This window comes from Durotheca rogersii (assembly GCF_024521655.1).
Source record: "Durotheca rogersii strain YMJ 92031201 chromosome Unknown GGS23scaffold_43, whole genome shotgun sequence".
In the NCBI taxonomy this organism is placed as follows: domain Eukaryota; kingdom Fungi; phylum Ascomycota; class Sordariomycetes; order Xylariales; family Xylariaceae; genus Durotheca; species Durotheca rogersii.
Genome location: NW_026251274.1, coordinates 29,094 through 101,182, shown reverse-complemented (window position 1 = coordinate 101,182; position 72,089 = coordinate 29,094). Strand labels below are relative to the sequence as shown.

Genomic DNA, 72,089 nt, shown 5'->3' with positions numbered 1-72,089 from the left:
TAAACAAGAAAGCCTAGAAAAAAAAACAGTTACAAGTTATAGTCGGAAATAGTTAGGATTACCCGGAGACCCCTCTTATCGCCCTTACCGATATATAGTTAGTAGGAAGAGCCCAGAGAGCCCCTAGAACCACGTATAGGGGAGGGATCGAGGGTCAAGGAAAGCCCGGTAGATGCTACCGAACGAACAACAGTTAGAACGGTTATACGAGAAATAGTCGGGCATGAATAGGATATATTAGTTAGTTTATAGGATTAGGAATTAGTTAAAAAGGATCGGCAAAAGATAACCATGGACGAGAAGGACGGAGATTACGTTATATCGTATGGGATTATTTCTTTCGTTTCTTTCGGGAGCTACGCTTGTTTTACCTGCCCCGTTGCAGTTCCTGTTTTCCGATTAATCCCTATTGTTTCTTAATGGCCCTGATGGACCTGGTTAGCTCCCAGTTAATCAGGGTTGATCAGGAATAGGTTGATTAGGTCAGTTTATAGGTTACAGCTCCGCCAGCCTAGTTATCGGATCTTTCCTAATCTTTCCTATTATTTCCTATTAATCGTTAATTAAACTAGCTTAGCTCCTAATTAGCAGCGATTAAATAGGTTCGGGATTAATTAGGTTCAGGATTAGGTTCAGGATTAGGCACGGTTGTAGTTAGTTACCTACCCCACCACCTACTTATTGCTATTATAATCGCCTAGTTAACCTATTTCTTCCTAACTTATTCTATTAGCCTTTAATTAAACTAACTAGCTTTTAGTTAATTATAGTTAATCGAGATTAGGTTAATTAGGTTTAATAGGAACGAGAGCCACCGTACCTATTACTATTAGGAGTTTAATTACTCCTTACGGATTAATTAAACTAAGGAGGCTATAGTAGTACGGTAGATCTAGGCCACGTAGCCTTTTCGATATATATTTATATAGGTCGCGTACTTATATTTTCATTAGTTAGACTTAGACATATAAACATTACAGCCTATAGCCATTTACTCGTTTCTTACCATGCCTTTCTAGCCATCCTCGTTACCCTTTTCTAGTTCCCTTTCCCAGCTGCCGTTTTCAGCTAGCCGATCAACCGATTACAGCTATTTACAGCTGTAATCTTGGTTAATCGGCACTAGGCCAGTTGTTGGTAGTTGGGCAGTCCTTGTTTCGTGCCTCCGTCAGCGTACCTACGCTGCTCCTATTCAATACGCGGTATTAAATAACCTATTAATACAAAGATAATTACTACGGCGACCTTCCCGGACCCGACGAAGAAGAGTTCGAGCTCCTAAAGGAAAAAGAGCAGGCTTTAAACGAGGAGGACTAGGCTTAATTAACGCGTCTACTCCCGAACTAAGCGCCTACGTAGGAAATATTTAACGTACTTAAGAATAAAGATATCAACGTTAACCATGATTAAGCTATATACGTAGCCCGATATAAGTATCCTTACTTTTACGATTCTACCGATTAACGCGAAATAATAAGTACTACGGATACGCCGGAGCAGGAAATCGTTCCCCTAAATACCTATAATACGCTAAATCCGGAACAAAGGCTAATTTACGATACCGTTCTCGGCTATACATAAAGTCGTAATTAAGACTAGCTCTTATCTTAAATCGACGGTAGTAGCGGTACTAAAAAATCGTATCTAATTAAGATTTTAGCCTCCTACGTTCGCTAGGCTTTTACTTAGGACTCGGTAGCCCTTACTACCTTAATTAACGCTACGAGTAATAATATTCGCAGGAAAACGATATATTTTTTCCTTCGTTTACCCGTAAAGCGTAACTTTAAGCCGCTCTCTAATAACGCTTTCGTTAAGGTATAACGACGCCTTACTAACCTTCGCTATTTAATTATCGACGAAAAGAATATATTAAGGCTACGTATACTTAGGTTTATTAACCGCCGTTTACGGTAGATATTCCCGCGTAGTTCGCGAGTTTTTAATAACGTAAATGTAATCTTAATCGGCGACTTCTTTTAATTACCTTTAGTATTATTAAAGCCTATCTATACTTTTAATTCGACGTATCTTTCGGTAGACGAATTCGTCGGTTATAATACGTATAGAATTTTTTCGAAGTCGGTATTTCTATCGGTAGTTTAGCGCTAGGTAAGCGAGAACTAAGCGCCTTTTCGAAAAGCGCTAAACGAATTACGCTTAGCGTAAGTCTCCGCCGAGTCGTTCTAGTTCCTATCTACGAGAATAGCTACAGTATTAACTAAGTAGGATCGTCTCGGCTTTAAAGAAACGGTACGTATATACTTTACGCGTAAAGAGGTACTTTAGTATAATTTTAACTATTTCGTAACGTTTAATTCGCTAGTTATTTAAACGTACGTTATTTATTACGGCCGAGGAGCGTTAAATACGCCTAGCGACCTAACCGGTAACCTCTCCTTTAAGCTACCGCTCTATATAAGCGCTCGAGTAATATTATTACGTAATATTTCTTCCGAAATACGGCTTATAAATAACTCTTAAGGCTTTATTTACGATATAAGTTAAACGTAAGGCGCTAATCCTAAACGTAAGCCGCTAATAGTAGTTATAATAGCTTTCGACGATTACGACGGGCCCGGGTTTAAAGATACTTAGGGAAATAAGCTACGTAATTCTCGAGGGAAAAAGGTAATACTAATACTACGCGAGCGCTAGGAGTTCGATTATAAGGACGTCTCCTATATACGAAAATAATTCCCCTTAATTATCTCATACGTAATAACCGTTTATAAAGCGTAAGGTATTATTATTCTTTACGCTATCGTTAAAATTATAGAAAAGGAATTCGCGTTAAGGTTAAATTACGTCGCCTATTCTAAGGTTACCTCGTTATAAGGCCTAATATTCGACGAGCCGTTTTATAGGAATGCGGTATATAAAAAGCTAATAAATAATAAGTTTCTTTTTATATTCGTTAATACTTAAACTAATATATATTTCGTAGGTATAAAAGCTAAGCTAAAAGATAGAGATCTCCGTTTACGTATATAACTATTTACTTAACCTCTATACCTACTACGATACCCTTATAAATAACGTACTCTAGCGTTATAAATAACGAATAGGAGTAGCGTATATACGTTAATTCTATCGAGCGAATATATTTTATAATACTTTAATTAATCTTTATATAGCTAAACCGCGTAAAAGCAAAGAATACGGGTATAAAAGTAACGTAAATATGCCATTTTTTATATAGGAGTACGTTTTTCTTACTTTAATTACGGAACGTCTCTTAAAATACGCCGCTCTTTCCTAACGTATAAAGATATCGCGACTTCCTTAGTAACTAACGCCGTACCTTCCTTTAATCGCGACTTCTTATAACGCTTCCTTATTTACGAAATAAAATAACCTATTTCCTATTATTAACTACTTTTACTATTTCCTTTCCTTTTTCCTTACGCCTCTTACCCTTCCTATAATTACGTAAGTTTAAACCTTTGCATATAGTTAATTAAGCTTAAAAGGAACGCTAACGATATTTCGTAGTCTTTTATTTAATGAAATAAAAATAAAGTAGTTAAAAAAAGTAAGAAATTTAATACGCGCGCGATAGATTTAACTAATTAAAGTAGTATCTAAGATTTCGATTACCGAGCTCGCTAACCTAAGCCTCGATTAATTATCGGCTAACGACGTCCGCCGCGTAGCTAATATTAATACTACGATAGGTAATACTAACGGCCTAGCGGCCGCCGCCGGCGGTAGCGACCCTCCCCCCCTTAGTATATCCTATAAAGTAAGTTATGCTTTACGAACTTTATGGTATAAAAAAAAGTACGCGATTAAGTAATAATATACGTAGGCGTTAATTTTACTATATAGAATCTACCTATAAACCAAGTCCGCTTTCCTACTAATAACGACGACGACGACGACGGTAGCGACGACGGTAGCGACGACGGCAGCGACGACGACGGCGACGAGAAAAGAACGTTACCTTATAAGGTATGCTTTAAATAAATTAATCGATTATAGGCGAACGCTTACGTAAAAAGAACCGGTATATAAAATAACGTAGAAAACGCAAAAAGTTACGTATACGCGATAACTAATAAGTATAAAAGATAATCGCTACTACTATTACTATAAGGGCTACTACGCTTACGCTAAGGTACCCCGGGAGGCCGACCTAAAGCTCGTTAAATTTATAGAATTAAAAAAGCTTTCGATTTTAAAAATATTAACAAAAAGGTACGTTAATACGTAATAAAGTACGCTAGCGTAGAAATTCTAATTTAAAATAAGCTTTTAATAAAGTCTATAAAAAAACTAAAAAGGTAATCCGAAAGGCAGAAGAGCGGATTATAAAGCAATAAGGATTAGATATTAATGCTCTTTCTAGTAACGAATTATTACGAGAAATCCTACGTATATTACGAGAAAAAAATACAGGTACGCAGAAAAAAGCAGAAAAGAAACGTAGAAAGAAGTAATAAAGAAATAAGTTTAAGGGTTTCGTAGTTTTATTAGGTATAGCGCCCTTTTTTAATATAGAAATTACATACCTACGTAATTTTAACTTTAAAAATATTTCTCTATACTAGATTTCTTTTATATTTTATTCTTCTTAAATTTGTTTTACTATATACGTTTTTCATCGTAAATAATGTACGCTCTACTTAATATAATATACGTTAACGTAAAAATTTAAACTAGTTTCGAATTTATAAAAGATAGTTTCGTATGAACTATAAGTTTTCTATACATAATTTCTTACGTTTTCTAGGTTTTCTATAATAAATAAAGTTCGTAGCTCTAAAAATCAGTATTAAATAAACTAAGTATACTTTCTATATCTCTCTATCCTCCGGATAGGTTATTATTTTTAGCGTTTACGTTAAAAATAAGCCCGAATTATTCTGCTTCGCAGAATAATTCAGGCCTTATTTTATAGGTATACGTGATAGCATAGAAAGAGTAACTTTCACATTTGTAGTAATAGAAGTATATAGAGTGTTATAGTATAAAAAGAATACAGGAAACAAATAAGAAATTATCCTATCCGGAGGATAGTTATAATACGTTAAACCCTCTGTTATGCTGATTAATTACGAGGTTAAATACCCCTGTAAATACCCTTGTAAAGAGGTGTCATTTAGGGGATACTTCATTTTTATTAGCTGAAAGTTCGTATACGCTGTTTTAATTAGTTAAAAGTTCGTATGACTCGCTTAAAAGGGATATATCTAATAAAACCGCAGCATACGCGACGGGATCTATATATGACTATTTACTTACTAACGCGTTAATTTCCTACCTTTTTTAATCCTATTCATATATAAATCAATTAATCGAAGTTAGTTTCTCCCCGTTTAAAAGTCGATTGCTGATCCCTTTTCGTAGTTTAATCCAGGTTAGTTTCTCGTCTAATCCAGGTTAGTTTCTCGTCTAATCCAGGTTAGTTTCTCGTCCAATCCAGGTTAGTTTCTCCCTGTTTAATTAAGAATCGATTGCTAATTAATCCCTTTTCGCAGTTCAATCAAGCGTCGATTTCTACTTACCCCTTTTCCCCTAGCTTTCGGAGAGGTTCTAGGTTTTCGGCACGAAAACCTGAAGAAGCGCTCTACGCTTCGACGTATTTTACATAGTACTATGGAAAAGCAGTTCAGGAAACGTAGCTTGTAAAAGGTATTAATTCTAGCTATTTAGGTTTTTTGTACGTCTTAGCTCGAGCTGTTTATTTAAGTTATTTAGATTATAGTATTAAGGTTTATTTCTAAGGCTATACGTAACCTTCCTAGCGCGTCCATACACCTTCTTAACCTAGAATGAAGTTATCGTAACTTGCTTAATACTAGGTTTTCGTACTGAAAACCTAGAACCTCTCAGAAGGCTAGAGAAAAAGGGGTAAGTAGGAATCGATGTTTGAACTGCGAAAAGGTGTAATGGGCTATGCCTATTGTAGGGCCCTGGCTAGTGCCAGGGCATAGCACGTGATCAGGCCCTTAGTACCTACGGAGGATAAGGCCAGCTGTCGTAAGTGCGGCCCATAGGGCATACTTTCTTCCTTTTTCTCTTCGTCTAGCTTTAGTTCATTAATATACGGCTTTTACCTAGCGAATAGCTCTTAAAACCGTGATAAAAAGCTAGACTAACCTTCTTTTATCGTTTTACGGATTAGTATCTTAGCGAGCGAACTAGTAATAGGAACGGCGATATAGCCCTTAGAGAAGCGGTATTAAGCTAGTAGTCGGAAAAGCAGTATTAGCTTTTGGATATACGCGCCTATTGCCCCTACGAAAAGGACCGACGATAGTAGACCAATATCTTAGCGAACGGAATTAATAGTAGGAAAAGCGATACTAATACTTACGCCGGTTAAGTTAGTAGTCGGAAAGGCGGTGTTAGCTTTTAGACATACGCGCCCCGGTAGTACCTACGAAAGAAGACCGACATAAGATAACCAAAGAAAACGACCGATAGACCCCGAGAAAACGTAAATTCAGACGATAATTTCGAAATAAAAACGACGAAAAATACAGCTAAAAACGACGAAAAATCTTTTTCTAGAGAAAGATAGTAAAGCGTTAGAGTATAGCGCTTATCGAAGAGTTAAGAACGCCCGAGGCGTAATATAAGAAGAAACGGCGTTAGAATAGCGACGAAACGATAGGTTAAGCTAGGATAATAATACTTCGATAAAGGCGCTAGCGGCGCTAGTAATAAACGGGAGGGCGCGCCTCCGCGCGTCCTTAAGCGGAGCCCTTTAGATTCCGTTAATAATATACGGATAAACGATAGTCTTTAAACGAGTAAGGACGGCGTGCCTTAATACGTTTTCTAGCGGAGCCTCGCGGCTCTACTAATAATACGGATAAGCCCCTAGCCTTTAAACGGAAAAATAAGCCCTTAGCCTTTAAACGGTAGGAGAGGCCTTAAGCCTTTTAGTAATAAACGGAAGGGCGCGCCTTAATACGTTCTTAAGCGGAGTCCTTAGCTTCGTTAGCGGAAGATAAACGAAGGTCTTTAAACGGCGATAAACGAACCGACGATCCCGTAACTACGGGAGCTAAGCTAAACCTAGTAAGCGCTTATAAGCGACTTTATACGCGGGGCTTTAAAGCTTTACGATTTAATAAAAGGATCGGGATTAGTAATTCCCGGGGAGTAATAATATCCCGAGAAACGAAAATAATAGCCCGGAAAGCGGATAACGGTACCCGGGAAACGAAGACGGCGGCCTTAAGGAAATAACATACCGGGGGGCTAGATAGTACCCGGAAAGCCGGTAATACCCTAGGAGGAGGAAGATAAGGAGAGGAGATTCTGGGGAAGAATAGGACCCGGGGGAAAAGCGCCGGAGGGCTAGAGGTACCCGGTATAATACCCCGAGAAACGAAAGGCCCCGGAAAGGAAACGGCGGAGGAAAGGAAACGGCGGAGGAAAAGAAGGAGGAGACCCCGGGATATAGTATAACCGCCGGGGAGGAAAGGAAGGAGGCCATACCCGGGGGGTATTAATACCTCGGGAAACGAACGAAAGGAGACCTAGGAATATACTAGTACCCTAAGAGGCGGAATCAATAACCCGGGGAGCGGGTAATATACCCCGGGGAACGGAGGTAGTACCTAAAGATACGGTACGTATCCTAAGGCGCGAAAGAAAACGGGTTAGGTTATTAAGGCTAAACGCTAAAGAAAAGGGCGGTAGAGCGTACTTTTCTTTTCCGGGAAGGGACCTTATATAATAGGCTATACCTATTATAAGGCCCTAGCTAGTACGAAGGCATAGTACGTAATTAAGCCCTCAGTACTTACGGAGGATAAGGCTAGCTATCGTAAGTACGGCCTATAGGATATACTTTCTTCCTTTTTCTCTTCGTCTAGCTTTAGTTTATTAACATACGGCTTTTACCTAACGAACAGCTCTTAAAACCGTAATAAAAGGGATTAATTAGTAATCGGCTCTTGATTAAACAGGGGGAAACTAACCTAAACCAATTCGTATACGAATAAGATTAAACTACGAAAAGAAACTAGTAATCAACTTTTAAATAAGGAAAAACTAACCGGGATTAAATAGAGAGAAACTAACTTAAATTAAATGAGGAGAAACTAACTTTGATTAATTTATATATAAATAAGATTAAAATAGGTAAGAAATGGATACGTTAGTAAGTAAATAGTAATAAACGCGTATGCTACGGTTCTATTATTAAATGTATTCCTTTTAAATAGGCGGCCTGAACTTTTAACTAATTAAAACGGCGTAAACGAACTTTTACTTAATAAAAATAAAGTATTTTCTAAATAACTTCGTATTTACAAGGTTATTTATAGAGGTATTTTTACAAGGGAATTACCACCGTAAATTGATCAGTATGACAGAGGGTTTGACGTATTATAACTATCCTTCGGATCGGGATATAATAATCTTTCAGATTTCTTAATATTACTTGCTACTTTTATAAAAGTAAAGCTATTATAAGTTCTTTATATATAATGATTCTCTAGGCTTCTAGCATTTTAGAGCCTTTAGTAGCTTTATGAAACCGTCAGTAACGTTTTTAATTAACGGTACGTATTTGATTATAATATAGCTGTCCTTAACTTTCTACTAAACGTAATAATTATTCTTATGAATGTATTACTTTTATCAGTTTATGATTATCTTTTTAATTAATATATTAATAATTATATTATTGTGTAATAATATAATTAACCTTATTAACATTACGGTTTAAGGTACTTATTAAGAGTAAAGTATATATTTAAAATTAATAACTAAAGAATTAAAAAAATAGTAAGAAGGAGCAGAGCGTACGTGATGCTGAAGTCCCGGATAGGTTTACTCGAAAGTATACTCTATCGAAGACTATAGTACGTACGATGGTTTAAAATAAATAAAACTAATATTATTATATGAATCGAAAGTCAAAGAATTTAATATAGTTATCGTATCTTAAGTATACCCCTTGGTTATAGAAATGTAGTAGTTGCTAGCCCGAAAGTACAAGCAGTAAAGGGAGAAAAGGAACTAAACGTAAAAGTTATTTATTTGATTATAACGGTACGAGGAAGCGATTTAAACGCCTATAATTAAAATAAATATATTAATCAGAGAATGACAAGTTTAATATTAAAAACGAATCTTGGATTAAGGTAAAAATAATGAAGATAGTAATTTAATTAGGTAATAAATTCGATAATATATATAATATAGCCCGTACTTACGGCAGCTATAGTTACTTTATATAGTTATGAAACCAATCGTAACGTATTACGTAATATATTAAAAAGGTATGTCTTACCGTATTACTATAGTTTCTTTAGTTTAATTATACCGTAAGGGATAAATAAATTAAAAAGGATAGTATGGTATATCCTAATTAATATCTTTTTTTAAAAATTACTACAAAACTTTGATCTACCGGTAATTATTTAATTATTAAAGCCGAGCCTTTATTTTATCGTTTAATATAACGAAAGGGTCTTTTTATTACTTTACGATTAACTTAACCCGGTTTATCCTTACCGATATAACCCGATCGACGTATTCCTTCTTTATTTCGGTTACCTTCTTCTTAATCTCGGCCTATCCTTCTTAATTAAATAAATAGTAAAGGAATAAATGTGTCCCGAGGATCGATTAAGTATTTCTCTTTTATTTATACGGCATAGAGGTCTCGCCGGATTCGAAAGCTTTAATCTTAATTAAGCCGGGGAAAGGAAGGAGGCGGCGTATAACTTTAACGAGGTTATCGTAACGAAGGTTTACGTCCGCGGATATAAAGAAACGGGAGGGATTAGGTATTAAGGTTACGGAGAAACGCCGGACCTTAACCTACGCGATCGAACGGATGAAGGATTTATAGCTAAGGAGCTTTCCGATCAAGGTATTTTCGGTAAAAGTTATAATATTAATAAGGTCGATTCGCTTTTTTTAATTTATAGCTTATCGGAAACGCTTAACGATACTAACCCCTCTATTTAGAACCTAAACGCTATAAAATTACTCTACTACCTCGGCGTATTCTCTTATCATATTAATGAGGTTAAGCCCCTTATTTTCTTAGGCTTATCATGCAACCTCGATTGGTTGTTTAAAGATAAGATACGATAAGATACCGCTTTAAAAACTATAATTAAAATTATTTTATTAATTTATTAACGCGATGTAATAAACGAATTAAGAAGTTGTAATAAGTTCGAGACTACCTACTTTCTAAGCTCGTTATAATTAACCGAGCGCGTACGTCGTCCGATTGAAGGCGCCGTCCTTAATTATATTAAAGTTAAATAGTCTTTAAAGCTTAAGGAAGTATAACGTTATAACGAAATAAGCTTAGGAGAACTTATTAAGGTTAGCGATAATTCGTTCTGGGTTTATTAAATCTATATAAATCGTAAAGATTAAAATAAATATAAGGTTATCGAAGAGGTATTAACGGGTTAAGAAATTAAAGGACCCCGTCGATCGGTAGCTTATCGTCTAATACGGGTTATCTTTAAAGGCCGCCTTTCTACCTTCGAGGTCGTAGTTTATTATAATATAGAGGATACGGATATCTTCATTAATAAGGTAGGCGTAACGGGCGAGATATACGAGAAAGTTAATTATGGCTACCCTCGTTTATTTCTATTACTATTAGTCTATAATTCGGAGCCCATTAACGGATAACCGGAAAGCTTAAGTTATATCGGATCTTAACTCGATCTAGCCTTTCCCCGAGTCGTAATCCTTTAAAGTATTAAATTAATACTCCTCTATATCGCTTTAGTTATCTTCGCCGCCGTAAATCTCCCGTAGGAGTTCTATTAAGTCGGTTAAATCGACCCTACGTACGTCTCTATAAACGAAAAGAAAGGAAAAGGAGCGGAGAATACCGGCCGAGTAGGAGGAAGTTATCGTAAAAAATAAAAATAAAAAATAAAGTTAAAGAAAAAAAGGGGGGGAGAAAGATAATAAATTAAAGGTAAAAATAAAAAATTAAATTAATAATAAGAAAGGTAAAAATAAAAATTTATATCAATAATAAGAAAGGTAAGCTAGAGATTAATAAGAATATAATAATTATAAGGGGGAGGTTTTCGGAATGGAATACCTAAAGAGAAAAAAGAGAGGGAGGGAAAGGAACGCGTTAACGATAGAGTTAGATATACCCTTACGGCTAACGTTTTAAAAAAGCGCGTTCTCCCGTATACGTATAAAAATATAGTAGGAGATACGTTAACTTATAATTTTTTATTATATATTCTTAATTCTATCCGGAGGATAGTTATAATACGCATAACCTCCTATTATGCTGATTAATTACGGTGTTAAATACCCCTATAAATAACCCTATAAATACCCTTGTAAATAACCCTGTAAATAACCCTATAAATAACCCTGTAAAGGGGTATCATTTAGGGGAAACTCTGTTTTTACTGGCTAAAAAACGCGATATGGGTTTCTAAAAATACGTATACCTAATAAAAACGGCGGGATAAATAGAGTTTTTCTTATTTAACGTATTCTTATTATCCTTTAAGATCTCTATATATATTTATTAACGCGTTTATTTATACGTTTTTACTCTTATTTATATAATTTATATTCTTTTCCGTACCTTATAATCCATCCTTATAATTTATCTTTAGTTTAATTAAGATAAAGTCGCTTTAAATTAAAGGATATCGTACTTATAAAAGAATTTAAGCCATCGAATAATTTATTAATCTACGAAATTACGTTATATCTATAAAAAAATATCTCTCTTACCGCGAAAATATACGCCGCCTTACTTAGGTTAGTATTTTATATTAATAATTTATACTTTATCGTTAATTTTATATAGGATTCCCGATCCGATCTTACGCTTAAGACGCTTTAACCGGTTCCGCGATTAAATATTATATATTATCGATTATATTTTATTACCGCGTAACTTCGAGTATATAGTTTAAGCGTTAAAAAGGAAGCCTTACGCGTAAGTAACGTATTACGATAATAAATTCGAAGACGGTATAAGGTAACCCGACGTAATAGTGGTAATTCTTTTCTTATTCCTTTACTTTTTTCGTTAATAATATAATTATAATTAACGGATTTAGCGGTAGCGTTAGAACTAGCGCCCCGAGGGCGACCTCTTCGAGTACCTACGCGAAAGCTAGCTCGTCGAAGCCGATCTTTACATACGCCTACGTTAGAATAAGCGCGAGAGCTAGTTCGTTAGGGCTAACCTTTACGTACGCTTACACTAGAATTAACGCTAAAACTAATTTGTCGAGGCCGACCTTTACGCGCGTTTACGTTAGAATTAGCGCTAGAGTAAGAGTAAGTATAAGTACGTCGAGGCCGACCTTTACGGCCCCTTACGTTAGAACCTCTTATATTAAAACTAGCGCGAGAGTAACCGCGTCTACGCCGACCTTTTAATTAAACCTTTCCCTTAAATACCGCTTACTTTTAAGAACTTAATACCGTTTTTAATCGTTAAAGCTCGTTTATAATTAAGCTATTACGGTAAGAGAAAGACCTCGACGTTAACGTAATTAGCGATACCGATTATGCGATTTTAATACGGTTTTAATTAACGCTAAAATAAAAACAACGTAAATATTATAATCGTTACGAGGAATATTAATTTAATATGGATTTAAATACTGCGGGTATTTATAAGCGTTATCGTAATAAAAATTAAAAAAAGCGCGTAAATAAGCCCTTCTTTTTTTAGCGTAGGTAATTATCTTAACTTTAATATCCTTCTTTCTTTTAATTTACTACTAGAGTTAATAATAATTTAAGAATTACTTATTATATAGGTTTACGTAGTAATAAATATACTTATAATCCGCGGCTAATAGTATAAATATTACAGCTACGTCGTATACTTTATACGTAACGTTAATAAAGTATACGATTATCTTCCCCTCCTTCCTTAGTATTTTAATATCGTCTTATTACGCCTACGCGAGTTAGCGTAAAATCCCGAATAAATAACCTAGCTTCGAATTAAGTTTAGAATACGTCGGCGCGTTATCGAAATATAGCTTAAGTATTTAAGATATAACTACCTAGGTTATAAAGACTTTAAATAAAATCGCGCCACGTTAAAAGAGCTACCTAACGACGGTAATATTTTTAAGTAGCTTAATATTTAAGACTTCGTTAATAACGATTAAACGCTTTAAACTAGCCTAGTTACGGAAGGCGACCAAGAAAGATTAAAGGCTTAATACGATAAATCTATTATGCTAAACGTTACGTTAAAATAAATTAAGATAAAGTATTTAGAGTTAGAATTAAAGGAGGCGTTTATTTTTAAAGGTTATTCCGTTAAGCTTATAGGTACCTATTATTTATCTATGCCTTTTATTCGTTAAACCTTTATTAACGAGTTTATACGTTTAATTACGTTATTTTTACTAGCGTTTCTTACCTTATTTCTACGTAGAATAGCTAAATTTATATATCTAAGGTAGCGTAAGATCGATTTCGACGATTAGGTATAATACGTTATACGTTAACGCGATAATCGATTCGCGTAATACCTTACTTTCCGTTTTATCACGCTTAATATACTTATACGCTAGTAAGTAATAATAATAAGTAAATATTTCGTAAGGAGAAAAGACGCCTAGTAGTAATAAATTACGCGATAAGATCTCGAGTCAGCGTTAGAAAACCTTAAAAGTACCGAGGCTAATGCGTTATTAAGTAATATTACGCGCGTTATAATTTATTTAAAGGACACGAGGTTTTTTTAATTTAAACGAAAACGCAAGTACGTTACTTTTATTAAGTACCTCGGGATTCCTAGCGCTTTTTTTATCTTAAGCTCTATTAATCTTTACTAGCGGAGCCTTTTTTAATATATACTACGCTTTTAGGAATAGCTTTCCTCGCTTAAAATCTAACGCATACGTTTATTTTACGAGCTATTAAAAACTAATCCCTATATTACCGCGTAGCATTTTTATACTCGGAATTAGCTCTTCCGTAATATCGTTTTAGTTAAGAAGTTCGGCTTACGCGATTATTAATATCGATACGAATTTTAAAGGCGTAGGAATACGTATTACTACGGGTTATTTTAATTTAAAGGTAGTTCGTTACTTAATATAACTTTTTTCGAATAGCGCTAAAACTACGTTCGTATTTAGAGCTATTACGCCTTTACGGTTAACCTAGAGCCGCGTTAGCGCTTAGATTAAAATGAGGATAATTCGTTCGTACTACGGCCTTTAAACGCGCGGCTATTATTTCGTTAGATTTCTTAGATTATTAATCGTTATTAACGCTATAAATACTTCCTTATATATTACTTCCGTATTAATAAGCGTAAAGCGCGAGAAGCGGAATACGGTAATGGCGTTTTACTACCTTTAAAATGTTGATTTCTTTTCCCGCGGTCGTACCACGCCTACGCCGAGATTATTATACGGCCGTATAAAACCTAATAATTATTTAAAACGTAACGTAATAATAAATAATTAAACTAATATAATCGAATAATTACCCTTACTTAGTTAATTAATATCGATATTTCGCTTTATATTAACGTAAAAGTTATTATAAATTACGTAACGAAGTATTACTTTAAAGTAGAAATTAAAACTGATAGTTATGGCATTTTTACTAAGTAAATCTTCTTAAAGGTCTCTAGCGTAAATCCTCTTTTTTCTTTTATATCGAAGTTAATAAATAAATTAATTAGGAAGCAAGATTATTCTACGTATTAAGGAGGAGTAGAGCGTACGCGATACTAGAGACCCGGATAGGTTTATTCGAAAGTATACTTTATCGAAGACTATAATACGTACGATAGTTTAAGATAGATGAAACTAATACCGCTATATTAATAAAGAGATAATGAATCTAATGTAGTTATTATATCTTAGCTATACCCCTTGGTTATAGAGATATAGTAGTCGCTAGCCCGAAGGTATAAGAGGTAAGAGGAGAATAGGGATAAAACGTAAAAGTTACTTATTCGGTTATAGCGGTACGACGAAGTAACTTAAGCGCCTATAATTAAAATAGATATATTAATCGGAGAACGGCGAATCTAATAATAAAAACGAATCTTTAATTAAGGTAAAAATAATAAAGATAATAATTTAGTTAGGTAATAAATTAAATAATAAGTATAGCATAGCCTGTACTTACGGAAGCTATGGTTATTTTACATAGGTATAAGGCCTATCGTAACGTATTACGTAATATATTAAAAGGATATATCTTACCATATTACTATAGCCTCCTTAGTTTAATTATACCGTAAGAGATAATTAAAATAAAAAAGGTAATACGGTAAGTCCCGATTAATATCTTCTCTTAAAAATTACCGCGAAACTTTATTTCTTCGGTTATTATTTAATTATTACGGCCGCGCCTTTAATTTATCGTTTAATATTATAAAGGGGTTCCTTTATTATTTTATAGCTAACTTAGCCCGGTTTATCCTTACTAATCTAACCCGATCGGCGTATTCTTTCTCTATCTCGGCTACCTTTTTCTTAGTCTCGTCCTAGCCCTCCTAGTTAAGGGAATAGTAGGAGAGCGGGCGGGTCTCGAGGATTAATTAAGTATCTTCCTTTTACTTATATGGTATAAAGGTTTCCTTAGATTAGAAAGCTTTAATCCTTATTAAGCCGGAGGAAGGAAGGGAACGGGTCGTAACTTTAATAAGGTTATCGTAGCAGAGGTTTATATCCGCTAATACGAAGAAGTAAGGGAGATTAAGTATTAAAGCTATAAAGGAACGACGAACCTCCGCTTACGCGATCGAACGAACGGAGGATTTACGGCTAAGGGATTCGCCGATCGACGTACTTTAAGCGGATATTATAACGTTAATAAGGTCGATTCGCTTTTAGTAATTTACGGCTTACCGAAGACGCTTAATAATACCTACTTTTCCTTTTAAAACTTAAACGTTATAAAATTATTCTACTACTTCGGCGTATTCTTTTATAATATTAAGGAAATTAAGCCCCTTATTTTCTTAAGCTTAACGCGCGATTTCGATCGGTCGTTTAAAGATAAGATACGATAAAATACCGCTTTAAAAACTATAATTAAAACTATCTTATTAGTTTATTAACGCGACGTAGTAAGTAAACTAAGGGGTTATGCCGGGCTCGAGGCTACCGCCTTCCTAGGCTTACTATAACTAGCCGAGCGCGTACTGAACAGGAGCAGCGTGGGCACGCTGACGGAGGCACGAAAAGGGCTACCCAACTGCCAACAACTGGCCCAGTGCCGATCAACCCAAGATCACAGCTGTAAACAGCTGTAATCGGTTGATCGGCCAGCTGAAAACGGCAGCTAGGAAAGGGGGACTGGAAAAGGGTAAAGACAAAGATAGCTAGAAAGGCATAGCAAGAAACGAGTAAATGGCTGTAGGTCCTGATGTCTATAGGTCTAAGTCTGGCTAATGAAAATATAAGTGCGCGACCTATATAAATATATATCGAAAAGGCTACGTGGCCTAGATCTACCGCACTACTACAGCCTCCTTAGTTTAATTAATCCGTAAGGAGTAATTAAACTCCTAACAACAATAGGTACGGTGGCTCTCGTTCCTATTAAACCTAATTAACCTAATCCCGATCAACCCTAATCAACTGAAAGCTAGCCAGTTTAATCAAAGACTAATAGGATAAGTCAGGGAATAGGTTAACTGGGAACGATTGCAACAGCAATAAGTGGGTGGTGGGTGGGTGACTGCAACCGTGCCTGACTGTGCCCGATCCTGATCAATCCCGAACCTGTTCAATCGCTGCCAACTGGGAGCTAAGCCAGTTCAATTAACGATCAACAGGAAACAGGATAGATCAATTAATAAGAACAACTAGGCTAGCGGAGCTATAACCTGTAAACTGACCTAATCAACCTGTTCCTGATCAACCCTAATCAACTAGGAGCGAGCCAGGTCCATCAGGGCCATCAAGAAATAACAGGGATCCGTTAGGAAAACAGGAACTACAACGGGCAGGTAAAACAAGCGTAGCTCCCGTGAGAAACAAAGAAACAATCCCATACGATGTAACGTAATCCCGTCCTTCTCGTCCATGACTGGTGCCGATCCTTTTTAACTGATCCTGATCCTATAAACTAACTAATATATCCTATTCATGCCCGACTGTTTCCGTTTCTGGTTGTTATTCGTATGACCGTTCCTATATTCGTCCGGTAGCATCTACCGGGCTTTCCTTGACCCTCGATCCCTCCCCTATACGTAGTTCTAAGGGCTCTCTAGGCTCTTCCTACTAACCACATATCGGTAAGGGCGATAAGAGGGGTCTCTAGGTATTACTATTCCTGTAGCTGTTCTATAACTATAACTATTTCTAGGCTATCTTATTCAATATCGTATCTATCTCGTATCGCGGTATCGTCTGTATGGGTCTTTCGCGCTAATCGGTAGGTCCCCGATCAGGTTCGTGGGTATAAGGTATGTCGGTATCTTCTTATGGTAATTAAAGGCATCGTAACACCTATCGGTTAAGGAGGCAAGGAGAGACCTCCCCAGGTACCGTATCTGGCTAGCAGGGATAAAACAAGGGCGATCGGAGCTATCGGCAAGCCTCTTGCAATTAAAATAAACCGATCGGAAAGGACTAACTGCCTTTAAGCGCGTACGAGGTTATTATAAAAAAGGAGGTAGTAGCGGTAACGGTATCAGATCAACTGAGGGCGAAAAACTACCATCTAGGCACTAAAAAACGAAGACGAGACCAGATAAAAACGGGCATAGCTCCTTTAAAAGAGATAATTAAGAAACGAGGATAAGGATTCCTACTAATCGGCGAACGAGCTTTCAGGTAAGCTAATTAAAAGCTAATAGGAGGGCGTAGTTATTAATAGTCGCCATGGTTATCTGCCCTTCCTATTAATCCAGCCACCTGAAAAGGCTTAATCCGAAAGCCACGAAAACGGCTCTGGAGCTACGAAAATAGCTCTTAATTAACTGAAAAACAGGGAATCTCTTGATCGGCGTATCCTGAACCTATTGATTGTAAAACGGTCGATTAAAAGGTTACTCCTAAGATGAGGTGCGGCTCGGGCTACTGGGTGGTCGCTACTGAATAGGAGCAGCGTAGGTACGCTATAATGGAGGCACGAAACAAGGACTGCCTAACTGCTAATAACTAGCCCAGTACCGATTAACCAAAATTATAGCTATAAATAGCTATAATCGGTTAATCGGCTAGCTAAAAACGGTAGCTGGGAAAGGGGGACTGGAAAAGGGCAAAGACGAGGATAGCTAGAAAGGTATGGCAAGAAACGAATGAATGGCTGTAGGTCCTGATGTCTATAGGTCTAAGTCTAGCTAATGAAAATATAAGTACGCGACCTATATAAATACATATCGAAAAGGCTACGTGGCCTAGATCCACCGTACCACTACAGTACGCCGCCCGATCGAAGGCGCCGTTCCTAACTATATTAAAGCTATATAGTTTCCGGAGCTTAGGAAGGTATAACGTTACGGCGAAGTAAGCCTAGAAGAACTTCGAAGGATCGGTAATGACTCGTTCGGGGTTTGCTAGATCCGTATAAATCGTAAAAACTAAAGTAGAGGCGGGGTTATCGAAGAGGTACCGGCGGGTTAAAAAGTTAAACGATCCTACCGATCGATAGCCTATCGTTTAATACGGGTTTACTTCGAAGGCCGCCTTCCTATCTTCGAGGTCGTAGTTTATTATAATATAAAAGGTACGGATATTTTTATTAATAAGGTAATCGTAACGGGCGATATAAACGAAAGAATTAATTAAGGCTACCTTCGTTTATTCTTATTATTATTAATTTATAATTCGGAGCCGATTAACGGATAGCCGGAAGGCCTAGGCTATATCGGATCTTAACTCGATCTAACCCCTTCTCGAATCGTGATTATCTAGAGTATTAAGCTAATACTTCTTTATATTACTTTAGTTATCTTTACTACTATAAATCTCCCGTAGGAGTTTTATTAAGTCGGTTAAATCGGCGCGACGTACGTCTTTATAAACGGAGGAAAGGAAGAAGGAGAGAGAGATTCCGGCGGAGCGGGGGAAAGATATTATAAAAATAAAAAAAAGAATTAAAAGGGGGAAAGAAAGATAATAAGTTAAAGGTAAAAGTAAGAATTTAAATTAATGATAAGAAAGGTAGGCTGGAGATTAATAAGAATATAATTATTATAAGGAGTGGTTTTCGAAATAGAATGCCTAAAGAGGAAAAAGAAAGGGAGGAAGGGAAACGTATTAACGATATAATTAGATATACCTTTACGACTAACGTTTTAAGAAAGCGCGTTCTTCCGTATACGTATAAAGCTATAATAAGAAATACGCTAGCTTATAACTTCTTATTATATGCTTTTAATAAAGTAATAAATACGTACGTTCGCGGACTTGTAATTAAACGTAGACTAGGGTAGGTACTATCGAGACTCTCCTAAGTACGGTACTTACGACCTAGGTAACGTATTCGACTTTCTCGTTCTTATCCGACTTCCCCTTTTATTTCTCGTTATTCTACAGTTCCGATTTATTTCCTTTTTTCCTCTCCTTAGGTTCTCTATCTTCGTTTTAATTCGTTTTTCGATTTTTCTTAATTCTAGATTTATAATTTCATCGTTTCTATCTCTCTTTCTTTTATATATATATATATAATAAACCCCATCCTTTAGAAGGAACTCTTAAAACTAAACCGGGTATCCGTCCTTAAGCTATTCGAGTAACTTAAGGTTATAGGGATTACCGACGAAGAAATCGCTAGGACGTCTAGGAAGGCTAAGGACGATAAGAAGAAGGCCGTAACGTATTAACGGACTAAGTCGATACTACCGCCGGTAAATCTAATAGATAAGTAGCCTAACGAATCCTTCCGCCGGTTACCTTTTACCGAGGAGTTTCGGAACGTTAATCGACTAATCCCTAAGCCTTAGTAGGTACCGTATACCTCGTACTCCCGCCTCTTAAATTAAAGCCCGAAAGTAATTATCGGCCGGTAGCTCCGAAGTATCGAGGGAATTCGGGTAATAAACTAATAACGCTAAGTATATAGCTCTTAATATTAATAAGATTTATTAATCGAGGGCTATATTAATTAATGGTAAAATAATTCGTAACGTTTAGTTTTATTTTCTAGGTAAATCGGCGGCCGGCTAGTATATTACGTAGGAGATCTTAAGTAAGGATTTTTAAGAGGTTACCTACCTTTAGAACTATATCATATCCCTCGCTCGTTACGTTTAATCCTCGCGCCGTCGGACGTTATTTATAAAGATTAATAATAAAGAACCGGTCGACGAATATTTTCGTCGACTAGCGACGGATTCTCGTTACGTCGTTAGTTTATTCGTATAATAATATAAGATATTTAACGAGGTACCTTATTAGTATTACGAGCGCCGGCTCGCTTCCTTCGATACCGTTAAATACGTAGGTATACAGCCGTTCTTTTCCTATCGTTCCCTAGCCTCCGATCGTATCTTTAGGTATTCTTACGGTATTTACCTTTTCTCTATTAACGGGATACGTTACGAATTTTAGGATAAGCGGTTCGCCTACTTACGGATAAGGATAGATCGTAACCCCCTTCTAGTAGAGGATCTAAGCTAGGCCGTATACCCGCTTATAATACGGGTAACGGGAGACGAGTTACTAGCTATAATAAATTTTAAGATCGCTACGTTCCGAGGGTCGAAAAGTAAGTAAGTTTTTAGTTTTCTTAGTAATTAATAAGTAAGGAATAAAGTAAGGGGACTAAGAGGAAAAGAGAGGTATTAATCGGCAGATATATATTACTTCTAGCTTATTTTTAGACGCGTATTCCTTTTCTTTTCTTTTTCATTTACTTTTTTTAATATGAATTACTTTCCTTACTTTTCCTTTAAATATTAAAATATACCTATGGTAAAATGTAATAGTTTCGTAATACTAGGACATTAATATCCCGGATTTCTAACGATAAACGCAAAGGATAACTTATCTAAGTATAGGAACGCGTTAATCGGCGTTAATAATCTATGGAAACATACTTTCTTTTAAGGTAAGAAATAAAAGAAGGCGTATTTATTAATATCGTAATTTAAGGTACTAATTTCGTATATAAATTACCGGTTTAATAACCATATAGGGATAACTTCTTTCCTCCCTTACTTAGGAAAGCGATTATACGTTAAGTTCCTAGGCTTTATTATTCTTCGATCGGTATAGGTAGGTCATTTTAAGGCACTATAGCCTTATCGTATTATAGTAGGAGGGTTATTTATTAAATCGGGTCGATCTTCTTAGTCCGAGTTTATCGTTAGGTATAACTTCGTATCCTTTAAGCTTCTTATATAGTATTTTTATTATAATTCGCGCCTTATCGTTCGGGGCTAACTATTTTTCTTCTTCGTTATCGATTACCGAAGCTATAAGTTCTAGGCCTTCTTTAGCTTAAGGGTCGTTAGTAGTCGTCGATTCCTAATTCTTATATTTAATCGATAGTAGGCGTATATTCCATTCGTTTTCCTCCGGGTTTTCTAGCTCTTAAAACCCGTTAGTATCTTGGATAAATTTCCGTAATCTATAGCCTGAAACCTAGTATAATAGCGGAACTTTATCCGGTTCTTTAAGCTTATAACGACTATAGCCTAGATCTTCGGCGATTAAGTATAGTTCCTTCTAATAGTACTTTAGTTTTACGGCTATCGACTTATTTATATATCGTAGCGTATCGTATAATAATACGAGGTCGTCGGTTTTTAGGGGCTCTTTTCGTATCCGATAAGCGTTCTTCTCGTCTTAGTATCGAATAGCTTCCTTATATTTAACCGCTAAAACCTTAGTTATAGTTAATATATCTTCCTAGCGTTTCTCGATTAATCGTACGCGTATAACTAAAAGCGATTCTCGGTCCGGGATATTCTTTTAATTTATAATACGCTAGGTCGGAATAACGGTTTCTATCGGAATAATAGCCTTACGCTTATATATTAATTCGTATAGCGACATTCCGTATAAGCGCGTCGAAGTTCTATCTACTTATATAATTACGCTTAATAAATTCGTTTACCTTCGATTATTATCGTTTATACCTTTTATAAGGCCTTCGTAAATTACTTTATACCTAACCTCGATTATATTCTAGGATTACGGGAAATAAGTAATACCGACTTTAACTTTAGTACCGATTAACTTTATTACTTCACGGACCTCCTTTTTATTCTCGGAACCGCTATTATATTTAATTACTAGGGCTACGCCGTACTATAGGAATATCTACTCCTAAAGGAACTTAGCGATTATCTTAGAATTTACCTTTTTAATGACTTAGGCTTTGAAAAAACCGGATAATTCGTTTCGTATTTCGATTATTACGATAAATCCGTTATCTATTAATATATATTATACGTTTATTAACTAGTAAATAAGAACGTTAACTAGCTCGTTATATAAAACGGGATCGACTTTCCGGATATTATCTCCTTTTTAATATCTAGGATACGATTTAACCTCTCGGGCGACGTATTCGAATATACCGCGCTAATAATATAGTTTAGCTATCCGATCGTAGGTCGAAATACGTTTACTATAGCCGAAATCCTCGTAGTAATCCTTAACTATAACTTTACGTAATTTCTCTTAATCGATAACTCGTCGTATGCCTTTATACTTCTCGGGCTTCTTCTATAAGATATCTTCCGAAACGACGTATTTAAGCGCTTCCTTTTTAAACCGGGTCTATTAATTTTAATACCTTATTAATCGGTTATCTCTTAATCGAATAAGTAATTAAAATCGCGTAAGAAACGTTACTATTTCTTACGACTTTATCGATTATTCTTCCGGCGTTTATAACGATAAGGCTTTATTATTAAATTACTCGACGACGTTAAGTAATACGACTATATTCGCGTATACTATATTAAGCTATATATTAATAAAGTTCTTTATATCGCCTTCCTATTAATCGTCGTCGTCGTCGCTTAAGCCGCTAGGTTTACGTAAAAAACCGTCCGTAATAAAGTATCTCTTACCGGATATATATTAAATATCGAAGCTAAATATCTTAATATAGGCTATTTACTTAATAACGATAACGCTCGGGAAATTAAAGAATCCGTCGTTAAGATAAGCGATTAATACTTTAGCGTTAGTTTCAAGTACGAAGTAAATGCCGTAAAGGTAGTTTCGAAGCCGTCGTAAGAATTTAACGATTCCTAGGTACTCTTATTTCGTAGCGTCGTAATTTAATTCCGCCCCTTTTTAGATCCCTAATTCGTATTTCGAAGGTTTAAAATTACCTTTATCGTTATCCTAACCTAATACGTAGCCTTAACCGTCTCTTAATACGTCGACGTTTACTCGGAATAATTATTTAATAGTATAGTTTAAAATAATTAATACCGATACGTTAATAAGAATAATCTTAAGCGAATCTATAGCATATTATTAATTAATACCTTAAATAAAGTATACTTCCTTACGTATTAATACTAGGAGGGGTTTAGCGATTATAGCGTAATAATCGATCTATATCCTAAAGAAAACCGTAATACCGATAAAAGACCTTACTTCGTTTATATTTTTATATAACTTCTACTTTAAGATCTTAATTATTTTCGCTTCCGAGGGCTTCTTACCGTTTATATCGTATAAATATCCGACGATTATCGTACTACCTTTATATTAAGTAGACTTAATGGCGCTAGTAATAATACCGGTTAATTCGAAGTTTAAGAGAACGGCGTCGATATTCTCTAAGTACTTTAAAATGAAGCGTCGTATTTCCGGAAAAGCCTCTTAATTATCGTATCTCGATACCGGTCCTTTAATACTAACGTCGTCGAAGAAAGGCTCGTATTTAATAGGGATTAAATCGTAAAGAATTTATATAACGGCTCGGAAAAAAGCGATAATTAAGTTCGTCGCGCCTTATAATAAAATCGTTATACGTAAACGGCTAATAAAAGTAGCAAACGTAGTTAGGTTACGGTTCGTTTCCGTTAGCGTTACCTAATCGTACCTAGAGAAAAAGTCGACGATTATAAGGATTAAATATATAGCGAATTCTTAGGTAAAGGAGTCTTTATTTCTGGATAGGAAAGCGTCGCGAATAATTTAGGCGTTAAGTTTTATCGTAGAGTTAATAAGTCGTAAATTATTATCTTTTTTCTCGATTACGAATTACGTATTTCGATAAGAACCGTAACTCTCTTCTAGGATTTCGTTCTTTAATTATATACGTAAGACTTCGATTATTCGTTCTTTAAGGGATACTAGAATAAGGATGCCCTTAGCCTATTAAGCGTTATATAGTACCGTCCTAATCTTATAATCGGGGTAAACCTTAGGTCGGATTTTTCCGATTTTAAAGAAATCCTAGGCTAGGGCTATCTCTCTTCGGTATAGGATCTTAATAAGTACGTCTTTCTCTTAATCGGTTAGTTCCGTATCTAATAAACCTACTTTAATAGCGTTAAGCCTTTCCGTTATTAATCTAATACCTCGGGGGTTACTAGCGAATCTTAGTATAATATTCTTATAAGGTTTATCGCGTTATAATACCTATAACGGTTCGTACTTCAACTTAACTTCCCTTATTACTTAATTCTTTTAATCGAATATTTCTAGCGGTATTTAACCGTTTAACGGTACGTTATTTATGGGCTAAACTTTACGCGACTTAGGCTTATATATGGTATTAATTAAAAACGTACGTTTAACTTAGTAAGCTAATTCCGAAATAAGGGCTAGGTTTCGCTTATGTTATTTCGGTTCTTACGTCGTATATCGAATTACCTTCGTAACGGCTTTATTAAAAACGTAAAGGAATTCTTTATTACTTAATCTAGCGATCGCTTTATTTCCCTTATCTAGATTAAGTTCGAGGGCTAATAAGTCCTTAGCTTCGGAGATAGGTACTGCCTTTATATCGTCGTTATAAAGGCAGGTATAATTAATTTTAGCTTAAAGGCTAGCGTCGGTTTCTAGGTACTCGGTTAGGAACGCGTTTTTAGGCTTATATACGTCATTAAAGCAGCCTAAGGTATTAATAGTATCTAGTTTTCCTAATCGCCGAGTATAAGGCTTAGTAACGTATCGCTTCTTAAGTCGATAGCGAGAGGAATTATTATCCGGGCCGAGCTAAAGTTAACGGTTCCTATAAAGGTACTTCCGTCGAATTCGAGTTTTATACGAAACTAAAAGATAAAGTTTATACTAAGTAATAAAGGATAACTAACGAACCTATCTTTAACGACGTAAATCGGTAAGCGAAGGTAGTAATCGGTAAGTTAAATAAAACCGTCGATTATTCCTACGTATAGGGTCTCTATAAAGGATCTAAAACCTCGCTATATCGCTTTAGTACCGGTTATAGGAAAACGCTACTTCTTTACGTAGCTTTTTACGATTATGGTAAACTACGTTCCTATATCGATTACCGTAAATACGAAAGCTTCGTTTCCGTTAGGTCCTACGTTAACTACTAGCTTAGGAAAAGGCCGGATATAGTTCCTAGTATCCCTCGTGATAATAGAATTTACCGATATTCTATTTAAAGGATTAATAAATAGGGCGGTAGTTTACGGTACGCTAAGTATTTTAACGCTTTCTTCCCGATCCTTTTATACTTATTCCTTTATAATCTTAATAACCTTAAGCTAACCTTCGTTAATCTCTATAGCGCGTATCGTAAGGTACTTAACTACTTATTCCGAAAACCCGGGTATGAACTTAATTAGGTTATACTACGAAACCTTGAAGCGTTTCCTATTATTCTTATTAATCTTATCTAACTATAACTCTCTTAATAACTCGTTAATAAACTTCGCCTTCTTAGTTTAATCGTTCGTATTCGAAGTAGCGTTTTTACCGGCTTTAGTCGGTTTACGCTTAAGCTATAATGATAGGACTTTTATAGCCTCTTAATCGGGTACTTCTCTTTCGATATACTCGCCGTTAGGACCTTTAGCTCGCTTTATTACGTTAACTTCGACTAGGTTCGTTTTAATGGTATCCTTATAATAATAGATACCTTCGTCGTTAATAAAACCCTTAGTTTAATTATAACCTAAGATCCTAGTCTCGTATAGTTCGTAGTTATATTTACGTTCGACTATTTAAATAACGTTAATTTCCGATATAGCTTTAGGTATCTCCTCTTACTTCGGTATTATATCCTCGTTCTTAGAATATCGTAGGTCGAGGGATATAAGCTTTAGCTTTCCGGTTAAATAATAGTATACTATCCTACGTACTTACTTTAGAGATTTCTTACTTTAGTATACGTAAAATAAGATATAATAAGCGATCGGTTCTTCTTTACGCTTAGCTTAGGTAATAGTCGATCATAGGATTAATATTAACTCTAGCTTATTCGGATTTCCGTTTTCGAAGTAATATAATCGCTTATTACTCCTATAATAGAACCGATTCTACGTTATATTCATTAGTAGCGAATAGCGGCTATAGTTATAAAGCCGATCGAAAGTACTATAAAACTAACATTCGAATTCCTTATAATTACTTAACTAGGTTAATAGAATCTTATTACGTATACCTCGGTAGTTTAATATAATACTACGTCTAAAGCTTACTAAGGTTTTTTCGTTAGTTTATAGGTTATAAAGACTTAGGTTCCGAATCGCGTTTATTAAGAACGGGTTTTCCTATTAATATTATTAATCGGTATCGTACGTATCCTTAAGGCTATAAAAGCTATTCTCTTAACGGTAGTTCTACGAAGTTATCTTTATCTCTAGAGCGTTAAGTCGGTCGTAGAGGACTTATATACTAACTTCTTAACTAATACTTAGGTAGCTATAAAAGGGTTTAGGCTACGAAGGAGGCGGTAGTAAAGGTATCTAAAGGCTAGGAGTCGTTAATCGTTAAATTATTTATATTATAAGCTTCTCGGGCTCCTCGAAAGTTACCGTTTTATACTATCGTCGTTCCTCGGCTTAGGTTCTATCGGTAATTTATATTATTATACGACGTTCCGCCTACTTATAGAGCTAGGTATAAAGAGTCCGGTAATCGATATTTCCGATCTTATTATAGTTATAGTTTCCCGTTTTATAGAACTTTATAATTAAGGATATCCGGAATTTATTAGTTAGGTATCTTACTTTTTAAGGAAGCTTTCCGTCGTCTTTTTCGAGCTTAGAAAGACGTTTATAGTTCATAAGATACGTAAAGATCGCCTTAGGATCGTTAATTACGTTGCCTCGTTTTAATTATACGAGTTTACGTTTAACTTTAGCTTAGTTTAGTTTATCGGTAATCTTAAAACGGTACTTTAGGACTATAACGATAACTTTCTAAATCGTTTAATCCTTCGTAACGTCGTTAATACGCTCCTTAATAATCTTAGTCGCTATTTATTCGCCGATTTCCTTGATTTTATCGTCGTAGCTTATACGGTAGTAATTAAATAATCGATCTACCTTTTTTAATTATTAGGTTACGTTACGTTTATTAAACTTAAGCTTAGGGTAATCGATAGGGTTTAGGAATCTAATGACTAATATTACGATAGTCGGGATAGCTACCGGTATATTTTAACTATTAGAGGCCCCGTTATTATTATTTTAAGATAATACTATAGGGATTAGCGGGATAAGTATAGAGCCGCGGGTAAGGGGTAGTTAAGTAGGAGTTTTATCGTCGTCCTCCTTTTCTTCGGGCGAATATAAGGATAGAGAACTAGTATCGATTCTTAAGGTCTTTATTAGTAGTTTAGTCTTTATTACTTCGGGTTTTAATAGCGATTTATTCCGTTTCCTAGCTATAGACTCCGTTTAGTTTAACGGGACGAGGTATAAAGTAGAAAGAGGGGTAGTAAGAGTTTTATTATTTAATATAAAGGTAAAGGTAAAATAGTTATTATTTATATCCTAATACTTTTCCTTTAGTATAGGTATATTATTATTTATTATATTATCCCGATCGATAAGGTCCGGGTACTATACGAGCTTCTTTAGTCGGCTAACGCCTAATTAAAATACGATACATATTTTTTAGATTAATAGTTTAATTATTATAAATAAGTCGACGATAATCCCTCTTATTAAGGTCTAAAACTCCTAACGTATAACCTTCGTTAAGGTAATACGTATAAGGAATAGATCCCGAGTAGAGGATCGCGTTAGATACGATACCGGTTATAGCTATAGACCGGTTTCGATTTAACGGGAGTTATTTAATAATATTAGCGGTATTACCGCTAGGCGCCGTTTTACGCCTATATTAATACTTCTTGCTATATTAGTTATTAGTTAGTAATATAGGGTTAGTTTATATATAGGTATACCTATTAGCTCGACTTTAGTTCCGTTTCCTTAATCTTTTATATTTACGTAATTTTATTAATATTAATTCCTAGTTCTCCTTAAAACTATCGGTTATTAGTAGCTATTAATTTATTAATCTTATTTATATTATTAATACTAATATCTATATTATATCGTATATTATATCGTCGAATCGCTACGCTTAGGTATCCTAAAATGCCTTTAATATAATAAGTTATTAGTATTTATATATTTAATTTATATCGATTAGTAGGTTCGGAGGGGAAAAGAAGCTATCGTAAGGTCGGTTAAGGTATAATTACTATTAGCCTTTATCCGCCCTTAGTATTAATAAAGGAATAGCGGGTCGTATAGGTTATCGTAATTTATATTAAGGCGTTCGTACGTCTTCTATATAATAAATAAACGCGCGTAAGGGGGTTACCCTAATCGCTATAAGCGCTATTTACTCGCGCGAGATATACTATGTTATTAGCGGTTCGAGGGAGCGGTTAATATCGAGGGCTAAGTATTATCCCTAGTAGCGGTAGTATTACGACGAAAGGTTCCCTAGGCTTACGGATACCTCCTTATAGGTAGGTAAAAGGTTATACGAAGTTTACGTTAATTATTATAAGCGTTATTTATTCGTCGTATTAAATCGTAATATCGATAGCTTAATAACGTTATAGGTATTAAGGGCTAGGTAATATTCTAACGGCTATGGTATCGTAGTAAAAGTTCCCGGGCTTATACGTACCTCCTTATAGTAAATAAATAACCATAAGGCGGGAAACTTTATTTAACGTAAAACGCGGACTACTTCGCGGGTTATATAGCGGCGCCGACGATAATCGGTATCCTTTAAATCCTAATAGCGTAATAGAAACTCCGTAAACTAAAGGTTACGGGGTCGAAAAAGTTATAAGGTAATCGCTATTAAGAAGGAGTAGAGCGTACGCGATACTAGAGACCCGGATAGGTTTACTTAAAAGTATACTCTATCGAAACCTATAACGCATACGACGGTCTAAGGTAAATAAAGCTAATACCGCTATATTAATCGAAAGATAAGGAATTTAATATAGCTATCGTATCTTAGATATGCCTCTTAGTCGTAGAGATATAGTAGTCGCTAGCCCGAAAGTATAAGAGGTAAGGAAAGAAAAGGAGTAAAACGTAAAAGTTACTTATTCGGCTATAGCGGTACGACGAAGTAACTTAAGCGCCTATAATTAAAATAGATATATTAATTAGAGAACGACGAATTTAATGGTAAAAACGAATATTTAATGAAGGTAAAAATAATAAAGATAGTAATCTAGCTAGGTAATAAACTAGATAATAAGTATAGCATGGCCCGTACTTACGGGAGCTATGGTTACTCTATATAGGCATAAGGCCTATCGTAGCGTATTACGTAATGCATTAAAAGGGCATGTCTTACCGCACCACTATAATATCTGACTATTTCCTATAACTCGTTTCTAACTATTGTTCGTCTGGCAGCATCTACCGGGCTTCCCTTGACCCTCGATCCCTCCCCTGTACGTGGTTCTAGGGGCTCTCTAGACTCTTCCTACTAACCATATATCGGTAAGGGCGACAAGAGGGATTTCCGGGTATTATCATATAACCGTTCCTATCCTGTAACTATTTCTAGGCTATTTTATTTAATATCGTATCTATCTCGTATCGGTATCGTCTATATAAGTCTTTTACGCTAATCGATAGGTTCCCCGATTAGGTTTGTAGGTATAAGGTCTGTCGGTATCTTCGTATGGTAATTAAGGGCATCGTAACACCTATCGGTTAAGGAGAAACCTCCCTAGGTACCGTAACTAAAACTTGGCAGGGCAGGGATAAAACAAAGGCGATCGGAGCTATCGATAAGCCTCTTATAATTAAAATAGACTAATCTATAAAGAACGGATGCCTTTAAGCTCGTGCGAGTGTATATTATAAAAGAGGGTGGTAGGGGAAACGTAGTTAGATCAACTAAAGGCGAAAAACTACTATCTAGGTACTAGTAAAAAACAAAGGCGAAACCGAGTAAAAACGGGCATAGCTCCTTTAAAAGAGACAACTAAGAAACGAGGATAAGATAAATATACTAATCGGCGAACGAGCTTTTAGGTAAGCAGATCAAAAGCTAATAGGAGGGCGTGGGTTATTATTGAAATGGCCGCCATAGTTGTCTACCCTCTCTATTGATCCTAACCTGACCTAAAAAGCCAAGGCCAAAAGCCACGAAAACGGCTCTGAAGCTACGAAAATAGCTCCTAATCAAACGAGGCTCTAGGGATCTCCTAATCGACGTATCTTAAACCTATTAATTATAAAACGATCGTTTAAAAGGTTGCTCCTAAGGCTAAGGTAAGGACGAGCTACTAGGTGGTCGCCATTAAATAGGAGCAGCGTAGGCACGCTAACGGAGGCACGAAAACGGCTACTCAACTACCAACAACTAGCCTAGTACCGATCAAGCTAAGATTACAGCTATAAACAGCTATAATCAATTGATCAGCCAGCTAAAACGGCAGCTAGGAAAGGGAAAACTAGAATAATAAGACAACGAGGATAGCTAGAAAGGCATAGCAAGAAACGAGTAAATAGCTATAAGGTCATGATACCTACTGAACAGGAGCAGCGTGGGCACGCTGTGATAGAGGCACGAAACGGCTACCCAACTGCTAACAACTGGCCTAGTGCCGATTAACCAAGATTACAGCTGTAAACAGCTATAATCGGTTAATCGGCTAGCTGAAAACGGCAGCTGGGAAAAGGGACTGGAAAAGGGTAAAAGAGGATAGCTAGAAAGGCATGGCAAGAAACGAGTAAATGGCTGTAGGCTGTAATGTCTATAGGTCTAAGTCTAACTAATGAAAATATAAGTACGCGACCTATATAAATATATATCGAAAAGGCTACGTGGCCTAGATCTACCGTATTACTATAGCCTCCTTAGTTTAATTAATCCGTAAGGAGTAATTAAACTCCTAATAGTAATAGGTACGGTAGCTCTCGTTCTTATTAAACCTAATCAACCTAATCCCGATTAACCCTGATTAATTAAAAGCTAGCTAGTTTAATTAAAGGCTAATAGGATAAGTTAGGAAGAAATAGGTTAACTAGGCGATTGCAATAGCAATAAGTGGATAGTGGGGTAGGTAACTAACTATAACCGTACCTGATCCTAAACCTAATCCTAAACCTAATTAATCCCGAACCTATTTAATCGCTACTAACTAGGAGCTAAGCCAGTTTAATAACGATTAATAGGAAACAATAGGAAAGATCTAATAACAAGAACAACTAGGCTAGCGGAGCTATAACTGTAACTAACCTAATCAACCTGTTCCTGATCAACCCTGATTAACTAGGAGCGAGCTAGGTTCATTAGGGCCATTAAGAAACAACAAGGATCAATAGTTAGGAAACAGGAACTATAACGGGCAGGTAAAATAAGCGTAGCTCCTATAAGAAATAAAGAAACAATCCTATACGATGCAACGTAATCTCCGTCCTTCTCGTCCATAGCTATCTTTTACCAATCCTTTTCAACTGATTCCTGATCCTATAAACTAATTAATATATCCTATTCATGCCCGACTATTTCCGTTTCTAACTCGTATCTAGTAACCGTTCCTATATTCGTCCGGCAGTATCTACCGGGCTTCCCTTGACCCTCGATCCCTCCCCTATACGTAGTTCTAGGGGCTCTCTAGGCTCTTCCTACTAACTATATATCGGTAAAGGCGACAAGAGGGGTCTCCGGGCTTTATCATAACTATTTCCGACTATAACTTGTAACTGTTTTTTCTAGGCTTTCTTATTTAATATCTTATTTAATTCGTATATCGCGGTATCGTCTGTATGGGTCTCTTGATCCTGATCGGTACGTCCCCGATCAGGCTTATGGCGTGGGTATAAGGTCTGTCGGTATCTTCGTATGGTAATTGAGGGCATCGTGGCACCTATTGGTTAGGGAGGAGAAACCTCCCCAGGTGCCGTAACTGGCTAGCAGGGATAAAACAAGGGCGATCGGAGCTATCGGTAAGCCTCTTGCAATTAAAATAGATCGATCGGTAAAGAACGGATGCCTTCAAGCGCGTGTTGTAAAAAGGGGTAGTGGCGGTAACTTAGTTAGATCAACTAAGGGCGAGAAAACTACTATTTAGGCACTGGTGAAAAACGATGGAGGCAAAACCAGATAAAAACGGGCATAGCTCCTTCAAAAGAGATAACTGAGAAACGAGGATAGGATAGATCCACTAATCGGCGAACGAGCTTTCAGGTAAGCTGATCAAAAGCTGATGGGAGGGCGTAGTTGTTGATAGTCGCCATGGTTGTCTGCCCTCCCGTTAATCCTGACCTAAAAAGGCTCAATCCGAAAGCTACGAAAACGGCTCTGGAGCCACGAAAACAGCTCCTGATCAACTGAAAAACAGGGAATCTCCTGATCGTCGTATCCTGAACCTATTGACTATAAAAACGGGCGCAAAAGGTCGCTCCTAAGATGAGGTGAGGTCGAGCTACTGGGTGGTCGCCACTGAACAAGAGTAGCGTAGGCACGCTATAATGAAGGCACGAAACGGCTACCCAACTGCCAACAACTAGCCTAGTACCGATTAACCAAGATTACAGCTATAAACAGCTATAATCGGTTAATCGGCTAGCTAAAAACGGCAGCTAGGAAAAGGGACTAGAAAAGGGCAAAAGAGGATAGCTAGAAAGGCATGGCAAGAAACGAATGAATGGCTATAGGCTATGATGTCTATAGGTCTAAGTCTAACTAATGAAAATATAAGTACGCGACCTATATAAATATATATCGAAAAGGCTACGTAGCTTAGATCCACCGCACCACTATACTACAGGTCTATGTCTAACTAATGAAAATATAAGTACTTAACCCATATAAATACACATCGAAAAGGCTACGTGGCCTAGATCTACCGCACCACTACACTATTAACTAAGAGGCCGGAGTAATAGCAACCTTACGTCTAGTAAAAATAACCTAACAAGACCGGGTTTAAGAGCGAGTTTTACGTCGAAGAATCGTAGAAGTAATAAACATAGCCGGATAATCGCTTTTCTCTTTAGCTTTTTCGTTTAAAGAAAAGGAATCTTACTTAAGGTATTAATACTTAAAAAGAATTAAAGGAGAGCGTAATTATTCTAAATATAATAACTTAACGATTACGAGTAATAAATACTGGGTTACGTCGCTTTAAAGGGCTAGCGATAATTATATTGATATTTTTATCGTTAAAAAGGTCTTTAAATAGCTAAGCGATTACGAGGTTTCCGGATCCGGGAGTAAATAACGAGTTATTATCGCGAACGTAACTACCGGCTGAAGATCTAATACTACTACCCGTATACGTAACTTATGCGTAATTATTAATTAAGGTACGGATCCTTATAAGGATAAGTAAATTAGAGCTCACAGTAAAGTAATTAATAACTTATTACGCGAGCTTAGCTCCAAAGGCCTAAAGCGATAATATGAATTAACAAAGCTTTAAAGAATCCAATATCCTAATAAATCATTAATTACGGCACTATCCTATTACTGGTAAATAACGAGCGAGTAATAAATAAATTATTTCGAATAATTTCTTACTTATTAATCTAAAGTAACTAACTATCGCTTTATTATCCTAAGTTACTCTAATACTAAAAGTAATATACTAATTATAAATACTAAGCTTTACCATAATATGTTAAGCTCTATTTTACGGTCGCTTAATTAAAGTATAATAAAACTCATATAATACGTAAGCTACGCTTTACGTTAATTATAAATAAATTAACTTACGATTACATAATTAATAAAATTGCTTGATTATAAATAAAAGTGTATACTTATAATAAATAACCTAAGGAGGAAAGGAAAAGAAAAAGAAAGGATTAATCCAAGAGCGAGACCGCCTAAATATATTTACGCTTACCCGCCCTCGTAAGAGAAATAATATAATCGGTTATCCTAAGTAACGCGAGTATACGCGACGGTAACTAAGAAGATTAAATCTTAATATTAATACTAAAGCGATTACTATTACATTATATATATAACTAACTACCGCTTAATCAAAAGTGAGTAATTATTTCCTTTATTATAAAGTATGAAACACGAAGTAGGGGATACGAAGAGTATATAACTTAGGAAAGATACCATTAATAATAACCTAAATATATACAGATAAGAGAACTTAAAAAAGCCTGAAATAAGGCACCTAGTAATCGATTAACCTCTATAAGGCATAGCGAGACTAAGGAATAATCCCTTAAGCTATTATCGTAAGTAAAGGACTATAGTTAGCCTTACTTTCGTAAGCCTAACTAAGGGATATATTACGTAAATATTGAACAGGAGCAGCGTGGGCACGCTGACGGAGGCACGAAACAAGGACTGCCCAACTGCCAACAACTGGCCCAGTGCCGATCGAACCTAGATCACAGCTGTAAACAGCTGTAATCGGTTGATCGGCCAGCTGAAAACGGCAGCTGGGAAAGGGAGACTAGAGAAGGGCAATCGAGGATGGTTAGAAAGGCATGGCAAAAGGAGTGAATGGCTGTAGGTCGTGATGTCTACAGGTCTAAGTCTAGCTGATGAAAATATGAGTACGCGACCCATATAAATATACATCGAAAAGGCTACGTGGCCTAGATCCACCGCACCACTACAATATTCACTCTTCGTAACAACTACTTTGCTTACTTAAGTTAGTTAAGTACTTTTATATATATCTATAGATTGCTTTATACTCTTTAGTAGATTTTCATCTTTCTAATTAGTTAATATATACCTTCTTACCCGCATTCTATTACTCCTTATTCCTATAACCTAGTAAGCTATACGTTGCTCTTACCAGCTACGTTATAAATTATTTAATAATAACTCATTTAACGATTTTAAAATAGCTTATACGAAGTATTTAAATTAGTTATACTTCTTAACGTATATCGTACTAATTAATAAGTTAAATATCTTACGTTATTTGTACGTGGTAAGAATCGACGTCTTTACTGAGAACAACGTCTATACCGGCTTTGAAATAATTAAAAACTAATTAATAAGCTATAATAAGGTATAAGTATATCTTAAGCTTCAGTAGGAGAAAGATACAATTAAAACAAACTAACAAAAAGCCTTAAAAAGGAAAACTTAATGATATAAGTCTCAATGTTAAATAAGATTAATAAAGCTAGGAAATTCGCCGTTAATCAATCTCTATATATTGACATAACGTTCAAAAACGTTGCTAACGGTTATTACAACCTTTATACAAAGCTAGCTTTTAAAGATGATTAAATCTTTTCGTTAATGACTTAATTAAAATTAAAAAGCTAACTGAAAGAAGGTTATTCTTAACTTAAATACGCGTTTTTAATTCCTTTATAAAATATTAATAAACGATTATAATAATTAATAGTTACTTAATATTACGTTAAAAGCCGTAGTTGAATAATAATAGTAATAATAATAATAATAATAATAATAATAATAATAATAATAATAATAATAATAATAATAATAATAATAATAATAATAATAATAATAATAATAATAATAATAATAATAATAATAATAATAATAATAATAAGAAGAAGAAGAAGAGATAGTAGTATAGGTAACGTAGAAGGAGGTTATAAGCCTATTAAATAACAATAAATGAAATACTTAATTACTATAACGAGTCTAATTACTATATATAATTCAGACTCTGGTACGTTTTAGAAATTAATTAAATAATATACTTTAATTTTATTTACTTTTTATTATTCTTAATTAATATTAGTAAGCTATTTAATTTGTAAAAGTACTTATTTTAGTTTTTCTTTTATATATTAAGGGGTAGCCCGCAGAGGGGTAGCCTGTGGTTATGTAATAGATGGTACCTTCTTTACATCCATATAACATCTGGCATTACTATAGGCTACTGCGATTTAAAAACGCGGTTAGGGCTTTTTAAAATTTCCAATACGTGACAGATTAACGCCGGTACTTGTTTTCTGTGCTTCTAGTTTTCTTCGGACCCGCTTTTATTTTCCCCTAGCGCGTCCTCAACGCATTCGCGACGTGCCGCGACGTGCCGCGACGTGCAACGACTGCACATGTTTTGCGCTTCTCAACTCCTCAAGCAACGCCGCCAACGATGTCGAATCCTTCTCTCGAGCCAGAAATACTCATCTCTCGTCTATCCCATCGTCCCCGCCACCTCCTCAGAGCCATGATCACGGTCACGGCCCCGCCAAAACCTCCAGATTCAACGCTGGCTGACCGTCTCCGGACTGACCGTGTCTCGTCACTCGGCATCCTCGATCGTCTCCCGCCGGAAATCATGTCAATTCTCCTTGGTATGCTCGATATCCAGTCAATTGTACGTTTCGCAAGCGTTTCTTTCCGAGGCAACATGTTCGTTCAATCGCAGCGTGCATATCGAGACCTGGTCGTATTTGCTCCACAGGTGCTTTTGGCGTTGGGCAGGGTAGGCCTGATCGGTCTTCATTCCGTCGTTGAACTCCACACCGCTTTGCGAACGGGGCGGTGTGCAACTTGCACCGAATACGGCGCGTTTCTATTCCTTCCTACCTGTGAGAGATGCTGCTGGGAATGCCTCCGTTACAACCCGTCGTTACGGGTGCTTTTACCCAAGGAAGCAAAAACATATTTTGGCCTCTCGGAGCGGCATCTTCAACGGCTACCTACCCTTTGCGTTATCCCTGGCAACTATGGCATATCCGCCGACCCTGCACCGGAACATTGCAGGCTTGTTAGCGTAAAGGCAGCGAGAGGTCTTGGACTTATGGTGCAAGGGTCTACGGAAAAGCTAGCACAGGCTATGGCGAGGAGATGCAAGTCCACAAGTCTCCTCGTCGTCGGTCGATACCTTCAGGGCGAGCCAGCGGTATCCCAAGGTCAAGACTCGCTGTTACTGCCAAGCCAAGGCAATATTCCGACTGATAATTTCTTTGGCATGGCTTCCATTCCGTTCCCTTCACTCTCAAAGTCGGGGAGGATCGAGGACGGTCTGTGGTGTCGGGGCTGCGAAGTCACCCTCCGCCGATACGATTCCCTGCGCTTACCTCGGGATATGCTTGCGGCCGTGGTGCCATCGAATTGTGAGCCACAGCGGGTGCTACTCGGCTTGGAAAGGCGGGCCCGATCGAAGCAGTCATTCTTAGATCACATTAAGCACTGCTACGGCGCACGGCAATTGGTTCCTGAATTGGCGACAGTAAACGATTGACATTGGACAGTTTCAGTACGAAAGCTACCTAGACAGCAACTCTAGGGACGATGGCAAAACTCAACATGACACATTGACTGCATTCCGGCCCGACAACTAACTCCAGACTGCTGCGTCGTTCTCATTGCCCACTCCGCCACATCAACTTATCTATCCTACTCGCAGCCTCGTACTTGTACTTCTCCGCCCGACATCCAGCTCAGTCCCTAGGATACCGACCCCGATATTCTGTTGTAGCCTTGTCTTCCTTTGGAAGGTGTTTGGGACAATAGTTGCGTGATATCTTGTCATCTCTGTCCATCCGCGAGCATTGCAAGTTCGATTGACTGTTGTACAATCGATCGCACTGCACGAATTCTCCCTTCTGTCTGCATCCACACTGGTACAGGTGATAATATTGAGTGCACATGATCGAGATCGACGAGTGGTTAATGAGGTGGACGATTGTCCTGAACGGATCAAAGGTGGGGAGGTATTGTTAGTGTAGCGAGGAAGAGGACGACACTTGAAATGATACGGCTGTAACCTTTGACCGAGTGTTAGGGCGATCAACTTCGTGGATGGATGTTGGCTCTCGTACCTGAGGGGACAGTTTAACAGTCAAGCAGGCGTTCATAATAATCTGGTAGGATGACGAGACAACCTCGAGGGGACTTTTCTGAGCCTTTTATGTTTATCGTTGCCCGCTACAAGAGGGACTTGCGCTGCCAATATTGCGTCGTGTTGGTCACCCTCAGGCTAGCTGCATCGTCGGTCATGTTTCAAGTAGTCCTAGTTCTGATGCCGACCAACCTAATAACGTTCACCGAAGAGCTCCTCGGCCGGCGCTTACATATTAAACACAGAAAATAAGGCGACCCTGGCGAGTCATAGGTGATACACGCGCGGATTAGCCACCCTCAGGCGCCTTTGCTGGTTGCATAGTCGGCCATGTTACAAATAAAAGTTCTGATACCAACCGACCTAATAGCGCCCACCGAGGATCTACTCGCCCGGCGGTTACGCCTCAAGCCAAAAGATGAGGGTATTAGGACAACGCTGGTGAGTTGCAGATGATACCCGCGCGCGTATCGATTGGCCCGTGCCACGTGCTCAAGTCCAGCGCCGGGAAGCGCATCACTTCTCAGACCACCTCACTCAGGTTGTATACCTACGCCTCCTGCCGCAACACAAAATCATGACCGGCAAAGAGTGACCTGCCAAAGTTACCATGACGATGCTACCAAAATCAGACATCGAAATTCTCTCTCAATACATAGACGATGAAAACGGATACTATCGTCTCAGAGTGGGCCGAAGAGTCCATTACCTCACAATCTCCTCGGGCGTATTCGACGACGATACTATGTGTCGGCCGTATCTCCTCATTCCTAAGTTACCAGATCTTCCCGACTCTCCGTGGACTACTATGGTCATCTCGCGGGACAAGAATGGCTCTCTCACGTCAACCACCTCTACGGACCCGTTGCCCGAGATCCAGACAACTTGGCATGAACTGCGCGTCGATGTGTTGAAATTGGAGAGAACGAGGCGTTTCCGCTCGGGAGTGCATGAGGTCCAATATAACGGCGCCCCTGCCATCGCCAAGATCGCATGCTTCCAATGGGACATAGCCCGGATTGAGCGCGAGTCATGGGCGTACTCGATAATGGCACGTCATCATAACCAACATCCTAATGAGTCTCCTATTGCACCTAACTTCCTCGGCCATTTGACTGAGAACGGTAGAACCATGGGTTTCCTGCTGCAAAAGGTTAATGGAGAGCCGGCCTGCATCGACGACTTGGCCAACTGCGAGGCGCTTCTTCGCAGGCTGCACCGCCTGGGGTTGATTCATGGTGACGTAAATCGGTACAACTTCCTCGTCGACCGGATTTCTGGAAGTAGTATACGTCTGGTTGATTTTGAACATGCTGAGGAGTTGGACGAGGGGCTGGCTAGAGCAGAGCTGCTGTCGTTGCCGGTGGAGCTAGCCGAAGAAACTGGGCGGGGAGCGACTGTGATACTGTAATGAAGCCTAGACCGGGAAGCATATCCTTGGTGGACGAAATAAATGAGACATCTAACAGCAAGATATTGGAGACAAACCTGAGAATATTCTGCTAAATTTCCCTATAATATATAATAATGATCCAGGCCACTTCTAGTCAGGGTTATATGTTGACAGGGATATGGCAATGTATTGAACATTTAGGCTATTATTTACTCGCAAAGCCAATGTCCTGTTTATCGAAACTACTCTTTACTATATGTTACCTGATAATAAGCTACCTCACCCCCCTAGCACCTCTCTGAAGGTTAAGGAAAAAGAAGTAAGTAGGAATCGACGTTTAAACTACGAAAAGGGATTAATTAGTAATCGATTCTTAATTAAACAGGGAGAAATTAACTTAGATTAAACAGAAAGAAATTAACCTAGATTAAACGAGGAGACATTAAGCTTAATTAATTCGTATATAAATAGGATTAAACTACGAAAAAGGATTAGTAATCGACTTTTAAATAAGGAGAAACTAACCTCGATTAATCTATATATAAATAGGATTAAAATAGGTAGAAAATAGGATTAGATAGAAAATAGAATTAAGTAAGAAATAGTATTAAATACGTTAATAGGTAAATAAATAAACGCGTATGCTACGGTTTTATTAGATGTATTTCTTTTAAACAAGTTATATAAACTTTTAACTAATAAAAATAAAGTATCTCTTAAATAACTCCGCATTTACAAGGGTATTTATAAGGGTATTTTTATAAAGGAATTACCTTTGTAAATTAATAAGTATGATAGGGGGTTTAACGTATTATAACTATCCTCTAGATAGGATTATACTACTATTTATTAGCTTTAAGGTTATTTAGATAATATTAAAAGTTTAATTAATATATAGTTTTAGTTTCAATTATTATAGTAGTATAGTAAGACATGCCCCTTTAGTATATTATATAATATATTATAACTAGCTATATAAACTTACATAAAGTAACTATAGCTTTCGTAGGTACAGATTATATTATAATTATTTATAAGTTAGATAATTAATTTTCTTATTAAGGAATTAAAGTTATAGTTAGGTAACTGACAATTTATATATTTCTTAACCTTACGGTTTAAAGTACTTATTAAGAATAAATTATATACTTAAATTATTAATTAAAGAGCTAAGAGAATAACAATTTAATAAGGAAGATATTTCTAATTTTATATAGTAGTCTATAATTAGATTAGTAAGGTTACCTTTTATATAAGGCGGTTAGTTCTTAAACGGGCGTTCGTTGCCTTCGTAAGCGGCTACCGCCCGAGCGGGCGTCTATCGCCCTCTCTTCTTAGTACCGCTTACGTGATAAGAACTAAAAGAATCTTATTCTCGGGGTAGGTATTGTAGTAGTGCGGTAGATCTAGGCCACGTAGCCTTTTGAATGTGTATTTATATGAGTCTCGTACTTACCTTTTCATTAGTTAAACTTAGACGTATAGTAATTAAGACCTTATAGATATTCACTCCTTTTACCATGTCTTTTCTCGCCATCTAGCTATCCTTCTTTTCTTAGTCTCCTTTCTTAGCTGCCGTTTTCAGCTAGCCGATTAACTGATTACAGCTGTTGACAGCTGTAATCTAGGTTGATTAGTACTAGGCTAGTTGTTAGCAGTTGGGTAGTTATTCGTATCTCTATTACAGCGTACCTACGCTACTCCTATTTAATGGCGACGACTTGTTAGCTCGAGCCGTAACCTTACCTTAGTCTTAAGAGCGACTTATTATAACCGTTTTATAGTTAATAAGTTTAGAATACGTTGGTTAAAAGATTCCTTAATTTTTAATTAATTAGCAGTTATTTTCGTAGCTCCGGAGCCGTTTTTATAGCTTTTAGATTAAGCCATTTTAAGTAGTAGGATTAACGGAAGAATAAATAACTATAGCGACTATCTTAATAACCTACGACCTTTTATTAACTTTTAATTAACTTATCTAAAAGCTCGTTCGCTGATTAAAAGATCTATCTTATCCTCGTTTCTTATCTATCTCTTTTAAAGGAGCTATATCCGTTTTTACTCAGTTTTGCCTTTGTTTTTAATAGTATCTAGATAGTATTTTTTTTAATTAATCGATCTAACTATATTACCGCTACCCCCCCTCTTCTTTAATATACCCGTACGCGTTTAAAGGTATTTGTTCCTTTATTAATTGATTTATTATAATTATAAAAGGCTTACTGATAGCTTGATGACCATTATTTTATTCTTATTAATGAATTATGGTATCTAAAGAGGTCTTTCCTTACCTCTTTAATCGATAGTTATTACGATACCCTTATAAGAAAATACTGATACGCCTTGTATCTATGAACCTAATCGGGAACCTACCGATTAATACGAAAATCTATAAACGATACCGATATAAAACGAATTAAATGGATATTAAATAAAATAACCTAAGAGATTAGGAATAATTATAGAAATAGTTAAGATAATACCCAGAGACCCCTCTTATCGCCTTTACCGATATGTAATTTGTAGGAAAGCCTTAAAAGCCTTAGGACTATATATAAAAAAGGAATCGAGGGTTAAGGAAAGCCCGATATAATAAGGAGGAGCAGAGCGTACGCGATACTGGAGTCCCGGATAGGCTTACTCGAAAGGGTACTTTATCGAAGACTATAATACGTACGATAATCTAAGATAGATAAAATTAATATTATTATATTAATCGAGAAACGAGGAATCTAATATAATTATTATATCTTAGGTATATCTCTTAGTCGTAAAGATATAGTAATCGCTAACCCTAAGGCATAAGAGGTAAGAGGAGAAAAGGAACTAAACGTAAAAGTTACTTATTCGGCTATAGTAGTACGACGAAGCGACTTAAGCGCTTATAACTAAAATAGATATATTAATTAGAGAACGACGAATCTAATAATAAAAACGAATCTTTAATTAAAGTAAAAATAATAAATATAATAATTTAACTAAGTAATAAACTAAATAATAAGTATAGTATAGCCCGTACTTACGGGAGTTATAGTTACTTTATATAGGTATAAAGCCTATCGTAACGTATTACGTAATGTATTAAAAGGATATATCTTATCGTATTATTATAACCTCTTTAATTTAATTATACCTTAAGGAATAATTAAATTAAAAAAGATAGTACGGTATATTCCCATTAATATCTCTCTTTAAAAACTACCGTAAAACTTCATTCTATCGGTTATTATTTAATTATTAAAGCCGAGCCTTTATCTTATCCTTTAATATAACGAAGAAATTCCTTTATTACTTTACGGTTAACTTAACCCGGTTTATCCTTACTAATATAGCCCGATCGGCGTATTCTTTCTCTATTTCGGTTACCTTCTTCTTAATCTCGGCTTATCTTTCTTAATTAAGGGAAAAATAAGGAAGTAGGTACGTTCCGAGGATCGATTAAGTATTTTCCCTCTACCTATACGGTATAGAGGTTTCGTTAGATTAGAAAGCTTTAATCCTAACTAGGTCGGGGAAAAGGAAGAGGTAGCTCGTAACCTTAATAAGGTCGTCGTATCAGAGGTTTACGTCCGTTAATACGAAGAAGCGGAAGGGATTAAGTACTAAGGCTACGGAAGAACGGCGGACCTTAACTTACGCGAACGAATGAACGGAAGATTTACGGTTAGAGGGCTTTCCGACCGAGGTATTTTCGGTAAAGGCTATAGTGTTAATAAGGTCGATACGCTTTTTTTAATTTATAGCTTATCGGAAACGCTTAACGATACTAACCCCTCCCTTTAGAACCCGAACGCTATAAAATTACTCTACTACCTCGGTATATTCCCTTATTATATTAAGGAGGTTAAGCCCCTTATTTTCTTAGGCTTCTTAAACGACCTCGATCGGTTATTTAAAGATAAGATACGATAAGATACCGCTTTAAAAACTATAATTAAAGTTATCTTATCAATTTATTAACGCGACGTAATAAACGAATTAAGGGGTTATAGTAATTTCGAAAATATCCTTTTCTTAACCTCATTATAATTAACCAAACGCGTACGCCGTCCGATCGAAGACGCCGTCTTTAATTATATTAAAGTTAAATAGTTTATAAAGCTTAAGGAAATATAACGTTATGACGAAGTAGGCTTAGGAGAACTTATTAAGGTTAGCGATGGTTTATTTCAGGTCTATTAAATCTATATAAATCGTAAAAGCTAAGGCGGACATAGGGTTATCGAAAAGGTATTAACGGGTTAAGAAGTTAAAGGACCCCGCCGATCAATAGCTTATCGTTTAATATACGAGTTTATTTCGAAGGCTGCTTTCTTACCTTCGAGGTCGTAACTTATTATAATATAAAAAGTACGGATATCCTCGTTAATAAAGTAAGCGAAACGAACGAGGTATACGAAAGAATTAATTAAGGTTACTTTCGTTTACTTTTACTATTATTAATTTATAGTTCGGGATCGATTAACGGATAGCCGGAGAACCTAGGCTATATTAGATCTTAATTCGATCTAGCCCTTCCTCGAGTCGTAGTCCTTTAAAATATTAAGTTAATACTTCTCTATACCGCTTTAGTTATTTTCACCGCCGTAAATCTCCTATAAGAGCTTTATTAAGTCGGTTAAATTGATTCGAAGTACGTCTTTATAAACGGAAGGGAGGGAAAAGGAGAGAGGAACGCCGGCGGAGCGAAAGGAAGTTATTGTAAAAAAGAAATATTAAAAAGAGAGGGGGAGAAAGAGAATAAATTAAAAATAAAATTAAAAAATAAAATTAATAATAAAAAAGGTAAGCTAAAGATTAATGAGAATATAATAATTATAAGGGGGGAGGTTTCGGAATAGAATACCTAAAGAGAAAAAGGAGAAGGAGGAAAAGAAACACGTTAACAATAGAGTTAGATATACCTTTACGGTTAACGTTTTAAGAAAGCGCGTTCCCCTATATACGTATAGAATTATAATAAGAAATACGTTAATTTATGACTTTTTATTATATACTCTTAATAAAGTAATAAATACGTACGTTTGTAGACTCGTAATTAAACGTAAGTTAAGATAGGTATTATCGAGACTATCTTAAGGACGGTATTTACGACCTAAGTAATATATTCGACTCTCTCGTTCTCATTTAACCTCCCCTCTTTTTCTTCGTTATTTTATAGTTCTAATTTATTTCTTTTCTTCCTTTCCTAACTCCTTTATCTTTGTTTTAGTTCGTTTTTAGATTTTTCTTAGTTCTAGATTGATAATTTCGTCGTCCCTTTCTTTTTCTCTTATATATTGAGGAGGAGCAGAGCGTACGCGATACTGGAGACCTGGATAGGTTCACTCGAAAGTATACTCTATCGAAGACTATAGTACGTACGATAGTCTAGGATAAATAAAACTAGTATCGTTATATTAATCGAGAGGTAAGGAATTTAATGTAGTTATCGTATCTTAGCTATGCCTTTTAGTCGTAGAGATATAGTAGTCGTTAGCCTAAAGGCATAAGAGGTAAGGGAAGAAAAGGGGTAAAACGTAAAAGTTATTTATTCGGCTATAGCGGTACGACGAAGTAACTTAAGCGCCTATAACTAAGATAGATATATTAATCGAAGAACGAAGAATCTAATAATAAAAACGAATGTTTAATTAAGGTAAAATAATAAAGATAATAATCTAGTTAGGTAATAATTTAGATAATAAATATGGTATGTCCCGTACTTACGGAAGTTATGGTTACTTTATATAGGTATAAGGCCTATCGTAACGTATTACGTAATATATTAAGAGGATATGTTTTACCGTATTACTATAGCTTCCTTAGTTTAATTATACCGTAAGGGATAATTAAATTAAAAAGGATAATACGGTATGTTCCGATTAATATTTCCTTTTAAAAACTACCGCGAAACTCTATTCTACCGGCTATTATTTAATTATTACCGTCGTACTTTTAGCTTTTCGTTTAATATTATAAGGAGGCCTTTTTATTACTTTACGGCTAACTTAGCCCGGTTTATCTTCGCCGATCTAGCCCGATCGGCGTTCTCCTTCTTTATTTCGGTTACCTTTTTTTTAGTTTCGTTCTAGCTCTCCTAGTTAAGGGAATGGTAGGGGAACGGGCGCGTCCCGAGGGTTAATTAGGTATTTCCCTTTTACCTATACGGTATAGAGGTTTCCCCCGACTAAAAAGCCTTAATTCTTTTTAGTCCGGGGGGAAGAAGGAGGCGCGTTATAACTTTAACGAGGTTATCGTAGCGGAGGTTTACGTCCGTTAATACGAGGAAGTAAGGGAGATTAGGTACTAAGGCTATAAAGAAACGGCGGACTTCGGCTTATGTAATAAACCGAACGGAGGATTTACGGCTAAAGGGCTCGCCGATCGGCGTATTCTAAGCGGATATTATAGCGTTAATAAGGTTAATTCGCTTTTAATAATTTACGGTTTACCGAAGACGTTTAACGATACCTACTCCTTCCTTTAAAACTCGAACGTTATAAAATTACTCTACTACTTCGGCGTATTTTCTTATAGTATTAAGGAGGTTAAGCTCCTTATTTTCTTAAGCTTAGCGGGCGACTTCGATCGGTTATTTAAAAATAAGATACGGTAAAATACCGCTTTAAAACCCGTAGCTAAAGTTATTTTATTAGTTTATTAACGCGACGTAATAGGTAGACTAAGGGGTTATATTAAGCTCGAGATTGCCGTTTTTTTATACTTATCGTAACTAGCCGAACGCGTACGCCGCCCGATCGAAGGCGCCGTTTCTAACTATATTAAAGCTAAATAATTTCCGGGGCTTAGGAAGGTATAATACTACGGCGAAGTAAGCTTAGGAGAACTTTAAAGGGTCGGTAATAACTCGTTCGGGGTTTATTAAATCCGTATGGATCGTAAAGATTAAAATAAAGGTAGGGTTATCGAGGAGGTACTAGCGGGTTAAGAAGTTAAACGATCCTACCGATTAATAGCCTATCGTTTAATACGGGTTTATTTCGAAGGCCGCTTTTCGGCTTTCGAGGTCGTAGCTAGTTATAGTATAAAGGGCGCGGATATTTTCGTTAATAAGATAGTCGTAACGGGCGAGGTATACGAAAGAATTAGCTAGGGCTATCTTCGTTTATTCCTATAGTTATTAATTTATAATTCGGGATCGATTAACGGATAGCCGGAGGGCCTAGGCTATATCGGATCCTAATTCGATCGGACCCTTTCCCGAATCGTAATTATCTAAAGTATTAAGCTAATACTTCTTTATATTATTCTAGTTATCTTTACTACCGTAAATCTCCCGTAAGAGTTTAATTAAGTCGGCTAAATCGGCGCGACGTACGTCTCTATGGACGGAGGGAAGGGAGAAGAAGAGGGGGATTCCGACGGAGCGGGGGGAAAATATCGTAAAAATAAATAAAAAGAATTAAGGGAGGAGGAGAAAAAAGATAATAAGTTAAAGGTAAAAGTAAGAATTTAAATTAATAATAAGAAAGGTAGGCTAGAGATTAATAAGAATATAATAATTATAGGGGGGGGTTTCGGAATAGGATACCTAAAAAGGAAAAAGAAAGGGAGGGAGGAAGACGTATTAACGATATAATTAGATATACCTTTACGGCTAACGCTTTAGGAAAACGCGTTCTTCCGCGTACGTATAGAGTTATAATAAGAAACGCGTTAGCTTATAGCTTCCTATTATATATTCTTAGTAAAGTAATAAGTACGTACGTTTATAGATTCGTAAGTAAACGTAGGCTAGGGTAGGTATTATCGAGACTTTTCTAAGTACGGTATTTACGACTTAGGTAACGTATTCGACTCTCTCGTTCTCGTTCGACCTCCCTTTTTATTTCTCGTTATTCTACGGTTCCGATCTACTTCCTTTCTTTTATTCCCTAGGTCCTTTATCTTCGTTTTAGTTCGTTTTCGATTTTTTTTAATTCTAGATTTATAATTTCGTCGTTTCTATCTCTTTTTTTTATATATATATATATATAATAAACCCTACTATCTAAAAGTAACTCCTTAAATTAGACCGGGCGTCCGTTCTTAAGCTACTCGAGTAGCTAAAGGCTACGGGAATTACCGACGAAGAGATTACCGGGGCGTTTAAGAAGGTTAAGAAGGATAAGAAGAAAGCCGTAACGTATTAACGGGCTAAGTCGATACCGCCGCCGGTAAACCTAATGGATAAGTAGCCCGACGAATCCTTCCGCCGCTTGCCTTTTACCGAGGAGTTCCGGGACGTTAATCGGCTAATCCCTAAGCCCTGGTAGGTATCGTACGTCCCGTATTCCCGCCCGCTAAACTAAAGCCCGAAAGTAATTATCGGCCGGTAGCTCCGGGATATCGAAGGAATTCGGGTAATAAATTAATAGCGCTAAGTATATAGCTCTTAATATTAATAAGATTTATTAATCGAAGGTTATATTAATTAATAATAAGATAATTTATAACGTTTGGTTTTATTTTCTAGGTAGGCCGGCGGCCGGCCGGTATATCGTATAGGAAATTATAAGTAAGGACTTTTAAGAGGTTACTTACCTTTAGAGCTACGTTATATTCCTCGTTTATTACGTTTAATTCTTTCGCCGCCGGACGTTATTTATAGAGATTAATAATAAGGGCTTAGTTAACGAATATTTCCGTTAATTAACGACGGACCTTCGTTACGTCGTTAGCTTATTCGTTTAATAATATGAGGTACCTAACGAAGTATCCTACTAGTACTACGAGCGCCGGTTCGCCTCCTTCGATACCGCTAAGTACGCGGGTATATAACCTTTCTTTTCCTACCGATCCTTAGCCTTTGATCGTATCTTTAGGTATTCTTACGGTATTTACCTCTTTTTTATTAACGGGGTACGCTATAAATTCCGGGACGAGCGGTTTACCTACCTACGGGTAAAAATAGATCGTAACCTCCCTTTAATAAAGGATCTAAGCTAAGCCGTATACCTACTTATAATACGGGTAACGGAAAAGGAATTATTATTTATAATAAACTCGAAGATCGCTACTTTCCGGGGGTCGGGAAGTAAGTAAGTTTTTAGTTTTCTTAGTAATTAATAAATAAAAGATAAGGTAAAAGGGTAAAAAGGAAAAGAGAAGTACTAATCGGCGGGTATACGTTACTTCTGGCTTATTTTTAAACGCGTATTCCTTTCCTTTTCTTTTCTTTTTTTTTTTACTTTTATTAATATAAATTACTTTCCTTGCTTTTCCTTTAAATATTAAAATATACCTATATTAAAATGTAATAGTTACGTAATACTAGGATATTAATATCCCGGATTCCTAACGATAAACGTAAAGGATAACTTATCTAAGTATAGGAACGCGTTAATCGGCGTTAATAATCTATGGAAATATACTTTCTTTTAAGGTAAGAAGTAAGGAAGGGACGTATTTATTAATGTTATAATTTAAGGTATTAATTTCGTATATAAGCTATCGGTTTAATAATTATATAGGGATAATTTCTTTTCTCTTTTACTTAGGAGAGCGATTATATGTTAAGCTTTTAGGCTTTATTATTCTTCGATCGGTATAGGTAGGTTATTTTAGGGTACTATGGCTTTATCGTACTATAGTAGGAGGGTTATTTATTAAGTCGGGTCGATCTTCTTAGTCCGGGTTTATCGTTAGGTATAACTTCGTATCTTTTAAGCTTTTTATTTAATATTTTTACTATAATTCGTACCTTATCGTTCGGGGCTAATTATTCTTCTTTTTTATCGTCGATTACCGAGGGTATAGGCTTTAGGCCTCCTTTAGCTTAGGGATCGTTAGTAATCGTCGATTCCTAGTCCTTATATTTAGTCGGTAGTAAGCGTATAGTTTATTCGTCCTTTTCCGGGTTCTCTAGCTCCTAAAATCCGTTAGTATTTTAAATAAATTTCCGTAATTTATGGCCTAAAACCGGGTATAATAACGTAACTTTATTTAATTCTTTAAGCTTATAACGACTATAGCTTAGATCTTCGGCGATTAAGTACGGTTTCTTTTAGTAGTACTTTAGTTTTACGGCTATCGACTTATTTATATATCGTAACGTATCGTATAATAGTACGAGGTCGTCGGTTTTTAGAGGCTCTTTTCGTATTCGGTAAGCGTTTTTCTCGTCTTAGTACCGGATAGCTTCCTTATATTTAATCGCTAAAACCTTAGCTACGGCTAATATATCTTCCTAGCGTTTCTCGATTAGTCGTACGCGTATTACTAAAAACGATTCTCGGTCCGGGATATTCTTTTAGTTTATAATACGTTAGGTCGGAATAACGGTTTCTATTAGAATAATAGCCTTACGCTTATATATTAATTCGTATGGCGATATTCCGTATAAGCGCGTCGAAGTTTTATTTACTTATATAATTACCCTTAATAGGTTCGATTATCCCCGATCGCTACCGTTTATACCTTTTATAAGGCCTTTACGAATTACTTTATACCTAACCTCGACTATATCTTAAGATTACGGGAAATAAGTAGTACCGACTTTAACTCTAGTACCGACTAGCTTTATTACTTTACGGACCTTCTTTTTATTCTCGGAATTATTATTATATTTAATTATTAAGGGTACGCCGTACTATAGGAATATCTACTCCTAGAGAAACTTAGCGATCGTTTTAGAATCTATTTTTCTAATGGCTCGGGCTTCGAAAAAACCGGATAGTTCGTTTCGTACTTCGATTATTACGATAAATCCGTTATTTATTAGTATATATTATACGTTTATTACCTAATAAGTAAGAACGTTAATTAGTTCGTTATATAAGGCGGGATCGACTTTCCGGGTATTATTTTCTTTTTAATATCTAGGATACGATTTAACCTTTCGGGCGACGTATTCCAATATACCGCGCTAGTAATATAGTCTAGCTATCCGATTATAGGTCGAAGTACGTTCCCTATAGCCGAAATCCTCGTAGTAATCCTTAATTATAGCTTTACGTAGTTTTTCCTAGTCGATAACTCGTCGCATATCCTTATATTTCTTAGGCTTTCTTTATAGGATATCCTCCGAAACGACGTATTTAAGCGCTTCCTTTTTAAACCGGGTTTACTACTTTTAATATCCTATTAATCGGTCGTCTTTTAATCGGCTAAGTAGTTAAAATCGCGTAAGAAACGTTACTATTTCTTACGACTTTATCGACTATTCTTCCGGCGGTTATAACGATAGGGCTTTATCGTTAGATTACTCGACGACGTTAAATAATACGACTATATTTACGTATATTATATTAAGTTATATATTAATAAAGTTCTTTATATCGCCTTCTTATTAATCGTCGTCGTCGTCGCTTAGGCCGTTAGGTTTACGTAAGAAACCGTTTATAGCGGAGTATCTCTTACCGAGTATATATTAAATATCGAAGCTAAATATCTTAATATAAGCTATTTACCTAATAAAAATAGCGCCCGGGAAATTAGAGAATCCGTCGTTAAGCTAGGCGATTAATACTTTAGCGTTAGTTTTAAGTACGAAGTAAATACCGTAAAAGTAGTTTCGAAGCCTTCGTAAGAACTTAACGACTCCTAGATACTCTCGTTTCGTAGCGTCGTAGTTTAACTCCGCCCCTTTCTAAATCCCTAACTCGTATTTCGAGGGTTTAAAGTTACCTTTATCGTTATCCTAACTTAATACGTAGCCTTAACCGTCTTTTAATGCGTCGACTTTTACGCGGATTAGTTATTCGATAATATAGTTTAAAATAATTAATACCGGTACGTTAATAAGAGTAGTTTTAAGCGAATTTATAACATATTATTAATCGATACCTTAGATAAAGTATATTTCCTTACGTATTAATACTAGGAGGGGTTTAGCGATTATAACGTAATAATCGATCTATATCCTAAAAAAAACCGTAATACCGATAAAAGACCTTACTTCGTTTATATTCTTATATAACTTCTACTTTAAGATCTTAATTATTTTCGCTTCCGAAGGCTTCCTACCGTTTATACCGTATAAATATCCGACGATTACCGTACTGCCTTTATATTAAGTAGACTTAACGGCGTTAGTAGTAATACCGGTTAATTCGAAGTTTAGGAAAACGGCGTCGATATTCTCTAAGTACTTTAGGATAAAGCGTCGTATTCCCGGAAAAGCCTTTTAGTTATCGTATCTCGATATTAGTTCTTTAATACTAACGTCGTCGAAGAAGGGCTCGTACTTAATAGGGATTAGATCGTAAAGAATTCGTATAACGGCTCGGAAAAAAGCGGTAACTAAGTTCGTCGCGCCCTATAGTAGAGTTATTATACGTAAAAGGCTAATAGGAGTAGCAAACGTAATTAAGTTACGGTTCGTTTCCGTTAGCGTTACTTAATCGTACCTAGAGAAAAAGTCGACGACTATAAGGATTAAATATATAGCGAATTCTTAGGTAAAGGAGTCTTTATTTCGGGATAGGAAGGCGTCGCGAATAGTTTAGGCGTTAAGTTTTATCGTAAAGTTAATAAGTCGTAAATTATTATCTTTCTTTTCGATTACGAATTACGTATTTCGATAAGAACCGTAACTTTCTTCTAGGATTTCGTTCTTTAGTCGTATACGTAAGACTTCGATTACTCGTTTCTTAAGGGGTACTAGGATAAGGATACCCTTAGCTTATTAGGCGTTATATAATACCGTCCTAATCTTATAATCGGGGTAAACCTTAGGTCGAATTTTTCCGATTTTAAAGAAATCCTAGGCTAGGGCTATCTCTTTTCGGTATAAGATCTTAACTAATACGTCTTTCTCCTAATCGGTTAGTTCCGTATCTAATAAACTTACTTTAATAACGTTAAGTCTTTCCGTTATTAATTTAGTACCTCGGGGGTTACTAGCGAATCTTAATATAATATTCTCATAGGGTTTATCGCGCTATAATACCTTTAGCGGTTCGTACTTCGACTTAACCTCCCTTATTACCTAATCCTTTTAATCGAGTATTCCTAGCGGTATCTAACCGTTTAACGGTACGTTATCTACGGGCTAAACTTTACGCGACTTAGGCTTATATATAGTATTAACTAAAAACGTACGTTTAGCTTAGAGAGCTAATTTCGAAATAAGGGCTAGGTTTCGCTTATATTATTTCGATTCCTACGTCGTATATCGAATTACCTTCGTAACGGCTTTATTAAAGACGTAGAGGAATTCTTCGTCGCTTAATTTAGCGATCGCCTTATCTTCCTTATCTAAATTAAATTCGAAGGCCGACGAATCCTTAGCTTCGGAGATAGGTATTGCCTTTATATCGTCGTTATAAGGGTAGGTATAATTAATTTTAACTTAGAGGCTAGCGTCGGTTTCTAAGTACTTAGCTAGGAACGCGTTTTTAGGCCTATATACGCCATTAAAGCGGCCTAGGGTATTAATAGTATTTAGTTTTCTTAATCGCCGAATATAAGGCTTAGTAACGTATCGCTTCTTAAGTTAATAGCGAAAGGGATTATTATCCGGGCCGAGTTAAAGTTAACGGTTCTTATAAAGGTACTTCCGTCGAATTCGAGTTTTATACGGGACTAGAAGATAAAGTTTATACTAAGTAATAAAGGATAATTAACGAACCTATCTTTAACGACGTAGATCGGTAAGCGAAGGTAGTAATCGATAAGCTAGATAAAACCGTCGATTATTCCTATATATAGGGTTTCTATAAAGGATCTAAAACCTTATTATATCGCTTTAGTACCGGTTATAAGGAAACGCTACTTCTTTATATAGCTTTTTACGATTATATTAGACTACGTTCCTATATCGATTACCGTAGATACGAAAGCTTCGTTCCCGTTAGGTCTTACGTTAACTATTAGTTTAAGGAAAAGCCGGATATAGTTCTTAGTATCCTTCGCGATAATAGAATTTACCGTTATTTTATTCGAAGGGTTAGTAAACGGGGCGGTAGTTTACGGTACGCTAAGTATTTTAACGCTTTCTTTCCGATCCTTTTATACCTATTCCTTTATAATCTTAATAACCTTAGGCTAACTTTCGTTAATCTTTATAACGCGTATCGTAAGGTATTTAATTATTTATTCCGAAAACCCGGGTATGAATTTAATTAAGTCGTCCTACGAAACCTCGAAGCGTTTCCTATTATTCTTATTAATCTTATTTAGCTAAAACTCTCTTAATAACTCGTTAATAATCTTCGCCTTCCTAGCTAGGTCGTTCGTATTCGAAGTAGCGTTCTTGCCGGCTTTAGTCGGTCTACGCTTAGGTTATAACGATAGAACTTTTATATCCTCTTAATCGGATGCTTTTCTTTCGATATATTCGCCGTTAGGACCTTTAGTTCGCTTAATTACGTTAACTTCGACTAGGTTCGTTTTAATAGTACCCTTATAATAATAGATATTCTCGTCGTCGATAAGACCCTTAGTTTAATTATAACCTAAGATTTCCGTTTCGTATAATTCGTAGCTATATTTACGTTCGATTATCTAAATAACGTTAATCTCCGATATAACTCTTAATATCTCTTCCTACTTTAGTACTACTTCTTCGTTCTTAGAGTATCGTAGGTTAAGGGGTATAAGCTTTAGCTTTCCGGCTAAGTAATAATATACTATCCTACGTACTTATTCTAGAGATTCTTTACTTTAGTATGCGTAAAATAAGATATAATAAGCGATCGGTTCTCCTTTACGCTTAGCTTAGGTAATAATCGATCCTAGGATTAGTATTAACTCCGGCTTATCCGGGTTTTCGTTCTCGAGGTAATATAGTCGTTTATTACTCCTATAGTAGAACCGATTCTAGGTTATATCTATTAATAACGGATAGCGGCTATAGTTATAAAGCCGATCGAAAGTATTATAAAATTAGCATTCGAATTCCTTATAGTTACTCGTTTAGGTTAGTAAAATCCTACTACGTATGCCTCGGTAGTTTAATATAGTACTACGTCTAGAGCCTATTAGGGTCCTTCCGCTAATTTATAGGTTATAAAGACTTAAGTTCCGAACCGCGTTTACTAAGAACGGGTTTTCTTATTAATATTATTAATCGGCGCCGTACGTACCACTAGGGCTATAAGAGCTACTATCCTAACGGTAGTTCTACGAAGTTATCTTTATTTCTAGAGCGTTAAGTCGGTCGTAAAGGGCCTATATACTAGCTTTCTAACTAATACTTAGGTAGCCGTAAAAGGGTTTAGGTTACGAGGGAAGCGGTAGTAAAGGTATCTAAAGGCTAGGAGTCGTTAATCGTTAAACTATTTATATTATAGGCTTCTCGGGTTCTTCGAAAGTTACCGTCTTTTATTATCGTCGTTCCTCGGCTTAGGTTTTATCGGTAATTTATATTACTATACGACGTTTCGCTTACTTATAAAGCTAGGTATAAAGAGTCCGGTAGTCGATATCTCCGATCTTATTATGGTTATAGTTTCCTATCTTATAGAATTTTATAATTAGGGATATTCGGAATTTATCGGTTAGGTATCCTACTTTTTAAGGAAGCTCTTCGTTATCGTTTACGAGCTTGGAAAGACGTTTATAGTTTATAAGATACGTAAAAATCGCCTCAAGATCGTTAATTACGTTACTTCGTTTTAGCTATACGAGTTTACGTTTAACGTTAGCTTAGCTTAGTTTATCGGTAATCTTAAAACGGTACTTTAGGACTATAACGATAACTCTTTAAATCGTTTAATCCTTCGTAACGTCGTTAATACGCTTCCTAATAGTTTTAGTCGTAATTTATTCGCCGATCTCCTTAATCTTATCGTCGTCGCTTATACGGAAGCGGTTAAATAATCGATTTACCCTTTCTAGTTATTAGGTTACGTTATATTCGTTAAACTTAAGCCTAGGGTAATCGGTAGGGTTAGGGAACCTAATAATTAATATTACGATAATCGGGGTAGCTACCGGTATATTTTAACTACTAGAGGCCCCGTTATTATTATTCTAAGATAATGCCATGGGAATTAGCGGGATAAGTATAGAGCCGCGGTTAAGGGGTAGTTAAATAAGAGTTTTATCGTCGTCCTCCTCTTTTTCGGGCGGATATAGGAACGGAAAGCTAGTATCGACTCTTAAGGTCTTTATTAATAGTTTAATCTTTATTACTTTAAGTCCCGATAGCGATTTACTTCGTTTCCTAGCTATAGACTCCGTTTAATTTAACGGTACGAGGTATGAAGTAGAAAGGGGGATAGTAAGGGTCTTATTATTTAATATAGGGATAAAGGTATAATAATTATTATCTATATCCTAATACTTTTCCTTTAGTATGGGTATATTATTATTTATTATACTATCCCGATCGATAGGGTCCGGGTATTATACGAGCTTCTCTAGTCGGCTAACGCTTAACTAGAGTACGATACGTATTCCCTAGACTAATAGTTTAATTATTATAAATAAGTCGACGATAATTCCTCTTATTAAGGTCTAGAACTCCTAACGTATAACCTTCGTTAAGGTAATACGTATAGGGAATAAATCCCGAGTAAAGAATCGCGTTAAATACGATACCGGTTATAACTATAGGCCGGTTTCGATTTAACGGGAGCTATTTAATAATATTAACGGTATTACCGCTAGGCGCCGTTTTACGCCTATATTAATACTTCTCGTTATACTAGTTATTAATTAGTAATATAGGGCTAGCCTATATATAGGTATACTTATTAGCTCGACTCTAGTTCCGTTTCCTTAATCCTTTATATTTACGTAATTCTATTAATATTAATTCCTAGTTTTCTTTAAAACTATCGGTTACTAGTGGTTATTAATTTATTAATTTTTATTTATATTATTAATATAAATATTTATATTATATCGTATATTATATCGTCGAATCGCTACGCTTAGGTATCATAAAATACCTCTAGTATAATAAGTTATTAGTATTTATATATTTAATCTATATCGATTAATAAGTTTAGAGGGAAAAAGAAGCTATCGTAAGGTCGGTTAGGATATAATTACTATTAGCCTTTATCCGCCCTTAGTATTAATAAGGAAGCAGCGGGTCGTATAGGTTATCGTAATTTATATTAAGGCGTTCGTACGTCCTTTATATAGTAGGTAGATAATTATAAAGGGACTGCCTTAATCGCTATAAGTTTTATTTACTCGCACGAGATATACTATACTATTAGCGGTTCGAGGAAGCGGTTAGTATCGAAGGCTAAGTACTATCCCTAGTAGCGGTCGTATTACGACGATAGTTCCCTAGGTTTTACGGGTTCTTCCGTATAGGTAAGTAAATAACGATACGAGGGATGTTTTAATCGGTATAAACGCGGTTTAGTCGTCGTATTATATCGTAGTATCGATAGCTTATTAATGTTATAAGTATTAAGGACTAGGTAGTATTTTTACGGCTATAGTATCGTAATAAAGGTTCCCGGGTTTATACGTACCTTCCTATAGTAGATAAATAACCATAAGGCGGGATACTTTATTTAACGTAAAACGCGGGCTACTTCGCGGGTTAAATAACGGCGCCGACGGCGATCGGTATCCTCTAAATTCTAGTAACGTAATAAAAACTCCGTAAACTAAAGGTTAAAGGGTCGAAAAAGTCATAGGATAATCGCTACTAAGGAGGAGTAAAGCGTACGCGATACTAGAAACCCGGATAGGTTCATTCGAAAGTATACTCTATCGAAGACTATAATACGTACGATGGTTTAGGATAGATAAAATTAATATCGCTATACTAATCGAAAGGTAAGGAATCTAATATAGTTATCGTATCTTAACTATGCCCTTTAGTCGTAGAGATATAGTAGTCGCTAGCCTAAAGGCATAAAAGGTAAGGGGAGAAAAGGGGTAAAACGTAAAAGTTACTTATTCGGTTATAGCGGTACGACGAAGTAACTTAAGCGCCTATAACTAAAATAGATATATTAATCGGAGAACGAAGAATTTAATGGTAAAAATAAATCTTTAATTAAGGTAAAAATAATAAAGATAGTAATCTAGCTAAGTAATGATTTAAATGATAAGCATAATATGTCCCGTACTTACGGGAGCTATAGTTACTCTATATAGACATAAGGCCTATCGTAGCGTATTACGTAATGCATTAAGAGGGTATGTCTTACCGCACTACTACAATATATATATATTATAAACCCCGTCCTCGAAAAAGAACTTAAGAAGCTAGACCGAAAAGCCGCCCTTAAATTACTCGAATAATTTAAGGCTACGGGGATTACCGACGAGAAGATTGCCGGGGTAACCGGGAAGGTTAAAAGCGATAAAAAAAAAACCGTAACGTATTAATAGATTAAATCGATACTGCCGTCGGTAAAGCCGATAAATAAGTAATCCGACGAATCGTTCCGTTGATTATTGTAGTGGTACGGTAAGACATGTCCTCTTAATGTATTACGTAATACGCTACGATAGGCCTTATACCTATATAGAGTAACCATAACTCCCGTAAGTACGGGCCATACCATACTTATCATCGAGTTTACTACTTAACTAGATTACTATCTTTATTATTTTACCTTAATTAAACATTCGTTTTTATTATTAAATTCGTCGACTTCCGATTAATATCTTAATTATAAGCGTTTAAGTTACTTCGTCGTACCGTTATAACCGAATAAATAACTTTTACGTTTTGCTCCTTTTCTCTTCTTACCTCTTATACCTTCGGGCTAGCGACTATTACATCTCTACGACTAAGAGGCATAACTAAAATATAATAACTACATTAGATTCCTCGTTTCTCGGTTAGTATAGTAATACTAGTTTTATCTATCCTAGATTATCGTACGTACCGTAGTCTTCGATAAAGTATACTTTCGAGTGAACCTATCCGGGACTCTAGTATCGCGTACGCTCTGCTCCTCCTCAATACCGGCCCTTTAATACCGACGTCGTCGAAGAAAGGCTCGTATTTAATAACAATTAAATCGTAAAAAAGTCGTATAACGGCCCGGAAAAAAGCGGCAATTAAGTTCGTCGCGCTTTATAGTAGAGTCGTTATACGTAAAAGGTTAATAAAAGTAACGAACGTAGTTAAGTTATGGTTTATTTCCGTTAGCGTTACTTAGTCGTACCTAGAGAAAAAGTCGACGATTATAATGATTAAATATATAACGAATTCTTAAGTAAAGAAGTCTTTATCTCGGGCTAAGAAAACGTCGCGAATAATTTAGACGTTAAGTTTTACCGTAGAGTTAATAAGTCGTAAATTATTATCTTTCTTCTCGATTACGAACTACGTATTTCGATAAGGACCGTAACTTTCTTCTAAAATTCTATTCTTTAATCGTATACGTAAAACTTCGATTACTCGTTCCTTAAGAGAGATTAAAATAAGGATGCCCTTAGCTTATTACGCGTTATATAATACCGTTTTAATCTCATAATCTGGATAAACCTTAGGTTAGATTTTCCCGATTTTAAAGAAATCCTAAGCTAAAGCTATCTACCTTTGGTATAGGATCTTAATAAATACGTCTTTCTCTTAATCGGTTAATTCCGTATCTAATAAACTTATTTTAATAGCGTTAAGCCTTTCCGTTATTAATCTAATATCTCGGGGGTTACTAGCGAATCTTAGTATAATATTCTTATAAGGTTTATCGCGTTATAATACCTATAACGGTTCGTACTTCGACTTAACCTCCCTTAATACTTAATCATTTTAATCGAATATTCCTAGTAGTATTTAACCGTTTAACGGTACGTTATCTACGGGCTAAACTTTACGCGATTTAAGTTTATATATAGTATTAATTAAAAACGTACGTTTAACTTAATAAGTTAATTCCGAAATAAAGGCTAGGTCTCGCTTATATTATTTCGATTCTTACGTCGCATATCGAATTACCTTTATAACGGCTTTACTAAAGACGTAAAGGAATTCTTTATTACTTAATCTAGCGATCGCTTTATCTCCCGTATCCAGACCGAGTTCTAAGGCCGATAAGTCCTTAGCTTCGGAAATAAGTACTACCTTTATATTGTTATTATAAAGGCGAGCATAATTAATTTTAGCTTAGAAGCTAGCGTCGGTTTCTAAGCATTCGGCTAGGAACGCGTTTTTAGGCCTATATGCGTTATTAAAGCAGCCTAAGGTATTAATGGTATTTAGTTTTCTTAATCGCCGAGTATAAGGCTTAGTAACGTATCGCTTCTTAAGTCGATAGCGAGAGGGATTATTATCCGGGCCGAGCTAAAGTTAACGGTTCTTATAAAGGTACTTCCGTCGAATTCGAGTTTTATACGGGGTTAAAAGATAAAGTTTATATTAAGTAATAAGGGATAACTAACGGACCTATTTTTAATAACGTAAATCGATAACCGAAAGTAATAATAAGCGAGCTAAATAAAACTATCGACTATTCCTACGTATAAGATTTCTATAGAGGATTTAAAACCTCGCTATATCGCTTTAGTACCGGTTATAGAAAGACGTTACTTCTTTACGTAATTTTCTACGATTATATTAAATTACGCCCCTGTATCGATTACCGTAAATACGAGAGCTTCGTTTTCGTTAGGTCCTACGTTAATTACTAACTTAACGAGAGGCCGGATATAGTTCCTAGTATCCTTCGCGATAATAGAATATACCGATATTCCACTCGAAGGGTTAATAAACGGGGCGGTAGTTTATAGTACGTTAGGTATTTTAACGCTTTCTTTCCGATCCTTTTATACTGAACAGGAGTAGCGTGGGCACGCTGACGGAGGCACGAAATAAGGGCTATCCAACTGCTAACAACTGGCCCAGTGCCGATCAACTAAGATCACAGCTGTAAACAGCTGTAATCGGTTGATCGGCCAGCTGAAAACGGCAGCTGGGAAAGGGGACTAGAAAGGGGGAAAGGAGGATAGCTAGAAAGGCATGGCAAGAAACGAGTGAATGGCTGTAGGTCGTGATGTCTACAGGTCTAAGTCTAACTGATGAAAATATGAGTGCGCGACCCATATAAATACACATCGAAAAGGCTACGTGGCCTAGATCCACCGCACCACTACAATACCTGTTTCTTTATAATTTTAATAACCTTAGGCTAACCTTCGTTAATCTCTATAGCGCGTATCGTAAGGTACTTAACTACCTATTTTAAAAATGCGGATATAAACTTAATTAGGTCGTCCTACGAAACCTCGAAGCGTTTCCTGCTATTCTTATTAATCTTCTTTAGTTAAATCTCTTTTAATAATTCGGCGATAGTTTTCGTTTTCCTAGCTTAATCGTTCGTATTTAAAGTAGCGCTCTTACCGGCTTTAATCGGTTTACGTTTCAGTTATAATAATAAGACTTTTATATCCTCTTAATCGGATACTTTTCTTTCGATATATTCGCCGTTAGAACCTCTAGCTCGCTTAACTACGTTAACTTCGAATAACTCTCTCTTAATAATACTCTTATAATAATAGATACTTTCGTCGTCGATAAGACCCTTAGTTTAATTATAACTTAAGATCTTAGTCTCGTATAATTCGTAGTTATATTTACGTTCGATTATTTAAATAACATTAATCTCTGATATAGCTCTAGGTATCTCTTTTTACTTTAGTATTACTTCCTCGTTCTTAAAGTATCGTAGTTCGAGAGGTATAAGCTTTAACTTCCCGGCTAAATAATAATATACTATCCTACGTACCTACTCTAGAGATTCCTTACTTTAATATACGTAGAATAAGATATAATAAGCGATCGGTTCTTCTTTACGCTTAGCTTAGGTAATAATCAATCCTAAGATTAATATTAACTTTAGCTTATCCGGGTTTCCGTTCTCGAAGTAATATAATTACTTTTTATTCTTATAATAGAACTAATTCTACGTTATATCTATTAGTAACGGATAGCAGGCATAGTTATAAAGCTAATCGAAAGTATTATGAAATTAATACTTAAATTCCTTATAATTACTCGACTAAGTTAATGGAATTATATTACGTATGCCTCGGTAGTTTAATATAGTATTACGTTTAGAACTTATTAGGATTCTTCTATTAATTTATAGGTTATAAAGACTTAAGTTCCGAACCGCGTTTATTAAGAACGGGCTTTTCTATTAATATTATTAATCGGCGCCGTACGTATCCTTAGGCTTATAAGAGCTACTTTCTTAACGGTAGTTCTACGAAGTTATCTTTATTTTTAAAATGTTAAATCGGTCGTAAAGGGCCTATATACTAGCTTCCTAACTAATACTTAGATAATCGTAAGAAGGTCTAGGCTATGAGGGAGACGGTAGTAGAGGCATCTAAAGGCTAGGAGTCGCTAATCGTTAAATTATTTATATCATAGGTTTTTCGAGTTCTTTAAAAGTTACCGTTTTTTATTATCGTCGTTTTTCGGCTTAGTTCCTATCGGTAATTCATGCTACTATACGACGTTCCGCTTACTTATAAAGCTAGGAATAAAGAGTCTGGTAGTCGATATTTCCGATCTTATTATAGTTATAGTTTCCCGTTTTATAGAACTTTATAATTAAAAAGATTAGGAATTTATCGATTAGGTATCTTACTTTTTAAGGAAACTTTCCGTTATCGTTTACGAGCTTAAAAAGACGTTTATAATTTATAAGATAGGTAAAAATCGCCTTAGGATCGTAAATTACGTTACTTCGTTCTAGCTATACGAGTTTACGTTTAACGTTAGCTTAGCTTAGTTTATTAGTAATCCTAAAACGGAACTTTAAGACTATAACGATAACTCTTTAGATCGTTTAGTTCTTTATAACGTCGTTAATACGCTTCCTAATAATCTTAATCGAAATTTATTCGCCGATCTTCTTAATCTTATCGTCGTCGCTTATACGGTAGCGGTTAAATAATCGATCTACCTTCTTTAGTTATTAGGTTACGTTACGTTTATTAAACTTAAGCCTAAGGTAATCGATAGGGTTTAGGAATTTAATAGCTAGTATTATGATAATCGGGATAGCTACTGGTATATTCTAGCTACTAAAGGCCCTGTATTATTATTTTAAGATAATATTATAAGAATTAGCGAGATAAGTATAGAGTTACGGGTAAGAGGTAGTTTAATAAAAGTTTTATCGTCGTTTTCCTTTTCTTCGGCCGGATATAGAGGCGGAGAATTAATATCGACTTTTAAGGTCTTTATTAATAATTTAATCTTTCTTACTTTAGGGTCTAATAACGATTTATTCCGTTTCCTAGTTACGGATTCCGTTTAGTTTAACGGTACGAGGTATAAAATAAAAAGAGAAGTAATAAGGGTCTTATTATCTAATATAAGGGTAAAGATAAGATAGCTATTATTTATATCTTAATACTTTTCCTTTAGTATAAGTATATTACTATTTATTATATTATCTTAATCGATAAGGTCCGGATATTATACGAGCTTTTTTAATCGGTTAGTACCTAATTAAAGTACGAGGCGTATTCCTTAGACTAAAAGTTTAATTATTATAAATGAATCGACGATAATTCCTTCTATTAAAGTCTAGAACTCCTAACGTATAACTTTTGTTAAGGTAATACGTATAAGGTATAGATCCCGAGTAAAGGGTTACGTTAGATACGATATCGGTTATAACTATAGGTCGGTTTCGATTTAACGAGGGTTATTTAATGGTATTAACGGTATTATCGTAAGGCGCCGTTTTACGCTTATATTAATACTTCTCGTTATACTAGATGTTAATTAGTAATATAGATCTAATTTATATATAGGTATACTTATTAGCTCGATTCTAATTCCATTTCCTTAATTCTTTATATCTATATAGTTTTATTAATATTAATTCCTAGTTCTCTTTGAAACTATCGGTTACTAGTAGCTATTAGTTTATTAATCCTATTTATATTATTAATGTTAATATCTATGTTATATTGTATATTATATCGTCGAGTTATTACGTTTAGGTATCTTAAAATACCTTTAGTATAATAAGTTATTAGTATTTATATATTTAATTTATATCGATTAATAGGTTTAGAGAGAAAAAGAAGCGATGGTAAGTTCGGTTAGGGTATAATTATTATTAGCCTTTATCTGCCTTTAGTATTAGTAAAGGAGTAGCGGATCTTATGGGTTATTGTAATTTATGTTAAGGCGTTTAGACGTCTTTTATATAGTAAATAAACGACTATAAGGGGGTTGCTTTAATCGCTATAAGCTTTGTTTATTCGCGTAATATATATTATATTATTAACGGTTTAGAGAGAGCGGTTAATATCGAGGGCTAGGTGTTATCCTTAATAGCGGTAATATTACGACGAAGGTTTCTCGGGCTTACGGGTACCTTGATATAATAAATAAATAACTATACGAAGGTTATCCTAATCGCTATAAACGCGGTTTAGTTGTCGTATTACATCATAGTATCGATAGCTTATAGGCGTTATTAGTATTTAAGGGTTAAGCGTTATCCTAGTGGTAATAATATCGTTATAAAAGTTCCCGGGCTTATACGTACCTCCTTATAGTAGATAAATAACCATAAGGCGGGATACTTTATTTAACGTAAAACGCGAACTACTTCGCGGGTTATTTAGCGGCGCTAATAGCGATCAGTATCCTTTAGATCCTAATAACGTAATAGAAACTCCGTAGATTAAAGGTTAAGGGTTCGAAAAAGTTATAGGGTAATCGTTACTAAGGAGGAATAAAGCGTACGCGATACTAGAGTTCCGGATAGGTTTATTCGAAAGTATACTCTATCGAAGATTATAATACATACGATGGTTTAGGATGGATAAAATTAATATTACTATATTAATTGAGAAATATGGAATCTAATGTAGTTATTATATCTTAGGTATATCCCTTGGTCGTAGAGATATAGTAGTCGCTAGCCCGAAGGTATAAGAGGTAAGAGGAGAAAAGAGGTTAAGCGTAAAAGTTATTTATTCGGCTATAGCGGTACGACGAAGTAACTTAAACGCTTATAATTAAAATCGATATATGAATCGGAGAATAACAAATCTAATAATAAAAACGAATTTTTAATTAAGATAAACATAATAAAGATAATAATCTAGCTAAGTAGTAAATTAAATGATAAGTATAGTATAGCTCGTACTTACGGAAGTTATGGTTACTTTATATAGGTATAAAGCCTATCGTAGCGTATTACGGAATCCATTAAGAGGGTATGTTTTACCAAATTACTACATTATCGTTTTTAAAGTGCTATTTTACCGTATCTTATTTTTAAATAACTAATCGAAGTCGTTTAATAAGCCTAAGAAAACGGAAGGCTTAATTCCTTTAATATAATAAGGAAATACGCGAAGATAATAAAGTAATTTTATAACGTTTAGATTTTAAAGAAAGAGGTTAATATCGTTAAGCGTTTCCGATAAGCTATAAATTAAAAAAAGCGTATCGACCTTATTAACACTATAGCCTTTACCGAAAATACCTCGGTCGGAAAGCCCTCTAACCGTAAATCTTCCGTTCATTCGTTCGCGTAAGTTAAGGTCCGCCGTTCTTCCGTAGCCTTAGTACTTAATCCCTTCCGCTTCTTCGTATTAACGGACGTAAACCTCTGATACGACGACCTTATTAAGGTTACGAGCTACCTCTTCCTTTTCCCCGACCTAGTTAGGATTAAAGCTTTCTAATCTAACGAAACCTCTATACCGTATAGGTAGAGGGAAAATACTTAATCGATCCTCGGAACGTACCTACTTCCTTATTTTTCCCTTAATTAAGAAAGATAAGCCGAGATTAAGAAGAAGGTAACCGAAATAGAGAAAGAATACGCCGATCGGGCTATATTAGTAAGGATAAACCGGGTTAAGTTAACCGTAAAGTAATAAAGGAATTTCTTCGTTATATTAAAGGATAAGATAAAGGCTCGGCTTTAATAATTAAATAATAACCGATAGAATGAAGTTTTACGGTAGTTTTTAAAGAGAGATATTAATGGGAATATACCGTACTATCTTTTTTAATTTAATTATTCCTTAAGGTATAATTAAATTAAAGAGGTTATAATAATACGATAAGATATATCCTTTTAATACATTACGTAATACGTTACGATAGGCTTTATACCTATATAAAGTAACTATAACTCCTGTAAGTACGGGCTATACTATACTTATTATTTAGTTTATTACTTAGTTAAATTATTATATTTATTATTTTTACTTTAATTAAAGATTCGTTTTTATTATTAGATTCGTCGTTCTCTAATTAATATATCTATTTTAGTTATAAGCGCTTAAGTCGCTTCGTCGTACTACTATAGCCGAATAAGTAACTTTTACGTTTAGTTCCTTTTCTCCTCTTACCTCTTATGCCTTAGGGTTAGCGATTACTATATCTTTACGACTAAGGGATATACCTGAGGTATAATAATTATATTAGATTCCTCGTTTCTCGATTAGTATAATAATATTAATTTTATTTATTGTTACGGTTTTAAGAGCTGTTCGCTAGGTAAAAGCCGTATGTTGATGAACTAAAGCTAGACGAGGAGAAAAACGAGAAAAAGGTACGCCGTATGGGCCGTACCTATAATAGCTGGCCTTATCCTCCGTAAGTACTAAGGGCCTAATTACGTACTATGCCCTAGTATTAGCTAGGGCCTTACTATAAGCATAGCCTATTATATAAGGTCCCCTCCCGGGAAAAAAAAAAGTACGCCCTGCCGCCCTTTTCTTCGGCGTCTAGCCCTAATAACCTAACCCGTTTTCTTCCCGCGCCTTAGGATACGTACCGCATCCTTAGGTGCTACCTCCGTCCCCCGGGGTACGCTACTCGCTCCCCGGGTTACTAACTCCGCCGCCTAAGGTATTAATATATCCCTAGGCCTCCTTCCGATTATCCCCCGGGGTATTAATACCCTCCGGGTATGGCCTCCTTCCTCTTCGGCGGTTATACTATACCCCGGGGTCTCTTCCTCTTCCGCCGTAGGTCTCCCGGGTTTCTTCGCTTACCGGGTACGCTCTCCCGGTAGCTACTCCCCCCGAAAGCCTCTCTCCCTTTCCTCTTCCTCCTAGGGTATTACCGGCGCTCCGGGTATTATCTAGCCCCCCGGTATGCCATTTCCCTAGGGCTACCGTCTCCGTTTCGGTTTACCCGGGGGCTCTTCGCGTCTCCGGGTACTTCGTTCGTTTCCCGGGTTACGTTATCCGCTTCTCGGGCTACTATCTTCGTTCCCCGGGGTATTACTATTCCCCGGGGCTAGTCCCGATCCTCTTATTAAACCGTAGAGCTTTAAAGCCCCGCGTACGAAGTCGCTATCGGCGCTTATTAGGTCTAGCCTAGCTCCCGTAGCTACGGGATCGTCGGTCCGTCTACCGCCGTTTAAAGACCCTCGTTTATCTTCCGCTAAAAGACGTACTAGAGTACGCCGTCCGACTCGTTTAGAGACTATCGTTTTTCGTCCGCTAGCGGAGCTAAGGGCTCCGCCTAAAAGCGTACTAAGGCGCGCCCTCCTGTCTACTACTAAAAGGCCTAGGCCTCTCCCGCCGTTTAGAGGCCAGGGGCCTATCCTTTCGTATTACTAGCGGAGCCGTAAGGCCCCGCCGGAGGACGTACTAATGGCACGCCGTCCCTACTCGTTTAAAGACCATCGTCTATCCGTATACCGCTAGCGGAGTCTAAAGGGCTCCGCCTAAGGACGCGCGAGGGCGCGCCCTCCCGTCTACTGCTAGCGCCGCTAGCGCTCTTATCGAAGTACTATTATTCTAACCGAAACCTTGTCGTATTTCCTACTATTCTAACGCCGTTCCTTCCTTATATTACGCCTCGGGCGTTCTTAACTCTCGACGAGCGCTATACTCTAGCGCTCTATTATCTTTCTCCGGAAAAAGATTTTCCGCCGTTTTCAGCCGTATTTTTCGTCGTCCTTATCTTAAAATTACCGTCTAAATCTACGTTTTCTCGGGATCTATTAGTCGTTTTCTTCGGGTTATTTTATATCGGTCCTCGTCCGTAGTTACTACCGGCGCGTATATCCAAAAGCTAATACCGTCTTTCCGACTACTAACTTAGCTCGCGTAAACGCTAATATCGCCTTTCCTACTACTAATCCCGCGTACTAAGATACTATTACTATCGTCGGTCCTCTTCGTAAGTACCGCCGGCGCGTATATCTAAAACTAATACCGCCTTTCCGACTACTAGCTTAGCACCGCTTCTCTAAGGGCTGCATCGCCGTTCCTACTACTAATTCCGCTCGTTAAGATACTAATCCGTAAAACGATAAAATAAGGTTAGTTTAGCTTTATGTCACGGTTTTAAGAGCTATTCGCTAGGTAAAAGCCGTATGTTAATAAACTAAAGCTAGACGAAAAGAAAAAGGAGAAAAAGGTACGCCGTATAGGCCGTACCTATAACAGCTGGCCTTATCCTCCGTAGGTACTAAGGGCCTGATCACGTGCTATGCCCTGGCACTAGCCAGGGCCCTACTATGGGCATAGCCCATTACATCTATATTAGATTATCGTACGTATTATAGTCTTTGATAAAGTATCCTTTCGAGTAAGCCTATCCGGGATTCCAGTATCGCGTACGCTCTGCTCCTTCTTAATACTTATACTATTTCTTTTTATAAAAATCAAGTTTAAGTAGTATATATATATAATTTATATTATACTTTTTAAACCTTTAATAAATCACGTTTTACTATATTAATATGTTACTTTATATTAATTATTTAAATAGGCTTATTAAATTAAATTGAATTTTAGCATAGCTGTTTATTAATTTAACTATCTAATTCTTAGAAATCAAGATTTGTTGGTTCTCCTTAGTCTCGTTCAGGTCGTGTTGTCACGTGATGGAAATTCTCCACTAAGCTCCGGCTTCCTCCCGACTGGAGAGTATCATTGTTGCTTCCAGCCGACATCCGCTCTTACGGCGGGACGGGTCGGCCGGCCGAGAGCCGGCACGATAGACTACACGTAGTTTGGCGTGCTGCGACGATGACGCCATTGCACGTTACGAATGGCATGATGCGGGCAACAGCAGAGCCCGGTAGCCAATCAGGGTAGCATCGCAGCACGCCATCGCGGGTCATGCCTAATATCGACTAGTGAGGGGCTCTTTGGTGAAGACGTCGACCACCTCGACGGCCTCTTGGCCCCCTCTCTCTCGACTGACAAGAGAACGCACCAGAGAGTGAACGGATGGCGACATTCGCGACAAGACCCGGCAGCTCGCCGTATGTTGTCCATTCGCAAGTCCTACTGGCTAGTCTCTCCAACCGAGCGCAACCCGTCGCATTCCGTCGCCTGCCCAACCGTGTCGCCCTCGTCCCCCTCCTGAATCAGCCCAGTGCGCGCCGGCGTGATCTACCTAGCTACGAGCTGCGATACTTGCCACCCGCATACCATATAACATAGGTACATGGCTGCATAGGACGGCGGCAGGGTGCGGCGCTCAGCTACGTGAGCTGGGCGCGCCTCATCCGGCCGCAGCCAGACTTCGCCGTCTGCCCGGCTTGCTCGTCTGGATCCGCGGCCGGTCGCCGTCGGCTGCGCAGGAGGGTTGGGTCGTGTAGGACATCGGTGACCTGCGTCGACCGCGGTCGGGGGTGTGGCCGGCTACCTTCTTGGCCGTCGCCCGCGCGAGGGCGAGGTGGGTGGGTATGTTGGGTACGTATCATCGGCGACATCACATGGGTCTATGATACACAGCTCTACGACCGGGAGGGGAAAGGGGGGCGGGTGGTGGGTGAGGCGGAGCATAGGTATATTAAATCTGACGTGGCTCTGCTCTCCCGCCGCCCCTCTTGCTCTTCTTCCCCCTCCCACCAACCCCCTCCTGCGCCCGCCCCTCTCCCCCCCCCAGCTTCTCTGCCTGTTGTCGAATCTGTCTATCTGTCTGCCCTCTCTCGCTTACCGCTGTTCTCCCGCTGTGTGCACCCTGCGTAAACCATGGCCGAATCCAGACCTGCCCCGTGAGTCCCTCCTCCCCCTCCCCCTCCCAACCGCCGTCGGCCTGCCCGCCTACCAGCTTGCTTACCTGTGACTGCAGTCTTCGTCTGGGCTCCATTGCTCCCAATTTCCAGGCTGAAACCACAAAGGGCCCCATCGACTTCCACGAGTTCGTCGGCGATGGCTGGGTTGTCTTCTTCTCGCACCCCGAGGACTTCACGCCCGTCTGCACCACAGAGCTTGGCGCCTTCGCTAAGCTCGAGCCCGAGTTCACCAAGCGAGGCGTCAAGCTGATTGGCCTCTCCGCCAACACTCGCGGTAGCCACGAGAATTGGATTAAGGACATCGACGAGGTGACTGGGTCACACGTGTCCTTCCCCATCATCGCTGACAAGGAGCGCAAGGTCGCTTACCAATATGACATGTAAGTGCCTCGCCCCCGAGCTTGGTCCGAGGAGCAAGATGAGTTTCTGACGAGATCTCTAGGATTGACTACCAGGACACTACCAATGTTGATGAGAAGGGCATCGCTTTTACTATCCGCTCAGTCTTCATCATCGACCCCAAGAAGACAATTAGGACGATCCTATCATATCCCGCCTCTACCGGTCGAAACTCTGCCGAGGTCCTACGCATCGTGGACTCTCTCCAGACTGGCGACAAGCATAAGGTCACTACCCCCATCAACTGGGTTCCTGGTGACGACGTCATCGTTCACCCTAGCGTCAAGAACGAGCAGGCTAAGGAGTTGTTCCCCGACTTCCGTATCGTGAAGCCGTACCTGCGGTTTACCCCGCTACCTAAGGAGAAGGCGACTGTCTCGTAGGTAACCAGGGTATGGTAAGGCACCATGTTATCCTATCCTAGCGAGGATGAGAGCTGGAAGATATTCGTAACGTTGGTGTCCCTTGCGCCACAAAGTAAAGCGTTAGATAATAAACTATCTTCAATCTTGATCTTTTACATTAGGTAAATACTAAGAGCACTTTTATAAAATGAACTAGGTTTTTTTTATGTAAAATTTAAAATAAGTTTACTTTTACTATTAGTTTAATACTTATTACTTTTTAAATTATTATATTACATTTTATTAAATGTAGTTTTAGGAAATGTCGTTTAATTATAGTTATTTAAGCTTTTCGTATAATAGCCTATGTTTAATAATAGAGCCTTGGTTAATACTAAGGCTTAGTACGTAATCTTAGTTTTAACGCTTATAAAAAATAAGTTAGCTAATTTAAATACAGTGTATAGAGTGTACTTTTCTTTTTATTTTCCTCGTATAGCTTTAAATTATTAATATATTACTTTTACATAGTAAATAGTTATTAAAACTTATTATATAGATCGGGATAGCTACGTAGGTATTAAGGTTGCTTTGGAGAGTATCGAAATATAGAAAGAAGAAGGTAAATTAATTAACTATTTAAAAACAAAGAAAATATATCAAGGTATTACGTAGCTGGTAAGAGCTACGTATAGCTTACTAGGTTACGCGTAAAGGGAGTAATGGAATGCAGGTAAGAAGGTATATATTAATTAATTAGAAAGAAGGAAATTTATTAGAGAGTATGGAGTAATCTATAAGTATATATAGAAGTGCTTAATTAGCTTAAGTAAGCTAGGTAGTTCTTATTAGGGGCGTATGCCTACGTGATATATCCTTTAGTTAAGCTTACGAAAGTAAGGTTAACTATAGTCCTTTATTCGCGATGGTAGCCTAAGGGGTTGCTCCTTAGTTTCGTTATGTTTAATAGAGGTTGATTAATTATTGGGTATATTATTTCGGGTTTTCCTAAGTCCCTTTATCCATATATATTCCGGTTATTATTAGTAGTATTTTCTCTTAAGTTATATATTCTTCGTACCCCCTACTTAGTATTTCATAGTTTATAATAAAGGAAAGTAATTGTTCGTATAATTATTCTCTTTCGATTAAGCGGTAGTTAGCTATATATATAATGTAGTGGTAGTCGTTCTAGTATTAATACTAGGATTTAATTTCCTTAGTTATCGTCGCGCGTATTCGCGTTACCTTTATTAATCGATTCTACCGTTTCTCTTACGAAGGCGGTTAAGCGTAAATATATCCGGGTAATTTCGTTCTCGGATTAATCTTATTTCTTGCTTTTTCTTTCTTCCCTAGGTTATTTATCGTAAGTATATATTTCTAACTATAATTAAGTAATTTTATCAATTATGTGAGCGTAAGTTAATATATTTAGTAATATTTCGTTAATTATTATTATAAGGTAAGTTTATTTTATCTATAATTAACGTAGAGCGTAACTCGCGTATTATACGAATCGTAATATATTTTAATTACACGATCGTAAGATAGAGTTTAATTTATCGTGGTAAGGCTTGTTATTTATAATTAATATATTACTTTTAATATTAAAATAGCCTAGGATAATGAAGCGATCGTTAGTTACTTTGGATTAATGGATAGGAGATTATCTAAAATAATCTGTTTATTACTTACTCGTTATCTATCGGTAGTAGGATAGTACCGTAAGTAACGATTTCTTAAGATATCGGATACTCTGGAGTTACGTTAGATCGTATTATCGCTTTAGAGCTTTATAACTTCGTTAGAGTAGCGCGTTATTAATCTTTTGATTACGAGCTTTTAACTACCTATCCTTCGGGAACCCCGTGCCTTAACCGGTAGTTACGCGTAGGTTACGTATATAGGTAATAGTATTAAACCTTCGGCCGGTAACTACGCTTACGGCGGCGGACCGCTTTTTACTTCTAAATCCGGAAACCTAATAATCGTATAGTCCCTCGAGGACCCCTTTACTAATAGAGACGTCGATAT

General features: G+C 36.6%; 4 protein-coding genes across 4 annotated transcripts; 3 read left to right on the top strand and 1 right to left on the bottom strand.

Moving 5' to 3' along the window:
* The first annotated feature begins 36,190 nt into the window (after positions 1-36,190).
* Positions 36,191-37,767, top strand: GGS23DRAFT_394166 (F-box domain-containing protein). The gene has a single exon (XM_051513534.1). It carries the CDS (start codon positions 36,385-36,387, stop codon positions 37,477-37,479), a length of 1,095 nt encoding a protein of 364 aa, XP_051367504.1. The 5' UTR covers positions 36,191-36,384; the 3' UTR covers positions 37,480-37,767.
* GGS23DRAFT_394170 (uncharacterized protein) lies at positions 37,579-38,315 on the bottom strand. Its single transcript, XM_051513535.1, has 2 exons — positions 38,272-38,315; positions 37,579-38,217 (listed from the first exon to the last, which is right to left on the bottom strand). The coding sequence occupies exon 2, from the start codon at positions 37,886-37,888 to the stop codon at positions 37,679-37,681; it is 210 nt and encodes a 69-aa protein (XP_051367503.1). The 5' UTR covers positions 37,889-38,217; positions 38,272-38,315; the 3' UTR covers positions 37,579-37,678.
* A 173-nt stretch (positions 38,316-38,488) lies between these two features.
* GGS23DRAFT_588660 (alpha-galactosidase A) lies at positions 38,489-39,714 on the top strand. Its single transcript, XM_051517563.1, has one exon. The coding sequence runs from the start codon at positions 38,690-38,692 to the stop codon at positions 39,488-39,490; it is 801 nt and encodes a 266-aa protein (XP_051367502.1). The 5' UTR covers positions 38,489-38,689; the 3' UTR covers positions 39,491-39,714.
* Positions 39,715-69,136: 29,422 nt separating this feature from the next.
* GGS23DRAFT_588656 (mitochondrial peroxiredoxin PRX1) lies at positions 69,137-70,395 on the top strand. Its single transcript, XM_051517562.1, has 3 exons — positions 69,137-69,288; positions 69,366-69,689; positions 69,752-70,395. Exons 1-3 carry the CDS (start codon positions 69,266-69,268, stop codon positions 70,089-70,091), a joined length of 687 nt encoding a protein of 228 aa, XP_051367501.1. The 5' UTR covers positions 69,137-69,265; the 3' UTR covers positions 70,092-70,395.
* The last annotated feature ends 1,694 nt before the right edge of the window (positions 70,396-72,089 follow it).

What these genes read in the sequence shown, in the direction of transcription:
- GGS23DRAFT_394166 (XM_051513534.1), top strand. Translation starts at nt 36,385, where the DNA reads ATGTCGAATCCTTCTCTCGAGCCAGAAATACTCATCTCTCGTCTATCC.
- GGS23DRAFT_588656 (XM_051517562.1), top strand. Translation starts at nt 69,266, where the DNA reads ATGGCCGAATCCAGACCTGCCCC. An exon ending in GCCGAATCCAGACCTGCCCC is followed by an intron (nt 69,289 to 69,365) that starts GTGAGTCCCTCC and finishes CTGTGACTGCAG; the next exon opens with TCTTCGTCTGGGCTCCATTG. An exon ending in GTCGCTTACCAATATGACAT is followed by an intron (nt 69,690 to 69,751) that starts GTAAGTGCCTCG and finishes CGAGATCTCTAG; the next exon opens with GATTGACTACCAGGACACTA.
- GGS23DRAFT_394170 (XM_051513535.1), bottom strand. Translation starts at nt 37,888, where the DNA reads ATGTGCACTCAATATTATCACCTGTACCAGTGTGGATGCAGACAGAAG.
- GGS23DRAFT_588660 (XM_051517563.1), top strand. Translation starts at nt 38,690, where the DNA reads ATGACGATGCTACCAAAATCAGACATCGAAATTCTCTCTCAATACATA.